We start from the raw sequence: 72089 nt of genomic DNA, 5'->3' as shown, positions 1-72089 counted from the left end.
ATTTATTTCTAGGGCGTGAGGTGCGGTCAGAGAACAGGGAAGGAGGTATCAATGCAACAACTCTTCAGAACATTCTCCACTATAGAGTCGATAGATCGATAGATCATAATAATAATTAATTGAATATTAAGGTTGTGGGTTTGTATGTGTGTAGGGTTGTGTTTGCGTGGAATGTCGTGTTTGTGTAGAAGTTTGTGTTTGGACAGCAAAGAACACGTTCTATGAAGTGACTCCATCAACATGTCACCTAAGGCCTCAGGTTGATGGACACTGGGCCTCATGTGCCTGTAAATACAACAAAACACAGCAATGCTGCTTAACTCAATCACGAATAACGATAATCAACTACCTACCCACGGTGGTCTTAAAATTTGTTAGTTACAAAACAGTATTTTATTTTTCGTCTCCACTTATTAAAAACGTTTTTATGTTGTAATTTTGTTCAGTAAAAACTCAATTTCACTGGAGTATTATGCAGTACATCAAGAAGCCAATATTATACGTACTAATCTTGTAAGAAATGACATGCGCACCATGAAATAATTTATTTCTTTCATTTATATATGTGCACTTTTATTAAAAATTTTAACAGTGTTCTTTTTATTAAAGAAGAACAAAAAAACACATTGAAAAATTTATAAAATTAACCACTCCTCCGCTTGCGGGGCTCTTGAGTACCCAAGCAACCGGCGGTCAGGGCTCAAGTAAAGTGCCGTTTCAAGAATTACTGTATTCTGTATGCGACCCTTGGTCAAACAACCACACGAAGGCTTCTTAAGATGTTGGTCGAAGCTTTTCGCAAGACTGAAACAACTATCGGAACAATGACTATTGACTCAATACTCCGCATGGCGGTAATCTCGTGAGTAAGGTCCAAGTATTTTGAGTCTTTTTCCATTTATTATTATTACCAATTTTCTCGAATTTTCACAATATAATATTTATAAAAGGCGCTCATTACAAAGTTCAAAATCTCTCCTTCCTCAAAAATAAGTACACTGGTTAAAACGCTATCGCCTATATAACGTATACCGGCCGAATGTGACCCAAATTAGTTTGTTTGTGTTCTTTATGCTCAATATTTCACGACTGCTGACAGTGAAATGTTGTCCTAATTAAAAATGTTCATTACGCAATAATAATGCAAATGTTTGTAAATAAAATATACAAACCTCGGAACACAGGCCACGCGGCTAGTCACTCGCTATAATTATACGTTTTAAGGTAATAATAAATATTATATATTAATATTATATCATCTACAACCGTCATAAATAAGCGATCTCTCTCACGTGAAATAGTTTAGTTAAATCGGACTAGTTGTTCATGAGATTAGTGAGATCAATGAAACAAACTATGACGTTCACCATGCATAAATAATAACATCTAGAACAATAATTGCATGGTAGGAGGCTTCGGCCGTCGCTTGTTAGCACACTCGGATATTTAATTTTCTAAAAACAATGTACCGTATATACGCTGTTGCCCGCGACTTCGTCTGCTTTTGATTGTTCTTTTGATGTGGCATTCAATTTAGTTGTAGTTCTAAAAAAACTTAAAGTATTCAGTATCGCTAAGCCTTAAATGAGAGGTTTGCTGCTGTCCGCTGAGGAGTTCTGTCCTCTATCTCCAACCACATTCATCAGATCTACACAAAGTTTAGGCAAAATTAAACACATATTATAACCTCTACAGTACAAAAATAATTATTTAAATCAGTTATAATTTGTCGGAGTTACGGTGTAAAATCGTCAAACACTTTCATCCCCTCTCCCAAAGGAACCGAGCTTAATATCGGGATAAAAAGTATCCTATAATTACTTCTCACACTTGCAAAAACATGTGTACAAACTTTCATGAGGATCGGTTAAGTAGTTTTTGCGTGAAAGAGTAACAAACTATCTTACATTGATAATATTAGTAGGGATAGGGATAGGTATATACCTATTCATATACGTGTCGTGAAAAAGGTTATTTCAATATTACAAGCAGACACTCCAATTTTATTATATATATATATATATATAGATGTGATGAGTTAAAAATTCAGACCGGAACACACCATTGCAACTGCTTAGCGGCAGAAATAAATATGGTGATAGTTCTTCTCTGGACGAGCTCTGTACAGAAAGTTCAACTACTACTGAAGGCTTACTTGATATTACGGTAAAAGAGGTAGTAGCAGGTACTATTAAGTATTAGTTATAAGGTATAGTTGGATCTCAAATTGCACCCGGTCATTGCAACGATATGCAGTATCGTGAATACTTTATGAGGCCATTGTTCAATTAAATTGGTTCCGACCCGATTGTGGGCGAAGTATCGTGGAGTTTGTTGAATATCCTATTCAAATTAGAAATAGCAAAGTCAACGCTGCAACGTATAAAATCTGGAGCATTGCATCGAATCACAAAATCAACATTGACACTATCTTAACGTATTTGGTGCTCAAAGAGGGAAAATGTTTTTAAAGGTTCGAAAAATTGCTACCTCTTTTTTATAATTTTTGAAGTTGTCAGCACCTAAATGGACAGTTAAAGTGACATATTAAGTTGAAATATGTTAAGACGAATGCTAGGTCACTATATAAATCAGGTAACATAGGTCACTTTATAACTAACACAATAAAAATGACGACTATCTACTAAATATTTAGAAAATAATGTGTTTGACGGTCGATTGCAGTGGCGTGCATAGAGGGTATGCACAGGGTATGCAGACGATATAAAATGAAGAAAATCTCCAGTACTAGTTATAAATACTAAAGGGTAGGCTTTTTGAAGTGAAAACTTCTTTAGCGGCGTTGAGCACTTTTTCTGTAATGGGTATAAAATCTTAAACTCGCGTCAGGACACGTGACCTGATCGAAAAAGCGTAAGACGTTCATTCAATTGTCAGAGTTTTTGTTAAATTTTTAATGTAATATAAATTGTCATGTTTGTGTACGATAGCGCAATAAATGAATATTGTATTCTACCACATAAATGATAGTACTTTTATACTGATAAAGCAATTGGTGCAAAATTATTCCCTAACCATTCCAAAATATCAAACATGCTCAACGTTAATTAATAATCAAGTTTTCACTTCTGCCGGCACTCCCAGAGTGCAACCCGTCTTTTTTTTATAAACCATACAATGCCTATCCTTAAGCTTTTTATAACCATTTTTATCATCTGCATACCCTGTGCATACCCTCTATGCACCGCCACTGGTCGATTGGTGATTGAGTGGGAATTGACCGTGCTTTCTGAGTCTATGATTGGGTTCGATTCCGACAGCTGGAAAATGTTTGTGTTTGAACAAGATTTATTTTCAGGGTGTTTATCTGTATATCATAATCTATGAAGTATAATATAATACATAAATATGCATCAGTTATCTTAGTACCCATAACACAAGCTAACGTAATAATTTTTTTTATTTATTATCAAACTTTCATGGTATTGTTTTAATTTGAGATTATGTTGGTCTAAATCCAAAATATAGATGTCATAAAAAATATCATGGTGATTAAATTTTAAAGTAAGAACATTCCTAAAATTATACGTACTTTTAAAAATTACAAATATACTAGCTGACCCCAGCGCCATCTGTCAGGCTGATTTGATCTAAACCATCCAGGGTGCCACCCAAACGCACACCGAAAAATTCGTTCAAATCGGTCCAGCCGTCTAGGAGGAGTTCAGTGACATACACACGCACACAAGAAATATATATATATTTTTAAAATCTGTCTTTTATATATACTTTAAGTTAACCTCTCAATTTTGTATGTGGGTCCCCGACCTGAAATGATTTTATTTTATTTTTTTGCGAAAGCAGAAGTCAAAACCTCTTCATATTGCGAAAAATAATGTAACAAAATCATAAAAATATAATAACTAACAATATTTCAGCCAGCATTTTGCGAAAATTTATCTCACCAAAAACTTTCTTTGGTTTAATAAACGCCAAAAACTTATCCCGCGAAGTAAAATATAATAAAACTCAATCTTGTCTTGTACTCCACTGAAATGTATTTGATTACTACTTTGAAAGAGCTAAGCTCAAAATGTAATAAGAATAAATTTATTTAGATTGAACTTTCTAATATATTTACCTGTAGCGAATACTTTTTCATTCGATGCAGACGGGTAATTTATTAAGAAGAATACGTATTTTAGGCACTAAGATCTGAAGACCAATGTCTTCGAACAGTGCGTGTTTCCAGAAATTATAAATTCCTGGATTAAAAAGGTCCTGGATTCAATTCGCAGCGCTCACCGTTGCGCCAGGGAGGTCGGCAAAAATTTAAAGCTATTCATATGTATGTATTTATATTTTGTACCACCTGCAGTTTGTTCTCTTTTTTTTCCTAATTCTGAGGTAGGCAGAGGCCATCTTTAGTATTCTGCTTCTATTTTTATATTTATGTTTTTTGTTTAATATATATTTTGATTAATATGTTATAAAAATAAAGTGTGATAATAATTATTATTATTATTTGTTTATGTTGTCTCAATAATATTTAAACTATAAATAACACTTATTAAAAATTATTTCTCTGAAGCTACGTGGTGTGGGCGTGGTGACTTGTTTTTGTAGTACAACAGTGATCCAGGTAATCTAGCCAAAATAAACTTTTCATTGACAGCAAGAAACTACATGACAGCATGAAATTAGACAGCAGGAGTTTTTCCCCATTTTATATCATCTGCATATCCTGTGCATTCCCTCTATGCACGCCACTGGCTGGCTCGCAGGTTCGCTCGCTGTTCAAGCAACGTGAAAATAACGTTGTTCAGGGCCTACTGCAAAACTCTCTATACGTGCAGCCTGTGGGCCGAATATTCTCAAAAATCATATCCGCGTTCAATATAACAATGAGCTCAGGGTGCTGATGGGGCTGCCACGCTATTGCAGTGCGTCAGTGATGTTCGCGGCAGCGTATCCACTGCCTGTACGCCACTATGCGCAAAAGGTGTGGTTACCTAGTACAAAGATTGCGGAGCAGCACTAACAGCATTCTGAAAAGAAGACGGCCCACAGGCGCAGTGGGCAGCGACCCACTTTCTGAGTCGGTGAACGTGGGTTTGATTCCCACAACTGGAACATATTTGTGTGATGAAAATGAATGTTTTTCAGTGTCTGAGCGTTTATCTGTATATTATAAGTATTTATGTATATTATTCTTAAAAATATTCATCACTCTTCTTAGTACCCATAACAAAAGCTACGCTTACTTTGAGGCTAGATGGCGATGTGTGTACTGTCGTAGTATATTTATTTATTTATTTAAAATGATTGAGAGTAGGTTAGACTAGTTATAAAAGTATTTGAGTTTAATATTTTTGTTTGTTTAGTTTTTAGTAATAACATAGAAAGTGAGTTGTAATACTAACAAATTGAGCAAATAAGACGCTAGAAAAAAATAAATATTATTATAGCAATCCACTGCTGGGCCAAAGGCCTCTCTTAACGGGAGAGTTTGCCCATAATCACCACGCTGGGTGATCACAGTAAAAAGTAGTAGTAGTACAGAGGAATCTGCTGTCCGTTCTCCCTTAGTCGCCACGTACGACAACCGCGGGAAGAGGAGGGGTGGTGAAAACACACACGGTATCTCTGAAACATTTTTGTATCAAAATCTGAAATTCATTATTCAGCATCTAAGTACTGGGTAAATTTATGAAGAAAGTTAGCAGTAACTTTTAAATTAATATTGGTCTTAAGAGTCTTACAGTAAAATGCATTAAAACTCCGTCCAAATTTATTTCCCTTTTGCCAAATTAACATTTAATAAATACCATTTACGGTAGACGACTTGATTTATGAAGAAAAAAAAATATTTAAATCAAATAAAAGAGCACAATTCGTTTGGGATCTAAAAATTGGAGGGTCTACGCAGACAGTGATTTGGTATTCTAATTTTGGAAACAGATTCAATTCCAGTGATTTATTCAATTTAACATCGCATAAATAGATCGCCTCGCCCCGTTCGATTATACCCGTGTTATGTTAATTATTTTACATTAAATTTGTTAAGCTCAATACAAACGCGGGGGACCTGTAACGTGGATTTTTTTTTGTTGCAACTTATCTGACAGTTGATAAACGACTAAGACACCGGGAGGTATCTTTGCATTGTTCGAGTCCATGTAGGACTGCATTAAATCGATAATACAGTCGTATTTATATTAAAATACCCACCAACTCCATGTCATGAACAATTGTTATGAATCAAATGTTTAATTTTTTACCCACTTTATAAAATTAGTGTAACACAGTGTTTTGCAAAGATATGTAGTTTTATGAGGATATATGTTAGTAACAGTTCCCCCCGACTTCATCCATTGCCTCGTCTGGTGACAGAAGGGCTGGCTCATTTCTTACGCAAAGAATCAGGCTGGCTGCTTAGCGTGGAAGTGCAGCCTACGGTGAAGACTACATAGTCTTCCTTACGGTGTTTTCCTTCACATTTAAAACAATAGACATTTAATTGCTTAAAGCGCATATAACTTAGAAAAGTTAGATGTGCGAGCGGGGATTCGAACTCGGCCTCCCGCAAGCAAAAGTCCTAACCACTGGGCTGTAACCGCTTCAATAAACAAATATCTTAAATAAATTAAATTGACAGACCTTATTTATTATTATTATTATTATAAAAAATTTAACAGTCCTTTTCACACTCTTTCAATAATTAAGAAAATGATTCTACATTTGCTTACAAAATACAAATAATACCAGATAATATTATTGCACGTATTATTTTAAATTTTCCTTCAGTAACAGTAATTATGATTAGGTAGCCAATACTTCTCTCCAGATAGAAAGCTATAGTTAAGTGCGAAATCTACTCAAGATTATAAAAGCACTTCAATATTCTAAAACGATTTCTTTTGAATAATCTAATTTGAAAGTAGAAGTCAAAATCAGAGAAATCTTTGTGGTATGGCGGGACTATCCAAATAAATAAATTAGATAATAATGTCTAAATGCTTTCGCTTAACTGCGACCGTTGAGTAGAGAGATTAGGTTTTGTGTAAATAAGCGCACAATTAGTAGTTTATTAATTAATTGAAATAAAACAAGGTAAAGCTACACCCCACGTTTACATTAGACCATTTAATATTAAGTTAATTCAGTTTGTTACAAAGCTTGTTTAGATAGAAGTCCCTTTTGGTATTAAACTGTCCAAGTTTGACCTCCAGTTAACTCAAACTATGCTTTTACACATCTGAGTGAACCCTTTTTATGACAATTTTAATTTATGTAGGGACAACGGTGTTATGAATTAGTTTTATGATGGTGTATGTTTTATTTGTTATTTTTCTTGAATGTTAATTGCTGAAAGGTTTGATCGTTGTTGCAAAAAGATGACGTGTGGTGACGGCGGATCAGGATACAGTTGTGACTTGTGACCTCTCCTCTTCCCGCCAGTGTTTTACGAGATGACATAGGGAATAAAAGGGAGAACGGGTAGCAGTGTCCTCTGTGCTACTCCATCCACCTACTACAAGAGGTCTTAAAGTCAAAGTCAAAGTTTTAAATATTTTTTATTCAAGTAGGCATAGTTGGCACTTTTGATGCGTACGTTAAATGAAAATTACACGGTAGTGAGATGATGGCGATAACCATATTCGTAAACTAAAACGAGGTAGGTAGTAAGGAGGTCATCATCAGTAGATTTTCTTAAGGAGTAAACTCCAAAAAATCTTTTTTTTTTAATCATAAAAGTCAAAGTCAACAATATCTTTATTCAAGTAGGCCCATAGGTGGCACTTTTGATGCGTACGTTACATGAAAATTACACGGTAGTGAGATGATGGACATAACCATATTCGTAAACCAAAACGAAAGCTACGAGGGTTCCAAACGAGTCCTGGTTTGAAGAAGCCTACAACAAACTTAGCCGGGTGTTTTTTTTCGTTATCACCATCTCACATTGTCATTTATATTTACTAGAAGCATTAAATCACTCCCAAGGTTTTTTATTGATTACGTAGTCCTATATAATAGCTCAATGTCGCTCAGTAAGCAGTAGACTATTATATAGATTATTATCTAATAATATTTGGTCCAATCCGGTAATTAAACCCAGGTCCTCGTGGTCTATAGTTTAACATAGTAAACACAGATAATATACTCTCACAATTTACGATTTCAAACAAAAACATACGCAAACTATATAAGAAAACGTAAAACTAAATTTTTACTATCTAAAACTAGAACCAATTATGGAAAGAAAAGCATACTGTGTGAGGGAGTGCTGTTGTACAATAATTTACCTGAGATAATAGTTAAAACTAAAAGTTTACCAATACTTAAAAAATAGAACATGTACGAAATACCATTCAGTTAGGTTAATGTGACCTCTTCCTTATAAAACGATTTGTATTATCACTCGCTAGCTTTTTTTTTAACAACCCGCAAAATTTTTTACTTTTAAATAATATGGCTCGCACTTTGAGATTTTGTATCTAGTAATTTTAAAATATTATTGTTTTTTTATATCTTGGAATAAATGTCTTTAAGCCGAAGCACTTGACCAAATAGGCATTTAATAAAAAAATAGGTATTTATATCTCATCGTTTCTTTTTTTAAATAAGATTTTTCAGTTGCCAAGGTTATACATACATTATCCAGCCGAGGTAAGTCTCCCTAAGCGGATTATGACGCGACCCGTGTTAAGTCGACCACTGTCAGCTGACACATGTCACTTTGACACTCTCCCGCGCTAACTACTGTGTGTTTCACCTAAGAGGAACGTGTTACTTATCGCACTTATTTTTGTCTATACCTTATATAACGTAGTGTTTAATATTTAGCATAAATAATTACTATCCCTATCCTATCTTATCCTATGCTACTAATATTATAAATGTCAATGTTAGTTTGTTTGTTACGCTTTCACGCAAAAACTACTTAACCGATCCTCATGAAACTTTGTACACATATTAGTAGATAGACTTTACACATAGAAGTAATATAAATAAATAAATAAATATACTACGACAATACACACAACGCCATCTAGCCCCAAAGTAAGCGTAGCTTGTGTTATGGGTACTAAGACGACTGATGAATATTTTTATGAATAATATACATAAATACTTAGAATATATATATAGGATACTTACATAGGATACTTATATAGGATACTTTTTATCCCGACATTAAGCTCGGTTCCTTTGGGAGAGGGGATGAAAGTGTTTGACGAGAATTCTTCAGCGGACAGCAGCAAACCCATCATTTAAGGCTTAGCGATACTGAATACTTAAAAAAATTTTTTAGAACTAAGTATAACAAAATTAAATGCCACATCAAAAAACAAAATCAAACGCGGACGAAGTCGCGGGAATAAATAAACAACGGAATAAATAAATTAATATACTACGACAATCTGGCGAACATCGCCATCCATCTAGCCCAAGAGTAAACGTAGCTTGTGTTATGGGTACAAAAATGACTGATGAAAAATTTTATGAATAATATACATAAATACTTATAATATATTGAATAACACCCAAACATTGAAATAACATTCATGTTCACCACACAAACATTTACCAGTTGTAGGAATCGAACCCTGTAGGTTAGAATTCTTGGCCTCAGAAAGAAGGGTCGCTGCCCACTGCGCCAATAACTGTATAATGTAAATTCACAAAACGAGCAGTAGCATAAAACAAACACAAGTTTTGTTTCTTCGTTCGTATGTCTTTTTCCCGGGCTGACATTCGCAAGTTAGATGAAAAGAAGAGACAAGCTCAGACGCTTAATGAAAGGTTAAAACATCGATTTGACATATTATATTAAGCTTGACAGGTAGAGGTCTTTGAAAGCTGTATTAGACTATTCATATATAAGCACGAAGCGAGAAAAAAGAAACTCTGGGGAATGAAGTCGGAGGTATTTAGTAGAGACAGTGACCAGAGAGAATTTAATTTATGATATTCCATGAAATCAATATCCAGAGTGCAAATGGATGCTTTAGTTAGTTAGAAACCAAAAAAAACGAAATACCTAATGTAACAATATTATTCGAATATATCTGAAATACAAAATTTCATACTCAATTTCCTTATTACCTTATTTAAATTATTTTTAACTTTAAGCGTTGGAATGAAAAATTGGGATTTCTTGAGAATACTCAAGGTAATAAATGCCCTTCCGAAATTTAATCTTTCTACACATTACCAGCCCACAACAAGACGCTGGTCTCCTCATAGAGTGATAAGGCCGTAGTCAATAGTAAGTTCGGATTGGTAGAACTGACAAGCTTTTGACAGCATCTGAGAGAACTTTGAGGAATGCAAGTTTCCTCACAACGTTTTCTTTACCGTTGAAGAAAGAGATTTTAATTGCTTAAACCGCACAAAAGTTTAAAAAGTTAGAAGTGCGTGCCAAGTTCGAACTCGATCAATCCGAAAAAAAAGCTGAAGTACTAACTACTAGGCTGCCATTGCATTTATTGTTTCGTGTTATAGATTATGAAGTGAAAAACAACAAAAAATAGTCGCATCGAAAAGTATGAAATCTGCTAAAAGAGCTTTAACATGTGAAACAGATAATACAGAAGTTATCAGCGTAAGCTATCCTGAACTCGGGAGACAAATACGTGATAAAGTGAGCGATAAAGCCTCGTAAACGGATTATGACGCGACCCCTGTCACATCGGCAGCTGTCGCGTGACATGTCGCTGTGACAACGGCTAACGATGTCGCGCTTCGTTTAAGGTACGAGTTCCGTAAGCGTATAAAATTTAGGGTTTTAGGTTATAAACGAAATGCGATTTTCTATTAAAGAAAAGTTTAGAAGCGGTAATGACCTAGTGGGTAGGACTTCAGACTCACTTTCGGGGGGACGCAGTTCGATCTCCGGGTCACAACTCTAACTTTTCGGAGATATTATCATCGTTATGATCGCTTCAATCGATTGACGCCCATTTCTGGACATAGATTTTTTTTAGAGATTTCGAAAATCCATAGGCCTGGGCCGCTTGTTTCCAGCGGCTCCAAACGACTCGATAGATGTCATCTATCAACCTCATTGGGGGTCGACAAACGCTGTTTTTAATGGTGTGGGATCGCCATTCCAAAACCTTTAGACCCCAACGTCCACTGTTGTCCGAGTTGTGTGCCCTTTCCACTGTGACTTTAGCTTCACGACTCGTTAAGCTACGCTGGTAACTCTAGTTCTTCTATAGATAACCTCATTCCTGATTCGATCACATAGGGATACTCTCAGCGTAGCTCTTTCCATTACCTTCTGAGTTTCTCTAATGTTTCCTATAAAGTCAATAGGAAGCAACCACGTTTCAATCCGTAAATCATCACTGGCAACATGCAATGCCCGATGTCAGTTCTCATTTAAAAGCAATTAAAATATTAAACGCACATAACTTCGATAACATGAGAAGTATGTGCCAGGTATTAAACTCGATTTCCTCCGAAAAGGAGACTGAAGTGTTTACTACTACGCTTTAGCCTCTCAACCCTGCCTTTGGACAATTGGGAACAGTTTCCGTTGCACTAGTAATTTGGTACAGTGTGATAAGAGACAATTGTAAAACAATTGAAGCGAAGTATTTTGAGCACCTTGACGCAAAGCGCCACTTCAAGGAGAACAAAGACTTACTGCATATTTTAACGACAACAATAACGTTCAATAACAATTTCAATTTATTAAGCATTTTCTATAATATTATTACATTCAATAAAAATAAATGTAAGGTAAATTACATTAAACAGTTGTTGTTTATGAATGCCCAGTTTGGGCGTAGCAATTTTATCATTACATAAATCTGCTATAAGTAAAAAAAGCTTTGCCCTGACTGACTGACAGACAATCCCAAACGGCAGAACGTAAAAATTATAAAATGTTAGGGGATACTCTTGAGCATCCTTGGTGTTAAGATGTCTTATTTTATTACACAACAAGTTAGCCCTTGACTACAATCCCACCTGGTGGTAAGTGACGATGCAGTGTAAGATGGTAGCGGGCTAACCTGTTTGGTAGTCATATCCCTAATCGGTTTCTACGCGACATCGAACCGGAACACTAAGTCGTTTAGCGGCACGTCTTTGTCGGTAGCCACGGCCAAAGCTTCCCACCAGATCAGATCAGACAAAATTCAGAAATTATAAATTGCTACGGCCTAAATTCTTAATTCCATACTATCTCTATATCATGATATAAACTATCTCTACGCCAAAAATTACGTCGATCTTTTGCTCTCTTGCTGCGTGATTGAAGGACAAAACGTAAGCGTTATCGTATCTTCCCAAAGGAAATGTGCATTTTTCCGGGACTAAAAGTAAACTATATCACTCTCGGGCTCATAAACTATCTATATGCAAAATGCTGCGTTATTGACGGATAAACAGACAAAAACAAACAACCAGTTGAGTAGTCGAGAGGACGGAGAGTAATATGAGCTACTTTTGCTCCTAGAAAAATATCTAATTCATTCATTCATAATGGTGGTTTCCAGGAACATTAAAAAAACTTGAAAAATCTCCATTCACGTGACAAAATACACAAACCACTTTATTTTTGGCATGGAAATAGTTGAAAGGACGCAGAACAAAGGAGACACAATGCGTCCTACGCGTCTTTATGCGTCCTGAAATAGTGCATTGTTCTGTATTCAGTTCTGTTAATAGGTCCTATTTATCCTGGCAATGATTTTCAAATTACCAAGCGAGCGAATCCGCGGGTAAAAGCTAGTTCTTAATATTAATTATGTGTTGTATGTAGGTGCTGGAATGGCGACAACGCACCGGTAAACGCAGCGTAGGTCGTCCCCCAACGAGGTGGACAGATGGCATCAGGCGAGTCGCTGGGAGCCGCTGGAGGCAAGAGGCCCAGGACCGTGGGTTGTGGATCTCCCTACAAAAAACCTATGTCCAGCAGTGGACGTCCATTGGTTGAAATGATGATGAATATTAATTATTGTTTACGCAAATGAACTCAGATTAGTAGTAACTCTGCCACTATTTTTGAACTCACCTTTTCCCCGAATAATTCGAGGGAAAGCACTAGTTGTTTACGCTGAACCGCAATATTTTTTCAAGTATCTTTTCAGGTAGATGCAATTTCTCCATTTCAAGTTGTAAACAGAGGAAATGCAATATTGCAAATTGTCGGTGCCGTTACCTGCCCCGTTTTATTTAAATAAAATTGTCCTTTCTACGTCGGAATTGAATCTGAGTATTTATTGTAGGATTTCGAGATGAAAACATTTTTACGTAGTCTTTGATGTGTAAAATTTAAGATGTTTTCTGCTTTGTTACGGTAATTTGAGAAAGTGAAGCTTGTTTTTTTATTGCTAGCGATCCTTTGTAATAGGTTGTATACTTTACTATGTGCGGCGTTATATAATATATATGCCGTCTATAGATAGACTGTAACAGTTTACTGCTGAACTAAAGGCGGGAGAGTTTGCCCATAATCACCACGTTGGGCAGACGCTATTTCTGATACTAAATAATTAATAAATATTTATTTATTTATTTACCTCTGTACTAAAAAACATCAAGATTGTTTCGGAGTGACGTAACCTAGCAGTTATAAAAAATAATTTATACTCATTTTTAATATTAGAATGATATTTACCTATGGGCCAATCTATATTTCAATTACTACTCAATCTTTCATAATAAAGAATAAATAAATAAATATACTACGACAATACACACATCACCATCTAGCCCCAAAGTAAGCGTAGCTTGTGTTATGGGTACTAAGATAGCTGTTGAATATCTTTATGAATATAATACATATAAATACTTATAATATACAGATAAATACCCAGACACTGAAAAACAATCATGCTCATCACACAAACATTTTCCAGTTGTGGGAATCGAACCCACGGCCTTGGACTCAGAAAGCAGGGTCGCTGCCCACTGCGTCAAACCTACCTACTACGATCATACCTACTACCATGACGTAAAACACTGAAATAATGTAATGAATAATTAATTATTTTTGAAAGGGTTCTTTATTACACAAATTAAACTTACTTGTACCTTTGTTTGTTCTTTTTATTGATTTCTGTTTTGTTCTGGTGTGCAATAAAGTATTTTTTGATTTGATTTGTGTTTGCACAAAGTGACATTTAAATTTGTTTTTCGTTTGTATCCCAATATAATGGAAACTACTGAAGTCTTATCTACTAGGAGCTCATAAACACATGCAACTTTGCCAGTTAAAATCAACATAAACAATAGCAGCTTTCACTTTTCTTCAGGTACATTTTCCACGCCGTTCTTTTGTATTATTTATCGGTCCGCAGTCGTTTTTGGATATTGGATCATATATTAAGCATCAGGGTACTGACAGGGGAATGGGTTTTTCTGAAAACAATGGCTTTAACACGGGAGTTCGTGACTTATCTATACAATCGAAATGCTTACATTTTGTCGTTATGAGATTTAAAGGTTTTTTTTTTCTAAATGATTTCTTCCATGATCTTCTAGATTTACTAGCACAGTAACTTAAGGCCAATAAGCATTCAATTAGCATTGAGCGTACTGGTGGAAGGAACTTACTGTGTCTTAATATCTTTGCTTTGCAGTACTTAGTCGGTTAATGCTATTTTAACAAAATCAAAGGTTACTTAATGAGTTTGCAAGAGGTATTTACAAAAATGAATTACTTATGATAATAAGTTAGGTTTTTAAGGAAACGTATGTACTTATTTATAAAGCTGAATTTCACAGTAAATAAATAATAAATAAACAAATACAATACACACCTCGCCATCTAGCCCCAAAGTAAGCGTAGCTTTTGTTATGGGCTAAGATGACTGCTAAATATTATTTTTTGAATAATATACTTATAATATTTAATAGTTCATCACACAAACATTTTCCAGAGTGGGAATGGAACCCACGGCGGGCTTGGACTCCGACAGCAGGGCCGCTGCCCACTGCACCAATCGGCCGTCAAACAGTAGAATATTTCGAGTTAAGTTGAAAACCGAATGACACGCGTACGTGTTCAAATGACGATTGATGGGTTAAAAGGAAAAAGTTTTATTTCCTACGTTGCAGGGAAATAGTTCGAAACGATGCTTTCTCTTTAACATTTTTTAAAAACTTCATTATAACAAGATAAACAATTCTAAAAAACGTTGCAGTTAATTCAAGGCTTGTATTCTTTTAAAAACAAACTCTAACTAGGTTTGCAGAAAGAAAACTGTCCCAGAGACACAATCTCGAACGAAAATAAGGCAATAAAAACATTTGCATTAAAGCAGAGCACATAAACTCCTTGTGAAAATCCTCTCAAGCCCACTTTACTAAGCAACGTTTTCACATTGTGAGGATGACAGCTGCTAAGGAATTGTGAATGCTTGAGACGATGTAAATACGGTTTAAATTGGCGTGAATGGTGGGCGTCAGGACTTGGTGTTGACCACAATACGTGCACTCAAATATTAGGGGTGTAGCGTGAGTAAGAGCGTTTATCTTTGGCGAGTATTTAGTGTATTTTGTGCATGTTTGAGGAAGTGTAAATAGGGTTATCTCCATGGCCAGCTGACATTTTCTGTAAATTTTGCTACAGTTTTTTGTCCATTTTTATTTATTTGTATGGGTTTAAAAACAACACTGGCATTTACAACGGCATATATCGTTAATTAACAAAACTCAAAACAACACGCAATCTAAGGAAAAAGAGCTCCTCACTGTGTAGCCAAAGTTCCTAGTAGCAATTCACTTTGCACAAAAAATCCTAAATTCAGGAGACCATACCTTATAATGAAATAATTAAATTATATCACTATACCCACTTAATAATGAACAAGGCCAAAACTAGTACATTAAAATATCGATTTTATTTTAAATGGTAATTATAACGTAAGTTTCGTTATATTTACCATTTAAAATCTATAAATTAAATTGCAATAAAACAACAAAAACACACACACACACACACACACTGTGGTGTGGCACTTCTAGTGTAAGGACACAGCGCTCACTACTCCTAAAAAGTCATCGTTCCAAGATAAGCAATATATATGGTATACTTGGTGTTGCCAGCGTTCTTGGCCCGCGTTTATTATGGTTTATTACAGATCCCGTAGGAACAGTTTGTTTTCCTGGGACAAAAAAGCTCATGTTACTCTCTGTCCATTCGACTAACTGTATGCCAAAAATCAAGTCGATTGGTTGCTTAGTTAGGGCGTAAAGGACAAACAAACACACATTTGCATTTATAATGCATAAAGTATGCATAGTTTTTGCGGAAAAATAGATGGAGTGCAATATGTAGGTGCTTCAGCGAAGCGATTAGTTAATGCCAGCATCCAGCAACCATTCCAGCACCTTGGGACACGAACGTCCATTGTTTCCGCGCAACGTGCCCCTCCCACTGCCACACTAAGCGAAAGATCTGCATCCACCATGAAATCAAATGTAATTTAAGGATTTCATTATCCATGAGAAATAAATGTTCTAAGCCTAGTTCACACCGCTGATTATTCACCACGCCCTTAGGCCTGTCAGAATGGATGAAAAATGTCAGCTCGCAGCCGGAATGCGAATCGTGCAAATAAGGCTTTATGTGGTTGACAGATTCCCCTAACACTGGGCGCTAGGGGATGCAGCGGGGAAAGTTCAATGGAAAATTGCAAACTTTTGTTGTGTAACTGACACTCTCTCTGTGCTAAATTTTATGAAGTAGGATAGATCAATTTGTATGTCTGTTTGTGCTTTACCCCCTAACCAAGCAACTAATCAATGTGTTTTTGGCATAGAGTTAGTGGTATGAACGAAATATAACATAGGCTATTTGTTATCCCAGGAAATTTAACGGTTCCCACGGGTTTTGTAAGAAACCGTTATAAACATATTTAAAACGGTAGTTCTTCCAAAAATTAGTCATACATAGACTGCAATTATAAATGTTTTTTTTTTTTTATTAATAATTCCGCCCCGTAGTGTTATCGTTTAGCTGGTGGTAGAGCGTGAAGGAAGGTGGATATTTTTTGTTTAAATAATATGAATGTTTCTGTTAAACATCCTTAGAAATTTGACGTTTTTGCCTGATCAAAAGTAGCCTATGTTATTCAGCATCATTTTGACTAACACTATGCCAAAAATAAATTTGATAGATTGCTAAGATAGGGCGTTAAGAAAAAGTAAACTATCACACTGTCGCATTACAAAAGTAATTATTTAAATCAGTTATCATTTTACGGCGTTATGGTATAAAATCGTCAAACACTTTCGTCCCCTCTCCCAAAAGAACTGAGCTTAATATAATATATATATAATCTCTCTTCTCTCTCTTCTTAACAGACGAAACCCGAAAAATTACGAAATTATTGATTTCCAGATTGCTAATCCTTATCTCAGGATCGATCCCCGGATCGATTAAAAGACCGTATAGCTGGCCACTGCGCCACTGACGTCGTCTTAAGGTGGTAATATACCCGGTGTTATATTTTATCCATACACGATTTCTACGCGGCATCGTACCTGAACGCTTAATTAATTTTATAGACTTCTGCCTCCTTTGGTGTACTAAGCATGGTTGGGTCACAAAGCTCTGGAATTTATTCCGATTTCGATGTTATTTTTACGTAGGGAGCTCATTTCTCGCTAGATAATACATACATTAATAGATAACACATAAGAAATAATAGGTACGGATTTTGAAAAAAGTTTTCTTTTAAATAGGAACGGAATCTTACCTTATGCATATTGTGATACGAGCTTGTCCAATTATTAAATATAAATTGGACAGTTTGTTTTGTAGATTACAATAAAGCTTAGCTTTTTGAAAACGATAAATTGGTTCCAACACAATTTATGCTTGCGTCGATATGTTAGAATTTAAAAAACGTTTTGATTAAAATTCAAGCTTAGCTCTTGCATTTATTCAAGCATAAAAATGTAGTTTTATATAACACTTTAGATATCGCTTGATGTAAAATCTACAATATTTATATGAAATGAAATAAAATGAATCACGGATATCGTTACAGTTAAAACATCGTGGTAATAATAAAATTGGATTTATTAAAAGATGAATTTTAGTTTTTCATATTACAAATAACCGCTGCAATGCCACCGATTAAAAATGAATAGTTATTTTTAAACATTTTCGTAATATTCTTTTATATCTTTTAATCCTAACGTATGAAACATTGTGTACAACATTTATGTAAGCGCTTATAACTCCGAGAACTTAAAAGTACCGTGCCGGGAATAAAACACGGTCTCAGCGAACGACTAAGCTAGTCCTAGCTGCTGAAGTCCTGACGACTAAGCTAGTCGTGGATCGACGGTTCCTCTTAATATAGAAAGATAAAGATTACGGAGAGTTCGATGGATAGACTTTTTTTTGTAGCAAATTAAGATAAATTAATTGAATACATTTGCATGCTATGGTGACGGCAGATCAAAATTTTTGTCACCAACCTTCCTCTTCCCGCGGGAGTTATAGGGAGGCAACTAAGGGAATATAAGGGAGAGCAACAGCATCTTCTGTGCTACTACGACTATTTACTACGATTACGAGAGACCCGTCTGCGTTGTGATTATGGGCAAAACCACCAATTGGGAGAGGCATTTAGTCGAGTGGACTGTAAAATGCTATAGATGAACCAGAATTCAGCTATTATACGATCCCGTATGTTATACAGGTATAAATAAAAACATTCATAACTGAGAACTATGCGAAAACTTTAAATCTTCCATGAAAATGCTACGTGAGTGCTCAATCCCCAACTTTGCGGTCGCAATAACAATAATAAACATCGCCAAAGTTTTTGAATAAACATTGAAATGGTATGCCGGGTACTAAAGAAAAAACTTCGAGTATACCACTTGATGAATTCGGAAGAATTTCTCATAACAATCGTGGGAAGTTTATGAGAAAATTATAATCGTGAGAGGCTATGAACTCCGGTAGGTCATGGGTTCAAAACTTAACCGTAGCTGAGAGGTAGTATAATATAATCTATTCACAAATAATATAGCTGAAGAGTTTTTTTTTGTTTGAACGCATTAATCTCTGTTATTTGAGATTTTTTTTTTTATTTGAGAGATCGATTCTATGCAAAAGATTTTGGCCTCATCAACATCACGCTACCACAGAATTTTCACCATTAATGCATGCAGTGTATTGTGGTCAAAAACAGTGAAAACGCCCCGCACACGTCTCATTATACACCCGCGGAATGTTGCTAGCTCACAAACCCATTTTCCTATTTTATGTTAAACGCTTAGAATATTAGAGGTAGAATAATTACTGTCAACTGGTACATGGTATGAAGTGACTAACCGTTTTTTCGAGAAAAACTACTAAAGCGGTGTGGATTTTGATGCATCAATATACATTTAGGTAGGAAGGGCTTTGATATAACGATCTTATTTAAACGAATGGACAATTATTCTTCTGATTGAAGGAATAATTAATTCCAAATTAAAAATATTTTCTTTTTAAACTACTACCACTTCGGAAGGAGTCATATGTCATAGAGAAGAAGTGGCGAAAGAAACTCCAGAGCAACCCTTCTTTTTAAATATCACATTTACAATATTTCATTATTATTATTTCATATATATATCTTTAATTTTATAACACATATTTTATCGTATGAAAGTAATTAAATGATATAGTAATTGTGCAAAGTACTTAACTTTTGTATTTCGGCCAGCGTGGTGGCCTCAGTAACCCACGTGAAGCACCAACTGTTTGCTGGCAAAAACAGAGACTGCCCTTTTTTTTGACAAGGCACATTAGTTTTATACTTTTCGACATCACGTGTTTTACTAATATCCATTTCGGGAAAGCTTTAATTTTAAAGTATAGTGAAACAATTGTATTATGACAATTGTATGAACATATATTAATACTTAAAGTATAATAACATCATTGTATGATGACTTTAACAACAATGGTCTTATATTAATTTCACTTACTTACTCTAAATATTATTTTTAAAATACAATTAAAAAACTGTATAATGACAGTTGTGTATTAACAGCGGTATAGTGACACCTTTATTAATTCTTCAAGTACAGTGACATCACTGAATGTTGACAAATAAAAATGGTCTTTATATTTAATGTGAGGATATAAATTTTAAATTATTATAACTTTGAAATATACTTTTACAAAAAATCATAATTAAATATGATAAATTTCAAGTTGTTATTTTATGATATTCTAACACACGCTACAACCCTTAAGAGTCAAGCAAAGGGTGGGTTTATATCTTTTTTTTATAAACAGAACATAAATTAAGAACACAAAATATAAATTTGTTAGAAGTTACTTTATTGTTTTTGTACCTCCAACGTTGACTGCAATCTCGCCTGGTGGTAAAGATGATGCAGTCTAAGATGGTAGCGGGCTAACCTGTTAGGGTATGGAAGTTATATGAAACCCCAAATTGGTTTCTACTCGGCATCGTACCGGAACGCTTAATTGTTAAGCATGCGTCTTTGTCGATGGAGTGGTAACTAGCCACGGGTTTAGCCTGCCATCAAACAAAAAACTAATTAGGGTCACGTTTAGCGTTCGTTGCATTTTACCTAAACATTTAGGTTTTAAGAGGCAACTGATAATCGTAGCCCTGATACATACAAAATGATTGCCGTCTGTAGAAAAATAGCACAGCTTCGATATAAATTTTATTTTTATTACATTGCCCGTACTTTAGCTGCGCTAATAGCGTTTAAACTCTTTTGTTAGGTCTTCGTGCTAGTTAGGAGAACTGTCATCTGCACATTTTCTCACTAAACAATTTTCAACAAGTGTTCAACATTGCCGACAAATATTTTGCAGTTTATGGCGTCCATGTCGATGGAGCTGCATTTTATATTGCACGGGCTGGGAAAATATCTCGCTGAGATGCTCTCAATAAAGTATATCGACGCGAGTAACTCGAGTAACCTCGTTGGTCTCTTTGTTAGCATAATGGCAGATGTCGGTACTGAATACGATCCCTAGGTCAGGTCAACGATAAGTAATGGGATACCCGAAAATATTTAGTTTTAACCCAAACTAAACCCCGTCGTCAGAGAGCACGTTAAGCTATCGGTCTTGCGCCTCTCTTCTCATCTCATCTCTTTCCGGTTGGAACTGCCGTTACATCGGACTATGAGAGTATGGAGGGAATAGAGAGTGCGAAAAATACGGTATGTTTGCGTATACACTTGTGCCAGCGAACGAAAAAAAACGTGCACTTTTATATCTACCGTATAGATGGATAAACCGTGGCCAAAATCGGTAAGGGAAATAGCTATATCGGACTAGCCAATATCACTGGTATATACACAAGGCAAGGGTACTAGGACATCAGAAGTATAATATAATAGTATAATATAATAGTAAGTATGGCTAGTTAGATTTTTGGCTGACTTCGAATATAGGTTTCGCGAGCTAATAGAAAAGTCCTACTATAGTATAAAGGATTACGTTATCGATAAAGAAACCTGGGTGTGAATTATTGCTCTAAACTCTTCTAAAAATTTTAAATGACAATGTGATAACAAAACAAAAATCCCAGCTAAGTTTGTTGTGGGCTTAGCTAGGACAGCTTAGCTAGGACGCGTTTGGAACCCTCGTAGCTTTAGTTTTAAGTTTACGAATATGGTTATCGCCATCATCTGACTATCGTGTAATTCTCATTTAATTTACGGATCAAAAGTGCCACCTATGGGCCGATCCTACTTGAATAAAGTTTTTGACCTTGGCTCTGACTTTTGGTTGGTTTAAGAAGGTTTGGTGATTACCAAACCTTTTGTTGTCTCGTTTCTTTCGAAATAGGTGAGATAAATGTAAGTGGAGTGTTGCATTTTGTGGTTATGTATGCTAAGTAAAGTCGGATGACTTATATAGTACCTAATAAGCTTAGGTTAAATTTAATTAAGTTATATTTTTTATTGTAACATTTGTTAAGTCATACGCGCGTTAAAATACAATTTATTCATACCTCAGTGCCAGCACGGCCGTAAAGAAATAGCAGATCCATTATCAGAAGTGGGATCCAATATATGTATTGCTTAAAGCTTCGCCATTCAATTGAGTCACAATATTATGTTCGCTGTGAGCACAAACAGCACGGCGGTATCTACATCGCAACGAGTATATTGGCGTATGATATTTTGTTTACTGAGCCCGACGAGATATTTCCCGGCGCCGATGGAAAATGCATCGCATTCGCTGCAGATGCGACAAATTGGAAAAATCTTTGACTTTTCCTTTTTGTGTGCACTGTGCACACAAAAAGGAAAAGTAAACCATGTTGAAAATGTATTTTTTATCCGCGGCGGAAACGAGTTGTAGTACATGCGTTTAGCGTGTTTTGTTAAGTGTGAAAAATATTTTTTGTATGTGTTTTCTATTCTAGTGCAGATCACCTGTTATTTTACCACAATTCATGGGATGTCGTTGAAGGATATCCCTTATTTTCTATCGTCCTTTGATAGGTTGCCTGGTAGAGATTGATTGTTAAAGATAAAGCCGCTTATTGTACCTTCTAATACTAGTTTCGGTGTACAATAAAGAGTATTTAATAAAAATTAAAGTTTCATATAATTTATTTCCTTTTGTCACTTACTTATTTATAAGTGAGGGAGTGAAAAAAATAGCATGCAAACCAAGATAGGGAAGAAATGGTGGAGAAATCGGTGCTCATGAATAAACTAAGCCAAACTTGAAATGATATAGTGACGTGAGTTAGGTTTAAGTCGAATTTATGAGTGTATGTAAGGCTAGGTACGCGGGCTGGTAACATCGCAAAGCACGCCTAGTTTTGACGACCTCCGTGGCGCAACAATGAGCGCTGTGATTTTAAGTAGAAGGTCCCGCTTTCGATTCCCATTCCCAGCAAGAGCAATTTGGGAATTTATAATTTCTGAATTTTCTCTGGTCTGGTCTGGTGGGAGGGAGGCTTTTGTCGTAGCTAGTTACCACCCTACTGACAAAGACGTGCCGCTAAGCAATTTAGTGTTCCGGCGCGATGTCGCGTGGAAACTGATTAGAGTATGACTACTCCGTAAAAGTTTAGCCCGCTACCATCTTAGAATGCATCATCAATTAGTACCGGGTGAGATTGCTGTCAAGGGCTAACTTGTAGTGGAATAAAAAAAAAAATTGTGTGTCACCTCCGTCGCACGACTGGAGTTTACTCCTTAAGTACGATTGTCGAAACATACACAAAAAGAGTTTATTTAGCTGAATAAAGATTAATACCATATGAAAGGATAAAATAAAAATCCTGTGCAATTTATTCACACACGGCAGAAGAGTAACTAATTAAAAGTAGCCTACGGGAGATTAAGGTGGATGTAGAGTATCAGAACTATAAGGATAAATGTAATGTTTATTATTTAGTTTCCATGGTAACAAGAATAGGAAAAAAAACTCATAATGTTTTCTATCTCACTCTGTCCCATATATTTATGTGTTTGTTTCTTTACCTAGATAATATTCGGTTTCCATGGTTTAAGTTAAATAGGAAAAATAAGTTAATTAAACGAAAGCGACGTTGCATGTTTGCGCATCACAGTTGCCGGGCATGCAACGTCGCAAAGCGAAAACGTAACGCGGTCATTCATCAGTAGATTTTACTCCTCACATTTTTTTCATACCGGGCGCCTTATATATCTTAAGAAAATCGATTCTTAAGGAGTAAACTCCAAAAAACTTTTATTTTTTAATCATAAAAGTCAAAGTCAAAGTCAAAGTCAAAAATATCTTTATTCAAGTAGGCCCATAGGTGGCACTTTTGATGCGTACATAAGAATTACACGGTAGTGATATGATGGTGATAACCACATTCGTAAACTTAAAACTAAAGCTACGAAGGTTCCAAACGCGTCCTGGTCTAAGAAGAAGCCCACAACAAACTTAGCCGGGTGTTTTTCTTTTTTTGTTATCACCATCTCACAATGTCATTTTAAATTATTTGATTATCAAGAAAAATAATGTTACATTAATAAACTATTACAGCTTTTATGAAGTAGGTAATACTTGGGATAATTATTAAGGTGATGTCGTCTAAGAACACCTGAGCCAGCTTAGGAGAGAGCTTTACTGGATTAAGAGAGAGATATTATATAAACTAGCTGGCTTACAAACTATGTATTAGCACGAGGTCTAGATTATTGTTATGAGCTAGGGTCCACGGATTGGAATTATAACAGGGATATTTGACCTAGCTGCATTGAACTCTATTTTTATTACACAGTTGTCCGTAGAAATGACAGCTATAACTGTACCCACTTTAAGCGCTAAATGTGACTTAGGAGTGAGTGTGGAACTAACGAGAAAGAAAAGATTTTGACAGAAAGAAACGTTCGATAATAAATATCATACCTACAAACTAAAGAGAAAATATTTTTGTTATCCCTATCCCTACTAATATTATAAATGTGAATGTAAGTTTGTTTGTTACGCTTTCACGCAAAAATTACTGAACCGATCATCACGAAACTTTGTACACATATTCATGAAGGTATTAGAAGTAATATAGGAGCGCTTTTTATCCCGAAATTAAGCTCAGTTCTCTGGGGAGAGGGGAAGAAAGTGTTTGACGAATTTACACCAGGCTTAGCTATCCTAAATACATAAAGTACTGCCACATTTATGAGGCACATGTCTTTCGAAAAACAAAAACAAAAGCGGACGAAGTGGCGGGCAACAGCTAGTAATAAATAAATATTCATCATCATCACATGATTATGATGATCACTTTTGATGATTTGTATATAATCAAAGCATCAAAAGTGCCATCTATGTGCCTATTTGAATAAAGAACTATTTGACTTTGACTATAAAGGTATTACGTCGAAAGAGTTACGCATAGTTTTGTCATACTATAACTAAGAGCAGCACACCAACTGAAGTGTTTTCGAATGTCAAAGCGTAACAAAACACTGAATAACTGTTCTGACTTTATTCCACGTTTATATGTAAGAGCCATAGTGTTTAAGTTATTCAAATGTTAATACCTTGGGCATTTTTAACACTTAGCAGAAACAAAACACAATTGAAAAAAAGAAAAACAATAGGCGGCCTTATAGCTTAAAAGCATTAGCAAACTTAAAAAAAAAATCCTTTATCACCTACTGAATTGATCTTGCCGAATATTTGCGTCGTGGAGAAGGACATAATAAAGATTATGTTTTTGAGGAGTTATTTCGGGAATGGGTTCCCGAGGAATTTCTAAAAACCCAAAAAAAAAACGTACAAAGTCGCAAACAGCAGCCAGTTCGAATAAAACGCATTAGTATCTGATTAAACTGAGTAACAATTTTGTGTCGGAAAATAAATAGGTTGGTTTAATGAATATGGTATTATTTTAGTGGGCTAATTGAACGTACTCTAATTACGTGATTAATAATAAGCTTGGGAATTATCCAATCAGTTTAACACGTGTCTCTAATTTCGCATACTCACATAAATTATGGCCATGTTCTGTGATTTACGACTGAATGAATGAATTTGAGATTTCCTTTATTTCAAGGAGATATTATATATATTTGAAACGTCAAAATTATTTGTAGTGACTCTACCAAGAAGAAGTTGGCTAAAAACTTAGCACTTGCTTATTTCCAACAGCTTTTTAATTTATATTTATAATCTTCTTTTTCTTGCATGGCCGTCTCCCATCAACCATTAAGGCTATATACGACCAAAACGTGGTGATTTAGCGTTCCGATACGGTGTCGCGAAGATTAGGGGCAAATATGTCTGCCGTGTGGTGAAGGTAGATCAGAATACAGCAGCTATCACCGCCTCCCCTCCCACCCCTCCTACCGCGCGTATCGTACAAGGCGACTAAGGAAATGTAACGGAGATCGTGTAGAAGCGTCTGTGGTAACTACAATGCCTAAGTTTTAAAAGTAACACCTTACCTAAGAAGATTACCTTTCACCAATAGATTTTCCTGGGCAACTTATGTTACCTAACTTGTCTATGATTCTTGCCACAAGTTGTCGTGTTCTGTGTTTTTATTATATTTTTATTATTGTTTTTATATTTTTATTGTTCGTATAGATTGAAGGTTATTGAAAAAAAAATGTCAGTTTATAAGTTCCTTAAACATTATCGGTTTGGCGAATCGGTTTGGAAACTTTAGTTAGCGCCTTACGTCGTTAGTCATTATCTAAGATCAAGTGAAACGTTTTCCTTTAAGCATCACCTAAGTTGTTAGGCATCCAAATTAAAGCGTTTCCTAGGTTTAGAATGAACGGGCATAAGTGATTTAGCGTACTATTGATAACTACCATTCCCATAAGAGGTTAGCCCGCTATCACTTACTCTTATATAAGATTGCTTTACTTATAGTGAAATAAAAAAAAAAACATGTATAAATCGGTGTATACTAAGGGTGATATTCGAATTTCATGAAGGTTATGAGAACATATTTAGTGTTAAAATTGTAATGCCTAAAAGAGATGTGGCGTGAATAATAAATGATCTTAGAAGCTACAAGGAATACTAGATGACCTTAGACCTACGGAATGACAATATATCAAGTGGTATACATAATTTATTACAATCCTCATACGCACTGGATTCAATAAGTAAAGAGGTACGTTCCTAATAACTTATCGATTCGTGAAACGTTTTATTTCAATAGCAATCGCCTTAATCATTAGGCATTCAATTTATGATCTGCATTTTATTTCAGCTCTGGACTGTGTGTTACTTAGCTTCTTCTTATGTTAAGGAAAAATTCGCATTGCTGGGAGTGCAAACTAAGCTCAATTATTATGTGATGCGCTGACCTTGAGCATGCCATTTCATAAGTCTAAGTCAAATTCAAAGTCAAAAATATCTTAACTTGATACACTCCGCGAAAAGCAGGAGAATCTGTATGGTGTAATTTATAATTTCTTTAATACTTATACTCCACACCAAACAAACTTTATTTAACAATTATTCATTGTAAAGTCAACATCTCCCAAGGATGCTCCGGTTTCCGAGTAAAACGTGCGTAGAGGGCACATTGCAGAAAATCTGTTTGGTGTGGAGTATAAGCTTGAACAAATTATAAATTACACCATTCGGATTCTCCTGTTTGTCGCGGAGTGTAGCTAGTTAAGCTTTATTATCAAAATATATTTCTTAGTTTATTAAGCATTGAGTTTTTTTGTTAAGTTTTCCTAGTACCTGCCCGTAGTTAGTGCCGCTGTTAGTTTCCACGGCAATGCCTCGGAGAGTACGTCTCTTCCGTCTAATATCATCACGATGTCATGATAAAACTCATAATGGATTTAAGTTGTTGGTTGTTCTTCCCTCCTAAACCTCACTTTGGAAAGCCTGTGCCCAACATTTCCACATTAAAAGAGATTGATGACATTGATTCGTTTAAAGGAAATTGCATACAATTCTACAATAAACTACCAATTGACATCTTGGAGATGTCTCTTAAAAAGTTCAAAGTTTGTGTTAAACGTAAGCTTATAGAAAAGTCCTATTATAGTTTAAAGGACTACGTAATCGATAAAAAAGCTTGGGTGTAAATTATTGCTCTAACCAGGTTGCTCTTCTAATAATTTTAAATGACATTGTGAGATGGTGATAACACAAAAAAAAAACACCCGGCTAAGTTTGTTGTGGGCTTCTTCTTAGACCAGGACGCGTTTGGAACCCTCGTAGCTTTAGTTTTAAGTTTACGAATGTGGTTATCGCCATCATCTCACTACCGTGTAATTCTTATGTACGCATCAAAAGTGCCACCTATACTGCCTACTTGAATAAAGATATTTTTGACTTTGACTTTGACTTTGACTTTTATGATTAAAAAAAAAAAGTTTTTTGGAGTTTACTCCTTAAGAATCGATTTTCTTAAGATATATAAGGCGCCCGCTATGAAAAAAATGTGAGGAGTAAAATCTACTGATGAATGACCGCGTTACGTTTTCGCTTTGCGACGTTGCATGCCCGGCAACTGTGATGCGCAAACATGCAACGTCGCTTTCGTTTAATTAACTTATTTTTCCTATTTAACTTAAACCATGGAAACCGAATATTATCTAGGTAAAGAAACAAACACATAAATATATGGGACAGAGTGAGATAGAAAACATTATGAGTTTTTTTTCCTATTCTTGTTACCATGGAAACTAAATAATAAACATTACATTTATCCTTATAGTTCTGATACTCTACATCCACCTTAATCTCCCGTAGGCTACTTTTAATAAGTTACTCTTCTGCCGTGTGTTAATACATTGCACAGGATTTTAAATTTACCCTTTCCAATGGTATTAATCTTTATCCAGCTAAATAAACGCTTTTTGTGTATGTTTCGACAATCGTACTTAAGGAGTAAACTCCAGTCGTGCGTCGGAGCTGACACACACTTTTTTTTTTATTCCACTACAAGTTAGCCCTTGACAGCAATCTCACCTGGTAGTAATTGATGATGCATTCTAAGATGGTAGCGGGCTAAACTTTTACGGAGTAGTCATACTCTAATCAGTTTCCACGCGACATCGCGCCGGAACACTAAATTGCTTAGCTTTGCTTAGGAGCTTAACAGAAAAATGTTGGCCAGTTTATTGAATTTATACCCCTTATAGATTTCTACGCGGCGTCTTAGTGGAACGCTCTTGCTAGTAGGTAAAATAAATATTGTCAGATAAGTCCGCATAAATAATAGCCTCAATCCTTTTTCTGCTACCAAATGGAATTTCAGATAACCCAGGGTAACGTTTGTCAATATACTGTAACATGCATAATGGATCGGAATGGGCAAAGGGAGACGAATGCGCCAGATGCTAAAGAAAGAAGGCACCCATTTTTTTCTAGATCAGAAAATTTGATATGTCATGAGAGTTTCTGTAATACACTTAATAAAATCTCATTTTACTAAAGTTAAAATGTTTTTGTTATATCTTTCAGTACAATATCTACTTTGTCACCAGTTAGTATCGCACTGTCATGTACATGTTTCTTACCATTCTTACATCTTTTATTCCTCCTTAGTCGTTCACTCTTGACAGAGTGGTCGTGGTTGACGATGGTTCATCTATTATTACTTTTTTTTTATTCTACTGCTATCATTGATGGTAGGTGTGTAGCAGTTATACTTTTAATATCTACTTATCTTTTAATCTCATTTAGCAGCACATTTTAGCTAAATACATTACCTATTCTCTCACTTATTCACGAATCAGTGGATCGCCGTGCTAGAAGGCTACGTGGTTGTTATACCACGGACGCGTACGAAGCGCATCTTCGTTTCTGATTTGCACCGCAAGGATCTGGCATGCGCTTCCAGCTTCCATTTTCCCCAGTACCTTCAATACAAGTTTGAATAGGCATCTCCTAGGTAAGCGCGGTTCACCTTAGGCTGCTTCATCGCTTACCATTATATGATTGCAGTAAATTGCTCATCTATAAACATAAAAAAGTCACGCCAACCACAAATACCATAATCTTCGTCATCATCAGATCAACCCATTACCGGCTCTCTACAGGACAAGAGTCTCCAGCCATAGTGAGACGGGTTTAAGGCTGTATGTAGTCTACCACGCTGGCCCAGTGAGCATTGGTGAACTCTACACACCCTTCATAACATTATGGAGAACTCTCAGGCATGCAGGATTCCTCACGATGTTTCCTTCGCCGTACATGCTGGGATTCAAACTCGGCCCTCACTGGGCTCTCACCACTTCCCCCAAAAATACCATCATCATCCATCAATAGCCCGAGGCTATGTTCTGATATACTCAATAACAGCCAAGTAAATTGGAACCGTGTTTGCATTATTGTTGCGTTGAAAGCGCAGTCAATAACGTGAGTGCGCAAACAAATGCCCAAAGGTGGATGGACTCAAACGGTTTCGAATCAAATACGAACTGGAATCAGATTTACGTTTATTGACGGCGAAATTAAATTGTATTGATAACCGATACCCACGTTTGCTATCCCTGTTTGATAAGCCTCTGCTGTGATGATTTAGAGTATGGCTATCTTAAATTTTCAATTAAAGGTCATATACCACCTTCACCAGATATTTTCAATATTGTCGGTGGAGAGAGGGAGTGGTGCTAAATAGATAGGAGTTATATCCTAGGCATCTCTAACTTTTCAGAGTTATTCATGAGCTAGTGCATTTTAAATTCAAGCTATTAAAAATAAAATTTATTTATTTATTTATACACTTTATTTGTACACCACAAATAGGTTAGGTTATTACTTACTAGAAGACATCATGAGAATACCTGTATGCCTGAGAGTTCTCCATACCACTTGAATATCTGATCTTAAAGGTGTATGGAGTCCACCAGTAGTTTAAGGCCGAAGTCGACCGTACTGGCCCAGTGCGGTCGACTTCGGCCTTAACCTCTTCTCAATGTGGGAGGAGACCTATGCCCTCATTGAGAAGAGGTGTGTTGGTGTCGCGGTATTGGGTTGATATGATTATGGTATTTGTAGATGGCGTGACTAAGTCTGAGAATAGGGAATGTACCGAAGGTGTTGAAAGCTTGCAAGTTATGGAACAATCTCCCATCTAATGTGTTTCCTCAATAATACAATCTAGGGTTATTCAAGGGGCGGATAGACAAATTCCTTAAAAGCCGGCAACGCATCGGCGGCTCCTCTGGTGCTGCAGATGTTTATGGGCGGTGGTGATCAATTATCATCAGGTGACCCACTTGCTCGTTTGCCCGCTATTAATATTTAAAAAAAAAAGATGCCATGGTGCAGGCGGTGTTTTATTCAAAATGGACATTATTGATGGCCCTACATGGAGGACCTGCAACAAGGTCTTTGAGCTTAGTTATCATTTGCTTTGTGAATGCAATGGGTTGGCTAGAAAGCGAATGGATTTGGGAATGGCCAATCTTAAGGATTACTGTGCCTTACTACCTAAGAGCTTAAATCAAGCTCTTATAGTGGGTGTTTCAAGCTATTTGGGCTAATACATACATATATTTATTTTTATATATTACCTATCACAGCAACGACACTGACCAAATAATGGTCGCCTACTCAGCATCAGCTGCAACAAGCAGTGCTGGTTTTCAGTAAGCGTTTGATGAGGATTTAGGGTGAGGAGGATTCTAGGATGGGGCTAGTACAAAAGATCCTGAAAGGTACATTTTTACGGGATAAAAAAACAGCCTGTGCGTTAACGCAGGGTAAAATCTATTGCCATTCCAAAATTCAGTCAAATTGGTTCAGTAGTTTTTGCGTGAAAGAGTAACATACATACATCCATCCTTTCTTACAAACCTTCGCATTTATTATATTAGTAGGTTTAAATGTATCAATGTCAAAAAAATTACATTTTTCTACTGCTAAGTATCGCACTGCGTTATTAACGAGAACGGTTTTAGTGGACAGGTAGGTTTAGTGAAACCTATTATTATTTGTATCGGCCCCAGTTTCAAATAGCCTGGGGGCATTATGTCCGTAATGACTTTCTATGATACACACTGAGTGAAAGCGTGTAGAGTTACGAGATATAGATTTCGTTGTAATATTTCGTCACACTTCGCAAGCGGCTCGTTGGTCTAGGGGTATGATTTTCGCTTAGGGTGCGAGAGGTCCCGGGTTCAAATCCCGGACGAGCCCAATTCTTTTTTTTATTTTTCTATCTATTCTAAAAAAAAGATCAATGTTTAATATTATAAAAATAACATCTTTTTCAATATAGTGCAATAAAAATTAAAGATTTTTAACTTTCTATTTTGGTTAACTTGTTACATTAATTTTAAGCTTTAAGGATTCCACCACTGGTTTAAAGCCGGGATGTGAGCTCTGCAGATCCAGAAGAAAAAGGACTTAGAGCTTCAACCTACCATGTTGCCACATTCCGGGTTGACGGGCGTAACAGACTGGGGTAACGATCAAACTGTTACTGATATAGTACTCGCTTGAAGAGCGTGTCATCTTAGGAGAAACCGGCACTCAATAATAAACCAGGGACCAGGATTCCTAACTCCCTACAATACCAGCTGGACCTCAAATAACTCGATCTTATCTTTAGAAAATTAAATATCTCATAAGTTTATTTTCCGCGTCGAAATAAAAGGAACCAAAGAGCTCACCGAGGCATTTTTACATACCGACTAAAATGGCAGGAGATTTACCATTTCCAGCCTTCGGTCATGCGTATTCAGGGGTTACCACCTTATTACCTTACCGACAGAGACTTGCCGCCAGGCGACGTATATATAGGCGGCCTAATGGCGCAATGGTCAGTGTCCCTGCTTTCTGAGTCCAAGGCTGTGGGTTCGATTCCCACAACTCCAAAATGTTTTGTGTGATGAACATGAATGTTATTCAGTGCCTTATGTTTTTATATACATCATTATTATTTATGTATATTATTCATACAAATATCCATCAGTAATCGCAATACCGATAACACAAGCTACGCTTACTTTGGGGCTAGATGGCGATGTGTGTATTGTCCTAATACATTTATTTATTCATTATTTATATAGAGTAGAAACTAACGTGGTGGACTATGGCCTTAACCCCTTCTCATTGTAGGAGTGCCCAGTAGTGGGCCGGTAACAGGTTGAAACCGAACCACATTTATCAAGGATATCAATATAACTCTAGCAATCTTACGTGATTAAAGTTTTATCGGCGATAAAAGCAACAATGGGTGTATAACAAATTCGACGCATTAAATGTGAACCGATCCGGCTTAATCCTAGACAAATTATAACCTAACTTGCGACCTAGCTGGAACATTTCGCCGCTCCAATATTAATTGGTCTTTATTTATTTATCGACGTTCGAATGGAAACTGCTTTACTTTAAACTACAATTAATTACAGGGTGTTTTTCTCTACTTTTTTTTTATTCCAGTAATATCCTGTCATGAATTATTGTTTAAGCATTTTCAGATAAATAAATCATCATGATCTAAGCAACCTTTAACTGGCTCCCTACAGAGCACGGGTCTCCTCCCACAATGAGAAGGGTTTAGGCCGTAGTCCAACACGCTGGTGCTTGGCCAGCGTGTTGGACTTCGGCCTTAACATGGAGCACTATCAGGTATGAAAGTTTCCTCGAAATGTTTTCCTTAAGAACTGAAGCAAGTGTTATTTTAATTGCTTTAAAGGAACATAACTTATAAAAGCTAGAAGTGCGTGCTGGGATCCGAACTTGGCCCGGTGGAATTGAAGCCGAATTCCTGACCACTAAGCTATCACCGTTTAATAGATATATAAATAATTGTAATCCTACTATCCTACTTAATATTAAAAATGTGTAAGTGTGGATGTTTGTTATTCAATCACACAAAAACGGCTGAACAGGTTTGGATGAAATTTAGCATGCATCTACATGCATGCTAAATTTCATCCAAACCTTATGTTCTTTTCCACGTCAAAGGCTACCCTTTGACGTGGAAAAGAACATAAGCTACCTTTTATCCCGATACCTTAAGTAGTTCGCAAGGGAAAATCGAAATTTTTTTACGAGCTAAGCCGCGTCCAGATAGCTTTGAAATTTGCTATACTTGTCACCTATGCTATGAAATGGACATGTTTTTTTTTATACCGATCTCTCAAATAGTTTCAGTGGTAAAATTTAAAATTATTAACGAGCAAAGCTTTAGAGCCCATTCTGAAATCCACGCAGACAAAGTCGCGAGCAGATGCTAGTGAGATATGTTTTCATCACATTGGCAGCAACGACGTTTCTTAATTCAGAAGTTGTAGGGTTCTGACAGACAGATACATGGACTTAGTGCACTCAAGTAAACTCGGAAATCTCTCTTCGCTTGGTCAAATATTCATCTACGTACGTGACTAAAGCCTCTAGAATTAGTTGAAGATTGTCCCCTAGAAAGCAATCGTAATCACAAATTTGTCAAAGGTAGTATAACCCTACTTTGATGAAGATTGGTCCTTAGTTTAAATTCGATGGGAGTCCCGCACGTACGGTATATTTACGGCAAAGGGGTAGAGTGACCTAGTTACGGGGCTTTGACCGATTTGTTATTTTGAATGCACAAAACTTCCGAAGAGAATTACACTCTGTGCTCAGTCAAATATATTTTTATTTCGATTCCCCAGCCCTCTTATTTGTGTAGACTGTTTAATGTCTCACTTCAGAAAGAGGAGGGTTTGGTCTGGTGGTAGGCTTTGATCGCCGCATTACCACCTACTTACAAAGACGCCAAGCTATTTTGCGTTCCGATACGATGTCGCTTGGAAACCGATTAGAAACATAGTTTCATTATAACAGCCCTACTCCCTAACCAGGTTAGCCCGTTACCATCTTAGACCGTAGCATTACTTACCATCGGATGAAATTTTAATCAAGGGCTAACTTGTAGTAAATGAAATTACAAAATAAGAGATTATATCGTTATTTTATTACAGATCTCTGTCAAATCTGAAATTTGATATATTTTAGTTTATGTATCACAAAAGGAAAAAATAACCCTTCTTTGATGTCCGTTTGTATGTCTGCCTATCTGTCAAAACCCTTTTTTATGAACGCTTGGTATAAAATTGAGTTAAATATAAAATAATCATATCACCACGAAAATGCCGTGAAGCTGTAAAATAATTACATTATGTAACCGCTTATGTAAATATTTTGTCACTCAATCGGGATTCAAAATCTACTAAATGTAATAAATGATTTCAAGTAGGTTTTTGATTCCCTGACTCCAGAGATTCAGAATTATTTGGCAGTGTTTAACACTTATACTGACAGCACCTGTCAAGTGACGAAAATCACATCTCAAAATAAAGAGGGCATAGGCTTCACACGGTTTTGAGAACGCTATGGAAAGTTCTCAGACATGTAGGTTTCCTCACGGTGTTTTTATTCACAATTAAAACAAGTGATATTTTGAATTACTTTCATTAAAATCGCCCATAACTTAAAAGTTGCGTGTCGGGCATCGAACTCGGTCACTCCGAAAGGGAGGCCGAATCTCTAACCACTAAGCTTTGCCGCTGCGTAGTTAAACCAAACATTATACCACGTTTTTTAATAAGAGGATGTACGTTTGTATTTCAATACAAACAGACAAAGTGCCGGGTAGCAGTAACTAGAAAATAAAACACATATCGAAATAGATATATAGAGAACAGAAAATGTTGCGAAACAGCGACGTAACGAGTTTTGTTTGCTATTTCAACTAATTCGTGCACATTATGAGGGTACCACGGACAACTGGGTCAAACAACTATTACTATTGTAACGAGAAGAGGGAAAGAAAAATAAAACGAGATATTATGACGAAATTTATATCAAAGTATGTAAACACTGTGTAAACATTATCTCGGTAAACAAGATATTCGAACTTTCTATCAACTTTAACGTTTCCTTTCATCATTAAATTACTTATAAAACTAAATCACATCTAAATATACGAAATTGGCATACATTAAGTTTACCCAAGACTAGAACTATACAGGTTGAGGGAGATTTCGATTCACTATAGTCTTTCTACGCAGATTTTATGCGAGGAGTCATTTAAAAAAGCTAAAAAAAAGCATTGTTTAAATTTTTTATAAACGTACCCCCTTTTATATAGTAGGTAGTGTATCACACTTACTAGATAATATATTACCATTTATTTATGTCAATTTTAAATTTCTCATTAAGTTGAACTGTTTTTTTGTGAATAAATGTCTTTAAACCTACACTCATTATCTACCTATTACAAGACACAGGTCTCCTCCCAGACAGAGAATGGTGGGACCTACTAGTTAAAGTTAAAATCTTAAAGTAGGTACAATTTAGTCAAATTAATATAAATTTTATCAACTAACACCCATAAATAAAAGATTATCATCATATAAATGATTATCAAAGATTAACTGCTTATCATGCCACAGACAGTCATTCAATACCATCTTTATCACATTACATCTTCTTTATCTTCACATATTATAAAAAGTCTCCCCCACTGTGTGTACGCTTAGATCTTTTAAACTAAGCAACAGATTTTTGAGTAATAGATAGACTGATTAAATATAATATTATATAATATAATATATACTACGACAATACACACATCGCCATCCAGCTCCAAAGTAAGCGTAGCTTGTGTTATGGGTACCAAGATAGCTGTTGAATATTTTTATGAATATCATACATAAATACTTTTAATATATATATAATTATAATATAAACACACAGACACTGAAAAATATTCATGCTAATCACACAAACATTTTCCAGTTGTGGGAATCGAGCCCACGGCCCTGGACTCAGAAAGCAAGGTCGCTGCAAACTGCGCCAATCGGCCGTCTAGTCGTCAATAGAAAGGTTTATATGCAGTACATATGTTTGTATGAACATAATAATTCTTATGCACTTACATTGCCTATATAGATTAAGGTATTGTACTAGGAGCAGTGATAGCCCAGTGGTTAGGTATTCGGTTTCACTCGGCTCAGTTCGAATCCAAGCACGCACTTCTAACTTTTCTAAGTTATTGCCGTTTAAAGCAATTAAAATATCATTTTCTTCAACGGTGCGGTGAACGAAAACATTGTGATGTCACCTCCATGACTGAGAGTTCTCCATAAATTTTTAAAAGGCGCGTGGAGTCCACCAATCCGCACTGGTCCAGCGTGGTGGACTACGGCCTAAATCCTTCGCAGTGTGGAAGAATACCCGTAGCCTGTGTGTGGGCCAGTGATGGGTTGATTAAATGATGATAATGACTACGGAATTGTATCATTAAACAGTCTAAATTACTGTAACCACATAAATCGCCACATTGCACCCGTGCAAAACCGGGTTGGTTCACTAGTCTTTCATAAAAATGAAATCTATTTCACTAACTCGAGTGTTAGTTTTAGCTTTACTAACCGTTTCTTTTTAAATAACCTTGTACTCGTATTTGATTAGGTATCTACGCTTAAGTTGAAAGACAGAATTTCTCAAAAAACAGGAAATTCCTCATTTGGACGTACCGATTTTAAGATTCGATCTGACACAACATTTTTATCTTTGCTTGTGTGTTGTGGTTTTGCATTACGTATGGAACTGAAAACAGTTGATCCGTATACCATGTCCACGATTGTACAGAACTAAAAGCAGTTAGATCCGTTTATAGTATGTAATATTGTAGAGTAAAAAGGTCAATTAAAATGGACGATCACTTTAACCTAATTCCTAGTCGTGAGCAAGAGGAATTTCTTAGTAATAATTAAATTTAAAAGTGTAGCCATTTACAGTTTTCTTATAGAAGTTCTGAAACACGACTTTTGCATTACGGACTTGTCTAAGAAAGCAGTCTCTTGGTAATAAAACTTCGTTAGTCTAGAAAATAAGAGCTTTAATTAATTAATAGTTAATTTAATTAATTAGTTTTTAATATTGAAAAAATGTTCTTAGCAAACGAAATTTTGTCGATGGAAGTCAAATATTATAATTTGAGAGATAGGTTTTGTCACAAAAAGTAGAGCTTGTATGGGGAAATTCTACTGCCATGCCTAATTCCAGTGTTGTGTGTGTCAGAGGTGACTCCACACCTTTGAGAACATTATGAAAAACTCTGAGGCATGCAGGTTTCCTCACGATGTTTTTCTTCACCGTTAGAGCAAGTGAAATTTTAATTGCTTAAAAAACGCACATAACTTGAAGATAGAGGTGCGTGCTGGGATTCGAACTCGGCTTCCCCAAAGTGAAGTCAAAGTCCTACTCACTGGGCTATCACCGCTTCCAGTTTGTGAGTGTGGATACGGATAGATGTAATTACCGCTTACGTTTTTCTTAAGTAGTGCGGAACGCGAGCGCGGTAGCTGGTAGCCTCGTTAAGGGTGCAAGCAGTAACTCGGGCACGGTACAAAGCGGGGTGGAAGGTACTTGAGAACGTCACGAACATTTTACCGCGTCTTAATAGCGGATCGTTACACTAGATTACAAACATTGGCTAAGTGATGTTCGCTTAGCGAGTTGATGTCAATATCGATAATATATAAAGAAAAAAATAAAGTTTAATATGTAGATTAGTAAAATATAGTTTATAATGTATGTGGATAGGTGCATCAGAATCTACGCTAGTGCATTAGGAAAATTCCTGAAATACTAGTCGTGAGTTGAAAAATAAATATATAAATAAATATTAGCTGCCTATTGATAATGATAATAAAAATATTATTTATTTCAAGCAAAACCCATTATTGATAAATGTAAAAGTTACAAAATAGAGAAACATAATACAGTTGTCCACTACCGCACTAAAGACCGCTGTCAACGGTAGTGCTGGATCATATCGGATTAAAATTTTACGTTATTGAAATCTGTGTATTTATAGCTATCTTTTAGTTTACTTGGTTTCGAACACATACCTCAAGAGTTTTCACATAAAGTAATAAGGCAGTTTAATTTAATCCATAATGCTTTAAGAGCAAGGTTACATCTTTATTGTAACTAGTAAAGTTTTTGTTTAAAAGAATAAAAGTAAAAAAATGTCATAAAAATAATAAAATACACTCTGTTTAGTTTAATGCATTATATGCAAATATAAGAGTTCCCATTACCGGCTCACTAAAGGCCACGAGTGTTTTTTTCAAAATGAGAAGGTTTAAAATCGTTGTCCGTCGAGCTGACCAATTGATGATTGCTAGACTTTAAAATACTTGTAGAACATAATGCAGCGGCGAAATACCTCTTGAAATACAAATAGTTTTACAAATGTGACATAGTAGTTGCTTCATTTATTGCATCGATAAATAATAATACCGACAATGTTAGGCACATCACTAGTCTCAAGACTGTCGCTCGACGCACGGTAATGCTCGCGTTAATCACAGGCGAGCCGACAGTAACAAGGTTTTCACCTCACTGCACGCTCGTGCGTCCATTTAGCCGTGCTGAGCTGTTCCAGAAATAACACTCAGTCGTTAACCCCTACCACAGATTATTTCCCCTTTTACTGAACTCAAGCAATATAAAATAACAAGCGCAAATGTTATTCTTCTTCGGTATCGAAATGTTCAAATAATAAAAAAAAACAGCTGCTTAAAAATCATATCGACTCTGGTATCGACACTGGGCTTGAAAGTTGGTTATTATTTCAGAGTAGTTTTATGTAGATTTATTGTAATTAAGTATTTGCTAGATTATTTTGTATTATGTTAATAGTTTAATTTAAGATTAATAACAGTAACGTTAAAATTATACGGCTGCGAAAATTGGGAACGCACTGCCCAACTGATTTTTTAACTGCAAGACTTCATTAAGAAATACCTCCATAACATCTGTGGTATATCTTGGCCTGAAACAATTTCGAAAACGAAACGAGACGAACGGGCCTTTTCTAAAGAAAACCCTATCCTTTCTGTTTATCTTGTATCACGATTAAGTCTGCATTATTGAAAAAAGTAGTCATGGCCCTAAATTTGAGATTAATAAGAGGTTACTTTTAAGTAGGAGGTCCCTTGTTCGATTTCCAGCAATTTGGGAATTTATAATTTCTGAATTTGCTCTGGTCTGGTCTGGCCGTGACTGACCACCTTACCGACAAAAGTGTGCCGCGAAGCGTTTTAGTGTTCCGGTGCGGAGTCGCGTAGCAACCAAGTAGGGGTAAGACTACCATACTCTTTAACAGGTTGGCTCGCTACCATCTTAGACTGCATCATCACTTAACACCAGGTGAGATTGCAGTGAAGGGCTAACTTGTAGTGGCATAAAAACAAGGCTTCCATTATATTTATTTTTATTGATATAAGAACACTAGATCCTTGATTATTGAACTGGCCTTTAACGAGTCCTTCTGGCACGCTATCCGATTACACTGATCGTGAAACTCATCACTGAAGTACTTCAGTGTCCGGTCGAATTAATATCAACTAAAAGTAACAAACCACATAAAAGTCCCCCCGAATCCAACAAACTGTTGAAAGCAAACGTCACAAGTAGTTTCGCCGAATTCCAAAACCCGGGAGGTCCTAAAACCAATTTGCCACAACATGTTGTACCAAGTTTTACCTAATGGGACGTGGTTTCCAAACTTTGTTACGCTTTAGGAATATTATAATAAAACTAGCTGTATCCCGCGATTTAATACGCATTAAATTCAAGTAATTACTCAAATTCGTTTGCAACTTTATTGCCTATTTGGCTGGCCAGCGAAATGTTAAGATCATTATGCTAAGTTCTGATTAGTGTTAATCATTCGGCTGCCAAATTGATAACAATAACAACAAACAAAATTTAAATTACAGTTATTATTATTTACAATAACTTGAAATAGGAAATTAGAAATTATTAAATATAAGAATGGAATGTTCCAATTGCTAAACGAACAAATAAATTTATCAACTTCACCTTTATTAAACATATACACTAATGAGATGGGAGGGGCTTAGATATATAAGATGGGGGTAAGATAGTTGTAAAATGCGACAGATTTGGCGAATTTTTCACTTAACAATTATGCATTGGAAAGGTAATAACTCCATACGATAAATTAGTATTGTAGCATGAATCATACACAAGTTTGGTTATTTGAGTTGTCTAGTGAAAATTGATTAGTGAATCGTAAATGTATTCCTAGAAAAATTATTGTTAAACTTAACCGTGGTGTTTGAAAAGAGCGACCTGCTTAGTTTCTTGCCGGTTTATTCTCTGTAGAGTATGCTTTTCGGACCGCTGATAGGAAAAACAGAGTGACTTGAGTTTCATAGGTGCTAATTAAGTAGAACAACTTAAAATAAATGTTTGTCTGTTTGTATTTACGATTAGAGATTGAAGCAGGCTTTGCTTGGCGGAATTCTTTAACTCAGCTTTATTTGTTATATTCCGCAAAAAGCAGTCTTGGCCAAAATTATTCGATGTCAAGTCAACTTCAAAAGATGCTTCGATGTCGGAGCAAACCGTGCATGTAGAGTACATTGCCGGTCATCTGATTCGTGTGGAGTATAAAGTTTGAAGTTATAAACTGCGCCATCAGATTCTTCTGCTTTTGCGGAGTATAGAGAATTATGGTTAATTTTCATAATACAAAAATATGTAGGCTATCTTTTTTTTGTTCCACTACAAGTTAGCCCTTGACTGCAATCTCACCTGGTAGTGATGATACAGTCTGAGAAAGCGGCGGGCTATCCAATTAGGGAGTATTGTAGTCATAAACGCCAGCCCCTAAATTCAAGGCAGCTCAGAAATAAAAATTTAGTTAGTAATTTTCTAAAAATACTAAGTAGTTATATTAAAAATATGACAGTATTTTAGTTGATACGGATTATTAAGAATAAAGCAAACCCGCATAAATGAAGTCAGATCCCTGATCCCACCTGCATTAATTTCCACGGATTAATTGCCCGCAGTGGAGGCAGGAATTACTTTTATCTATTGTCACAAAGGTTTCCGGTATTATTAATTACTTTTGGGCCGTTCGGTTTTACGGTATCCTCTGCGGTTTAAGTGTAAGTTTACTTCATCATCTCTTATCATATTCATTTTGACGGCCGATTGACGCTGACGAGTTTGCAGCGACCCTGCTTTCTGAGTCCAAGGCCGTGGGTTCGATTCCCACAACTGGAAAATGTTTGTGTGATGAGCATGAATATTTTTCAGTGTCTGGGTGTTTACATGTATATTCTGAGTATTTATCTATACTATTTATAAAAATATTCATCAGTCATCTTAGTACCCATAACACAAGCTACGCTTACTTTGGGCTACATGGCGATGTGTGTATCGCCATGTAGCCTATAGTCGTAATATATTTATATTTATTTATTTTTATCATCATCAGCTCAAAGGTACAGGAGAGGTCTGTAGGAAATATATTTAAACTTAAATAACGCGACTCCTTCCGTGAAACCTTTAACTAGCTTTACGGTATATTTAAAGTGATGAAATATTTGTAAGACAGAACAATAATCTATATAAACAAAAAGTGAATAAATTCAAATTCAAATTCATTTATTTCAAGTAGGCCTACTTTATAAGCACTTTTGAAACGTCAAGTATGTATGTTTGTAGTGACTCTACCACCGGTTCGGAAAGCAGATTCTACCAAGAAAAGCCGGCAAGAAACTCAGTAGTTGCTCCTTTCCAACCTCAACATTTACAATCATTTTGTTATCTTGCGGGAGATGAGAGCGAGGCTGGCTACTTCCATTCTACCTTGTCATTGATAATATATTATATACTTAGTTATGGTTAAACTAAATTTATGCGTTTTTTTGGTTTCTAATAATGTTATATGTAGGTACCGTACTAACATGGGGAACAATTACGATATTATATTAAGGATTACATGTATGATAAAAAAGCTTTGGTATGAATTGCTCTAATTTCATAGCACAACATTAACTACACTGTGAGATGGTAAAGTTTAGAGGACACGTAAACTGACACTTGGCAGACGAAAAGATTAGTTTTTTTTTTCAATAACCTTAAATCCATCCATTCATATAAAATGTGATTATACAGACAAAATACCACACCTTGTGGCATGAACCATAGACAAGTTAGTATAAAAGAGTTGTCTAGTGAAAATCGAATGGTGAAAGGTGAATGTATGCCTAGGAATCTTCTTTTGATAGGCGTTACTTACTTAGGCATTACCTTGTTCGTAGTGAAAATGGGCATAAGGAACCCAAAAAGATACGACGCTATAGAGAAGCTCAGTTATATTACGCGCTAAGTGAATTTCACTTACAAGGCGTGAAAGGGGAACGCAATCAAGGACTGGCACAATTTATTGCCCGAGGTTTCCTCTGCGAAACTGCTTCCCGGACGGCGGGCGGGTCGGTATAATTAACTAGGGCAGATCGGTATGAATGCGAGAATAAAATATACATATGATTATTCGTCAGCTTACAGAAAATCCCATTATACTGTTACGGATCACTTACACGATAAAACCCCGTGGAAAAGTTTTTTTGGGATAAGACAAAAAAGAGAAATATCTTAATTTTTTTTTAATTTGAAATTGAATTCTACATTTAAAATATTTTGATCTACAACTCACAAGAGCATACAAAGCAGTTTCAATTTCCTTACACGTAACATAAAAAGAACATGAAGAATGATAAATAATATGTATTATTTATTTTCTGACCCTGGCCGACTGGCAGTGGGCACCGACCCTGCTTTCTGAGTCATAGGCCGTGGGTTCGATTTCCAAAACTGATGAACATGATTGTTTTTCAGTGTCTGGGTGTTTATCTGTATATTCTAAGTATTTATTTGTATTATATTCATAAAAATATTCTTAGTACCCATAACACAAGCTACGCTTACTTTGAGACTAGATGGCGATGTGTGTTGTCGTGGTATATTTATTTATTTATTATGCATGAACGTTTTTAGTGACTGTAAATAGCTCTATTTGAATAAAGAAAGCTTCAGTGTTAGTTTAATCCTTCGCTTGTGTACCAGGAACCTTTAAAAAATTGTCGTATTTTTTAATTAAACCGTCGATTAATTTCGACGTTCGATTAATTCCGTTGGCAATTTTTTCCCCGATTTTAAGTGCAGCTCAAATAGGGTCGTAAAAGTGTTTTACGATAAATCGTAATTTCAAGAGCGGAAGCAATTAGCCGTGTATTTTATTTACACCCTATCACTTTGAGTGTGACTTGCTAGAATTATCGAGTGACGTTTGCTTTTACACTGCTATTAGCACTTTTATCTGCTTATCGCTTTTAAACAAGATTTACTTTTAAAGTTCATTTAATTCAAGTGGGCTTACTTTGTAAGTGCATTTATCCGTTCTTATAATCAGTCTATTTAAGTCAACTTAACAATTATTCATTGTCAAAGTCAACATCTCCTGAGGATGCTCCGTTTTCGGAGCGAAACGACGTGCCGAAGATCTTTTTGGCGTGGAGTATAAGGATTGAAGAAATAATAAATTACACCACACAGATTCTCCCGCTTTTCGCGGAGTATGCTGCCTGTATAACGCCTGCTTCTATCCAAAATTTAACAGTCTTTATTCTGTGTCGTAAGCTATCAAAGCGGAGCCAATTGCATTCCAGCATTTCATTAAATAATTCATCAAGGGACTCTTGCGTTTCAAGAGATTGCTGTAACTAATCTAATAGAAAGCTTTAAATAATATACATACTGATGTTCCTCGTGCAACAAAAACATCCTCTATCTGCTTAGATCTCATATTTACAAATTTTAAAGAAGAAACTCAATGTGTTCAAGGTTAGGGTTTCTCTGATCATAAAGGAACTATCTGCCAAAGAAAGGCCAGTTGAGAACAGCTGTCTACAAACTTTGTCAACAAAAAGTGTAAATCAATAATTTCTCTTTTCATTTCTATTTCTTTATTTTCATGCTATATTTCTAGGCTATTGAATTATTTTAATAGCTATGTTATCACCAGTGTCTTAAACCAGAGTCAAACTGGTCTAGTTTCTTATCTAATCAGCGGTTCATTATTTTCAAACATATACGTAACAACCACTTTTGTTTCCGTTTTTAGCTACTAAGGTAGCAAAATGGGAATAGGAACAACCCACGTTTCAAACACTCTCTATTTGATATATAATAATGCTTTTACAGAAACCAACTTGTAAGTAATCGTACACCAAAGCGTCAACAAGTTATAGAAAATCAAGAATTCACATTTTTTTTCTTTCTTTATTGTTCTAAAACAGAACAGCAGGATGCTGTGAGCAGTAGCTTCCTTATGTTGTTGACATCCAATTTTCTCGCATGGATCGTTTTTATCAACATTTTTTTTACAAAGCAGTAAGTTGTGTAACGTCCTTCCGGCATCAACTACTGAGGAATGACCTTTCGTACCATCAAGGCAAAAGTTTCAAGACATACAAAATTGATATTCTCAATATATACGTACAATATTCAGACCTTACCGTAGTTTTAATTTTCATTATCAACACATTTTGAATTCTCATTTTCACAATTTTTTTTCACAATTAAATAATCTAAATATAAATAATAAAACAGTCAGTGATTCAATAAAATATTCTTTTCGAAATCGAATCTTGCCCCGACACGTAGTCCCGGGACTGGAGACAAGTAAAATTACCAAAAGTTCCGGGATTTCGAGACTCGAAACGTCCTGGGACCCAAACCCTAATTGTTGAGTCGAAGATAGGTAGAAAGTTAACAAACTAACGAACATATATAGTTTCCAATCCAAAATATAAGTATGGATGTAAAGGCATGTTTGCGGACACTTGTGCCCCTGACTATTACGCTGTCCTAAGGAATAGAATTGAGGATTTCTGGGAAACAGTCTACATTTCTATTATTTCACTGATTAAAGTCGTCGCAAAGGCATCCCCGGACAACATGTTCTTCAAACAGTAGCTTTGAGTGCGCTGGACTCCTACCTAGCAATTGCGAAATTCAATAAATAAACTTAATTAGATTAACTTAATTTTTATTTTATTTTTGGTTCACTACACACTTGGGATGTCCCTGACCCAAACCGAAATGTTTTTTTTTTCGAATGATTTTCTGTTACCCGTCGCGGAGTTTTCCTTCATCTCCGAAGAGCAGAATCATATCTTCACTTCGATTGCAATGACAGACAAGTCGATCGCTATAGAAATACGAGTATGATCTTGCTTGCCGAAAGATTTTAACGTGCTATTATTTCTACTGTGTCATGCAATCCGGACTGCACTTTTGAATTTTTTCTTTTTTTTTTAGTTTTTCTCATTGTTATATTACTTTGGTTAAACTTTTTTTTTTGTATTTTTATTATAATTTGTAGTGGTAAAATTGCTAATTTTGTAGTAAATGCTGTGCACACCTTTAAGTGTAAGTTAGTCAGACTGATTAGAAACAAAATAATTGTAATTGTCCTTTAATAGCTATTGTGAACAAGCTGTTTGTGTTCTAAATAAATAAAAACAAAATAATATATTCTTTATTATACACATCTATCACAGACATTTATAAAGTGTTCAAACATGATAAAATAGTACATTTATAAGTGGTAATTCAATTATTGTCAGGTCACTCACTTCAAACCAAAGTTACCAGGATTTCAGAAGCAGCCTGTAGCGCTATATGAGTAAAATGCTCGCCACGGGATAATTAACCGGCTACACGTAATTCTTAAGTCTCTAATAATTATAGTTACGGAAATAACGTAGCTTTAAAGTGAAATTTTACTAGCTCTTTCACGTTTTTCCCTTAGGATATTTTTAATATCCCGGCATTATTCCTTACACAATCCCCATTGAAAACATTTTTTTTCGAGATACCACCTTTATCCATCTATACTAATATTATATAGAAGAAAGATTTTTAGAGGATTTTTTTTAAACTGCATAAAATTAAAGACTACAATGAACGTTTCTGAAGGAAAAAAAAACTATTGTAAGATTATTTATATACATACGTATTATATGTATGATATTACATACATACATGCTAATATAATGTATCAGTATAAGTAGGCCACCTTTCACCAAAATATCGAGACTGGAGATCACGTCACAGTGTCGAGTAGTTACACATATTCAATTGTTCGAACACTCACGTCATCGGCTCGTTGGTCTAGGGGTATGATTTTCGCTTAGGGTGCGAGAGGTCCCGGGTTCAAATCCCGGACGAGCCCAAACCTTTTTTTTATAAATAATTCTATCCATATAAAGTAATAACAATGATGAGTTTAGTTTGTTTCGTTACTAATCAAATTTATTTTTTTGAGTTTTATTATTGTATTACATAAAAAATGCGTTTAAACTGCCTTAAAATGCGTTTTAACGATACATTACGTAAATTTTCACGACAGGCTATCGCATCACGGCGACAGATTGTGTCTGTGATACATACATACATAGTAAATTTTACATGAAAACGGTTTCGTATTATGATAGTTGACAAAAAACGTACCTACTCGTAGGTCGAATTGACCCCACCAATTTAAACCAAATGACGTAATTGGCAATTCGAACTTTCGTCAATATTTTTGTATTGCAAATTTGCGCGGACGCGCCGTTGTTAAATTTGATGTAGATTTTCGGACTCGAGTGGCAAATTGGAATATTAATTCATTGCTCTGTAATTTAGTGAACTCAGTTATCATCGGTGCTTTGAGCAAAGTTATTGTGTTCGTTATCCGCCACGTTGGTCATAAGACTAACATGACAGGGTATTGGAAGAAGGTCTGCAGAAGTAGAAAGTTATAGTTGAGACCAAGAAGTTTGGAGAACCTTCATAAAATTCCCTGTCTTCCGGTATTTTACAAGATATCTTGCCGGCTCTTCTCGGTAGAATCTGCTTTCCGAACCGGTGGTAGAGTCACTACAAACATACATACTTGACGTTTCAAAAGTGCTTATATTAGGCCTACTTGAAATAAATGAATTTGAATTTGAATTTGAAATATTTCGTAGAGAACTTTTCAATTCCAGACCTTTCTGCCCTCAAACTGTGAGGCATCCCAAGGATTTGTACCATAACGTAGTTGTTCTGAATAAAACGCTAATTCAAAAATAAACCAAGATACCAAGATAAAGCCCTTATCTCGGCTCGGTTGCAACAATCTTGCTCGTCATAATTCGCTATTGCCACAAACATTGTAATCATTTGAGGCGCCAAGCAGATGGCCTACTTGATGTTAAGTGTAAAACCATTTCTTATTAACAAACAGACCCTTCGCAGGGCAAGCATGGTACACGTTCTGTAATGATTCGCCCTTTGCCCATCAATCTGAGGCGTAGTTGTTCTGATGTGCCTGTTATTATATATAGTAGTTGCATATATTCAATTGTTTGAACACTCTCATCACCGGCTCGTTGGTCTAGGGGTATGATTTTCGCTTAGGGTGCGAGAGGTCCCGGGTTCAAATCCCGGACGAGCCCAAACCCTTTTGTTTTTCTATCTATAAAAAGTAATTATAATGTCATCATTATAATCACTTTATAAAGATAGAATTGAATTAAAAAAAACTTAATCTTCATAGATTAAGTTTGTTTGATTGCGCTAATCTGTGGAACTAAAAGTAAGATTAAAAAAAAACATAAAGTTGTATTTCAATTTTTTTTTTTGGGTAATTGATAATGTTCAATCTAACTCTTTTGGTTTTCATTTACATTTAAAAATCTTTTTTTATGTCCTCTAAAATTATGCTGTGATATAAATTGTTTAATTTGTTTTTATATTTCTCACTATCAATTTGAATTGTATTTTTTTATGAAAAATCATGTCTTTAACAGTTATTTCACCCCTAAAAGGGATATAAAAGCTCTATATTACTAATCTAATTGCGACGGCCGATTGGCGCAGTGGGCAGCGACCCTGCTTTCTGAGTCGAAGGCCGTGGGTTCGATTCCCACAACTGGAAAATGTTTGTGTGATGAACATGATTGTTTTTCAGTGTCTGGGTATTTATCTGTATATTATAAGTATTTATATGTATTATATTCATAAAGATATTCAACAGCTATCTTAGTACCCATAACACAAGCTACGCTTACTTTGGGACTAGATGGTGATGTGTGTATTGTCGTAGTATATTTATTTATTATTTATTATTATTACTGCTGAACTAAAACTGCATAAGACTACCGTGACAGGATATGGGCAGACGGTCTGCAGGACAAAAAAAAATCTAGCAGAGACCTCGTGCGGAAAGGCGTTTGGAATGTGTAGAACACCGTCGTAAACTGAAATTTTTTTTCGGTTTCCTCAAGATATATATAACAAAAAAATCATGCTTCAAAATTTATTTCAAGGAAGGCTTCTTTATAGGCACTTTTAAAAACGTCATATTGTCAAAGTCAAAAATATCTTTATTGAAGTAGGCCTGTAGGTGGAACTTTTGAGGCGTACATTAATTAATGTGAATTACACGATAGTAAGATGATGGCGATAACCATATTCGTAAACTTAAAACTAAAGCTACGAGGGTTCCAAACGCGTCCTGGTCTAAGAAGAAGCCCACTACCAACTTAGCCGGGTGTTTTTTTTTATTATCACCATATTACATTGTTATTCAAAATTATTAGAAGAGCAACCTGGTTAGAGCAATAATTTACACCCAAGCTTTTTTATCGATTACGTAGTCCTTTATACTACAATAGGACTTTTCTATTAGCTAACGTTTAATACAAACTTTGAACTTTTTAAGAGACATCTCCAAGATGTCAATTGCTAGTTTATTGTAGAATTGTATGCAATTTCCTTTAAACGAATTATGAATTTTATGCAACCTAGTATAATGCACTGAAAGTTTATTCTTACTTCTAATGTTTAAAATATTGCAGTCACATTTTTTACTTTAAAAACCAATAGACCAAAAAATATCGCCATACGTATTTATATTTCCTGTTAATGTAATCTACAGTTCGTGATAATTCGTATAAAAAAATTGGGTCAATTTAACACGGTGTTATAATTCAAAAAGTGTTAACGATCACACGATCCGTTGAGTCGTTGATTCGACGCATGTTATTGTAGTGAATTTACCAAATTACGTAGAATGAGGTCCAATTATTAAACCGTTTTGTTACTGTTGACGACATGAATTCGAAAAATCGAAACAACAAAAATGTATGTAAAATTCTGTACGTGTTTGAGCAGTTATCGATGAATTCATAACATACAAAAAAAAATACACACCCACAACAGGGTACGGGTCTTCTCTGAGATAGAGAAGGGTCTAGTCTACCAAGCTGGAGAAGTGCGGATTGGTAGTAGATAGACTTCACACGCCCTCGAGAACGTTTTGAAGAACTCACAGGCATGCAGGTTTCCTCACGATGTTTTCTTTCGTCTTCTATTTATTTATTTATTTATACTCTTTATTTGCACAACACTACAAGTTGAAGAAACAAAAGAACAAATAGAAAAACAAAGAAGCGGAATAAAAAGGGCAGCCTTATCGCTTAGTAACGATTTCTGCTAGGCAACGTTAGGATAAGAAGAACACGAGGAAAATAAATATTTTGTAATGTAAGCATCATAAGTGCCATCTATGGGCCTATATGAATAAATACATTTTCGACTTTGACTTTGACTGTGATACCGAGATGAGTCTACCGAGCGCCTTTTTACACCTAGTTTGACATCTTCGAGTAGAAGCTTTTGGAGTTTGCATGTAAAATACGTTTTACGAAAAGTTAATTTACCGTTAAAAATGTTGGATATACAGTTTTTTAAATATACTATGATAAACTCCAGGTCAGCTTTTTATACAAACATTTTCCAAGAGCCGTTCGGCGCATAAAAATTAACAGTATTCTATGAGAATTTTAGGAAACATATTTTCAGAGTAATAATAAATTTTAATATCGAAAATTAAAGTGGAAAAATATCTTTATGAAGAAATAAAGATTCATAGTGGAGAGCTTTGGCCTACTTGTTTTTAAACGTATCGATAGAAATAGAAATTGGAATGATGTTTCTCGGTGAAAATATTTTACGTCCTTTCATATCTTTGAAGCTACCTATCTCATTTCTTAAAAGTCCTGCTTGGAAAGTAGCTTCTTGCATTTTAAGGAAATGAGGCTGAAAGTGCGTTATTAGTGTCACACAAGTATGCGGTTGGAAAAAGTTTACGGACATTGATTTAAAACGTGCAAACAGGTAAGAAAAGTAAACAAAAAACTATACAGTTATTTTACAACAAAAAAAAAAAAATTATATATCCTTAATTAATACTACGAATATAATAGGTTTTATAAAAAGATATACCTTTTTTAAGATCTTTGCAGTCAAACTCTCAACAAAATTTTCGAAATAAAAAACACACAGGCAGAGTCTAAATAATTTATTATTACTTATTTTTGTACACAGGTCAAACATGTGAACCAGTCTTTAGATCATATAATTACGATCTATCTCAATCAATGACGAAATGTGTTCAATGACACTAATAATGCCACCACACAATGACATCTTGAATGATGAAGTAGCTTTGCTTCTTTAAACTAACGAGTAGTTTAAAGACAGAGAGTCAGATATTTTATCACTTTAGCGTTGAAGACATAAAAGAAGACGAAACACTTTATTGCACCTGTAACATACAGGAAAAGAAACAGTAAGGATTATACAGTACACTATGTAGGCATGCATTTTTTTTTTTGTTTAGAAAGGTCACAAACTTTTTTAGACATTATAATTGCTATTAGGGGTTATTTAGTAAAACCTATAGTAGAGTGCTGTAAAACTCTAACCAATATAAAAATGGGCTTAATTTGATTGCTGTCTATATTTTATTAATTATTTTCCTTCTCTGGATCTTTTCGTTTGTTATAATATATTGTATTTAATAATGTATTTTAAAACTTTATAAATTATCCTGCAATGTCAAAATTCTTTTTTATGTTTTATTTATACAATATTCACGATCGAGGTTGGTTCTCTAATTAAAGTTCATATCGTTACAAACTTTAATTTCTCTGTAGATTAAAAACCCGTAGATTATAGAATAGGCTTTCATAAACTGACAAAGTGAGAATGCGAGCGTAAACCTAAAATTGCATTCTAATCAGTTAACAATCTATAGGATTTTCATCCAAATTGCACCCTCAATCTGACTTGCTCTGCTTACTTATGTTTCTGTCGATAAAAATTGTAAATGATCATTCATTCATTAATTCAATCGCTCTAATCTGTAACTTAGAGCAATCAAAGTCAAAGCAGAGTACCTACTGTCACAAATGGAAATGAGTGTCTCTATTTATACAGGACTCCTCCATCTAAGATCGGGTGCAATTTATAGCCGTGACCTATACCATAAGTGTACGGCCCGAGTGAAATTGCATTTGGTGAAGTGGGTAGCGGAGTGAACAGAGTAGCGGGCAGCAAAGCGGGTAGCGGGTAGAGCGTTTCTCACTTTAATTTTGGCGCTGACTGGTGAACGCTGTGGGATAATTACTATTATCCGTATATAAGTGGGAGGTTGATGTTCGATCTCCAAGGTAATTTAGGAATTTAAAATTTCTGAATTATCTCTGGTCAGGTCTGGTTGGGTACAGTCAGTATTTATTAACTCACCCACAAAGCCGTACCGCCAAGCTATCTAGGGTGGTGATCCCGTGAGAAACCGATTAGAAGGATTGGTTTAATAAAACCGCCATGGACTTAACAGGTGCATGCACTTAACAACCCGCTATCATCTAAGACTGCATCACATCACCAGGTGAGACTACTGTCAAGGGCTAACTTGTCGTGGAACACAAAAAAAAAGTCGCAGTAAATAACTGAATACAAGGGTCACAATACTAACGTGTGTGAGTCTCTATAAAAGATCTATCTCCACAAGTGGCCGTCCACGAGTGGGCGTGGTTGATGTTGATGATGATTCGTCATCCTTTTAACATCCCAGCTGGGTAGAGGCTTTCTATTTCATAAGAGTGAGATTTACAGCATAGGCCCTCTACGCTGTCCCAATGTAAGTTAGCGGCTTTGAACAAGTTACATTCGGGTCTTGTCATTTTGGCCGAGACCAATCGAGGAGATACGGGCAGATTCTGCTACCTGGACTTTGTTTTCAGTACTTTTAAATGAGAAGGCTGTTCGTGCCAGCCTTCTGGTAATGGGTTCCTGTGGCGTATTGACAGGATCCTGTCGTGGTGTTAAGTCCAGTTTTCGGAAGTGGATGTTATAACGCCTAGATGGCGCCACAAGAATGGATATCGCGTTATCGCAGTTTTTGCACATGACAGCTGTAGTATATATATATATATAACTTATATGTAACTTCCAAAAACTTCGGTCCAAGAACACACCAGCTTGGAGAAAGCTCTTCCTGAGATCTTTACCAGCTTGGTGAAAGCTTCCGATCCGATCCGATCTTGATTACTGGCGAGTAATTTCTGGTTCACATCGCTTTTATTAGGCTTTACCTGACAAAAAAATACTAATAACGACCGGCTGATCAGTAGTCAGTAGTAGAAAGCGGTGATAGCCCATTGAATGGGACTTCGACTATACTTTCAGGGGGCCGGGTTCGAATCTCAGCACGTACCTCTAACTTTTTTAAGTTAAGTGCATTAAATTAGTAATAAAAATATCACTTGCTTCAATGGTCAAGGAAATATCATGAGGAAACACGCAAATCTGAGAGTTCGTAACAATGTTCTCAAAGGTGTGTGGAGTCCACGAATCCGCACTGGGCCAGCGTGGTGGACTACGGCCTTAAAACCTACTCCTTGTGGGAGGGGACTCGTGCTCTGTAATGGGCCGGTCATGGGCTGATTTGATAATGATGATCAGTAGTCAAACGTATTCAACTACTTGACCATCGAGGAAAAACACATATTCTGCTCATTTGCGGAAAATAATATAACAAACAATAAAGATTTTCACCCTAGTAAAAAAGTAAAGCCAATAAAAAAGCAAGCCATAGTTAATTATGGACCGTTCATGCCTAAATTTTTAATTAAATACTAAGCCGAATCAGCAATAATTTGCACCGGAAACTTAGCCGCGGCGCCTTAAGAACTTTGAAAGTATTTAATTAACAGATAAATTATGTATTTTTTTATTGAAATAGCCAAATGCTTAATGGTTTTTTGCCGTATTAAAGGATCTTTCGTTATTCCTCCGTTCGATAAATATAGTACGACAATACACACATCGCCTTCAGCCCCAAAGTAAGCGTAGCTTGTATTATGAGTACCAAGATGACCGATGAGTATTTTTATGAATAATGTACATAAACGCTTATAATAACAGATAAGCACACAGACACTAAAAAAAACATGTTCACTACACAAACATTTTCCAGTTGTGGGAATGGAACCCACGGCCTTAGATTTAGAAAGCAGAGTTGCTGCCCACTGCACCAATCGGCCCTCAAACTTTTTGACTGCAAGCAATGCAATGTTTTCAGCGTCTGGTGTCCATGCTTACTTTGGTACTTTGGGGCTAGATGGCTATGTGTGTATTGTCGTAGTATATTTATATTTATATTTATATTTATATTTATATTTATATTTATATTTATATTTATATTTATATTTATATTTATATTTATATTTATATTTATATTTATATTTATAGTTGTTCATAAATCATAACCATTACTAGCCTATACTATTTAAACAAACAAAACATCAGACATATATATGAAAAGCGTTTAAAAAATCAAACTTCAGTTCAATAGCATTAGCGTTGATTTATAATGAGGTTTAAATGATTTTCACAGGATAAATTAAATAATTCATTGCACACGGAAAAAGTAATGTGCGTAAACTTTTAAATGTTGAACCAGTAAAGTATTGATTTGGCTAAGTAAGTTAGTGAACTTTTGGACTTTCAGTCAGGAAATTTTACCAAAATTCTTGACTGATTTAAAAGGTTTTTTTTCTTTTACCAGTTTATTTACGTTTCACTTGAAGAGATGAGTTTATTTTTGGTCGGCTTTATCCTGGTGGTTTAATCCCTTCTAATATTATTAATGTTAAGGACCTACGAGAATGTCTTTAAATAAAATCGTTTATATCTTCCATTCCGCATTAATCAGCTAAGAGAGGAAATATAGGCATCTATGTCTCCCAACGAAGGCACATGTGAGACATTTGTGATTCTAAAGATTGTAAACTAAAATGATGTTGTAAAAAAACAATCTGCTGAGTTTCTTGCTGGGCCTTCTCGGTACAATCTGCCTTGCATACCGGCGGTATAGTTTATACAAACATGCGGACTAGCTGTTTCCAAAATTTACTTCAAATATTTGTTGCGTGTGTGTTATTTGTTTGTTATTTACGAACAAACTTTTAATGCGTGTACCAAATAAAACAATTCTGGTAACCCCATTATAATTACCAGCCTACATACGTCCAACTTCTTGGCACAGGTCTCCTCTGTTACACAGCATAGTCGCACCACAGTTCTGTAATACTGGTTTGCGGGCGTAACGATTATTATCACTTTTTTTTTTATTCTACGCAGTAGGGGGCTAATCTGATAGGATATGGCAGTTACATTAACCGTAACCTACGTACGAACGTACGTACGTATCTCTTTTACATTTCCTCACTTCGAATTATTAACGGAAAAATCCTAAATACCTCTAAATGTTTGTCCAAAACTCAGGACTTCGTGATCTGTAGTTGAACCACTACTGCACCAACGCGTCATTTAACTCACAATTCCAAACGTCAGCCGTTTAGAATGCTTCTATTTGTAGCATTCTTTCAATAATTCAGTAGGACCGTCTTCAGTCTAGACGGATCAAATAAAACCTGAGCATCCTATTTATTTCTATCGTCTACTCAGCACATCATTTATGTATTAACTACCTTTACAGCGCAGTATGAGAAAGCTTGCTTTAATATTCACTTTTTCGTATCGTGAAGTGGTAATCACGCAGTCAGACTTCGACGTAAGCAAAAAGCCAAAGATATAATTTTAATTCCGATAACTAAAAAGTGGTGGAAACAATTTCCACACTTATCTAGGAAACGCTATTACGTTTTTCTTTGTAAGTTTCATGTTTTGAATTTTCTTTTTTTATAATTTTATGCAATAAATACTTTAACTAACATATATATATCAACGGGGATTTATTGGTAGAAATTAGTTGAAAAGCCTAAGGCCATTATTGGTGGAAGCTAATTCCTCCTAAGTTTTCCTCGGAATTTTAATCTGTTGCTATCGCATAAATAATATTTTTAGCATAGCATGTTTACATAATAATTATTTTCACGACTTTTTTGAAATTATAATGATAATTAAACGAAAATAAAGAATGAAGCGGGGATAACGCATCGGATAGGAGCTCGACATAACTATCGGGGGGCCGAGTTCGAATCCTAGCACGCACCTCTAACTTTTCTAAGTTTAGTGCGTTTTAAGGAATTAAGTATCACTTGCTTCAACGGTGAAGGAAAACATCGACAAAATGTTCTCAAAGGTGTATGGAGTGCACCAATAACTTCCACTTACACCCATCTAATAAAACCAATCTAATTCGAAAAAAAAATCAGGCTAACACACGGTTAGAAACGCTAGGTTTTTGATACGCGTCCTACGTGTTTATGATACTCGAGACGTCTGTAAGGCATCTCTCTAAATTGAGGGACGACGTGACAAACTGTACTCGTATATATATTTTTTCCCTTTGACTTTGATCAAACTTTTATCGTACTTAATGTAATGAAACCTTTGTACCCTCGATGAAAATACAATATACGTGTTATGGAAAAAATATGTGGCTATATTTTTTATTTATTTCAGACCAATTTATATTATTCTTTAGCGGTACGTTCGACTATTTAAGTTCTGCTTTTCTAAGAAGTTGTCTAGCAATTTATCGTTTTTAGACGAACAGCTAAGCGTTTTTAGACGAACAATTGTCGCGAAGTTTCTGCTGCCCATCATCATGTTTGATTCGAAGGTTCATCTCTTTCTTGAAATCAGATCTATACCTGACTCTTCTCTAATTGCGACATCAACCATAACTTGCTATCTCACCTTGTGATGATGCAGTCTAAGATGGTAACGGGCTTACCTGTTAGATGCTTTGGCAGTTATATTTAACCCTCATCGGCTTCTACGATACCTCGTTCCGGAACTGTAAATTGGCTGCACATCTTTGTCGGTAGGATAAGCAGCCACGGCCAAAGCCAGGTACATAAGGATTGAGCCCGGGAACTCTCACTTAAAACCACAACGCTTTACACGCTGAACATTGAATACTAAATAATCTTTGAATAGGTCGTGCTAAAAGAAAATCCATTACCAACTATTAGACGGTGAATAATTAAATTAGTATCCGGAAAAAAAAGCACTGAACGAGTGTTCAAGTGGATTTTAATTGAATAAAATTGCACTGCACTTGATGAATGGAGTATTTAGAGCGTTTACCTACGAGATTCTATACTTTTTATTTTATTATTCCACTACAAGGTAGTTCTGACTGCAATCTCACCTGGTGGTAACATTTACCCCCAGTTGAGATTGATGCAGTCTAAGATAGTAGGCGGGATAACCTGAGAGGGAGTATGGTAGTCATATTCCAAATCGGTTTTTGTCGGTAAGGTGGTAACTAGCCACGGCCAAAGCCTCCCGCCAGACTAGACCAGAGAAAATTCAGTACTTATTTATTCCAAAATTGCCCCTGTTGGGAATCGAACTCGGGTCCTCATACTTAAATTCACAGCGCTCACCGTTGCGCCAGGGAGGTCGTCGTATTCACCAGATCCAATTCCTTTTGTGTACAATTTCTGAGTAAAGAAGGTTCTAGGCCTCCGAAATGGTATAGTTACCTCCAAATTAATTATTTAATAATTTTATATACTCGTAGCACAAGTTTTTACTACAAAAAGAGGTGATAGCCCAGTGGGTAGGAGCTCGTCTTCACTTTCGGAGGGCCGAGTTCGAATCCCAGCACGCACACAACTCTAACTTTAAGAAGTTATGTGCTTCAACAGTGAAGGACAACACTGTGAGGAAACCTGCATGCCTGAGAGGTCTCCATAACGTTCTTAAAGTTGTGTGGAGTCCACCAATCCGCACTAGGCCAGAGTGGCGGACTACGACCTTAACCCCTTCTCATTGTGGGAGGAGACCCGTGCTCTGTAGTGGACCGGGTTGATACGATGATTATGAATTTTCTACTAAGTAATGTTTACTAAACGCCAAATATATTTATGCGTCTTAACCCAAATGATCGTAATCATACAACATTCTGAAACATAAAAAAATCGTTTCGCAAATTCGCAGTAAGTTACAAAATCAATGTTCCGGAAACGCGGGATAAACGTGTCGATGTTAATGTAATGTATAAAGATAAATAGACTACGAGTGGGGAAGCCGTGCCACGATGACAGCAAAAAAAAAAAAAACAAAATTATTCAGGTAAGCTATACTCAAGTGGCTGCATCATGTAAAATCGTGGGGTTATATAACTATACATATAGTTTCGTTGCTATAGACTAGTCGGTGGTATAGACTAGGAGAACAGAATTAAGAATACACAGAACCCTTATTCAGCCATTATTGCATGCAGTGCATTGCGTCCGAAAACAGTTGTAAGCACCCTGTGCAAGTCTCATTCCACGTGAAGTTGCTAGCTATCAAACTTTTACCACTTTCCCCATTTTATAGTAAACGTTTAGAAAATTAGAGGTAAAATAATTACTGTCAGGTGTTAAATGGAATGAAGTGGTTAAACGGGACGCACTACTACAGTGGAGTGGTTTTGATGCTTCAATATTAGTAGTGTACACGGTTTCTGTATGTTCTTAATTCTGTGACTAGGAGTACAGACTTAGCATGTTTAACTACAGATCACCAGATACTGAATTCAAGTCAAAACTTGTTATGTTATCACGAGCTAGTAATTTGTTTTTAATCCAAAAAAAAATATAAGCCCACCAAACTGCATTAAATCAGCGAGGTGGGTAAAACTCCTTAACTCACTCTTCCATGAGTTGATGATGTTGATGATGTTGATGATAACGATTTAGAGTTATTTTTTAAAGGTCTCGTTAACTAGTGGTACTTGTATGCCATTGATATAATATGTCAAAATCGTTTAAGTTATACCCAGAACCCTTAGTTACAGGGATAACCCTGTAACTAAGGGTTCTGGGTTCGATTCTAAAAATAGTTAGGTATTATGTGTAGTTAAGCAAGTAACAGTAGAAATTACAGCCTTGAGTTAGGAAGTTGGATGATCGAGGTATCTCTCTAAATATCTCTCTCCTATGGCAGAGAAAGCCTGCGTCTCGGCAATGGGATACTATCAAGTAGTGGATATCAAGTATATCCAGTAGGGGGACTGTGACCGCTTTTTTAATCCTGGTACGGTATACATAACGGAGTTCTGAGTTTTATAATATGATTCCTAAGGTAATTTTCGACCTACCAATGCATAACTTTAAAGAATATGTTGAAACACATTTATTACAGCGAGGTTACTATCCAATTGATGATTTTTTTAATGACAAGGTTGCTAGGAAGCATCCAGCTCCGCTTTCTTAACTCACAAGATATAAAAATGAATGTTAAAATCTAAATTTTTGATGTTGGATAAGAGCAACTGCTGAGTTTTTTGCCGGCTTCTTCTCAGTAGCCTTCCGAACTGACATTTTTTTTTTGGTGTGGTGGTAAAGCTTTATACCTACCTACCTACCTCTGACCCTTGGACAGGACGGAGGTTAAGTGGGACTCCCCTCCTCTAAACTAAAAACAACCACGGCATGCCCCTCTTGTTAGATGCCCGGTGAACACCGTTGTACCCAGTCGCTATAAGACTGATGTGAAAGGCATATACTTATTTCGGCATGGACGATAGGAGAGCCGTAGCTTATTTGGAGAAAGCGCTCAGGCCGCGATTGCCAGAGAATCGCAGGTTCAAATCCTATCTGTTCCGAAAATTTTGACGTTTTCACTTGACGTTTCAAAAGTGCCGTTCAAAAAAAAAAATTGGAAACCTCCTCCTTTTTTGAAGTCGGTTGAAACACGCGACTTGTGGAGCGGAAGTCTAAAAATCTGTAGGCGACGATGTATCTTTTCGGGAAATATAATTTTATTACAAATATTTTACGGCGCCTCGGATTCATGCGTCTATTAAAAGTTTACTGCCTTCCCTTGTATCGGTATAAACCCCACCGTGCGTGGTCTACAGAAGGTGCTGTTTTATTGCTAATGTCTCATTTTTACAAACTCGCTATATAATATTTTTTGCAGCTCCATTTTTAGATGCTTTCGGTGTATCGCTGTGTGAAATTGACCCGGATTCTTTTGCCCGTAAAACTTTTCATGAACTATAATGGTTTCGCTAGAAGTAGTGGCTACTTTTTAGTGTTCCGTAGCGAAAGGGTAAAACGGGAACCTGTTAATACGTATAAACTGCCTCATCACTATGTTTTGTTTCCACGGGCAGATACGAGTGTGCGTGACTAATATTTATGACACACGCACATTACCATCATACCGGTTCTCGCTTGCTGACGAAAGCGGCGGTGGTCAAGTGAAGCGTTTCGCGCAATTTGTTTACGTTTTCGTACGCAAGTCGCGCGACACTTACATGTAACAAACAAGTACCTTTTTATGCTTGTACCCGCTTTTGCAATATTTTGTATAAAGCAGAAATATCCACAAATATTTCGCAATTTACTTATAAGTGGTGTAATTTAACAGAATTTTAAGATTTTATGAGTTGCTTATTGTAATTATGCTGTATATTTTAAAAGGTGCTTTAGCCTTTAAGTAAATGTTATCTTGTGTTTTACTATTTGTGTCGTATGTATGCATATACGTTTCTGTAAAATAATATTGATTAATAAAGAATTTCTTAAATAAATAAAAATAATACTCCGCTGTCCGTCTTTCTGTCTATCCGTCCGTCTGTAGCTCATGAACCGTTATTCGAACGGCCGATTGGCGCAGTTTGCAACAACCCTGCTTTCTAAGCCCAAGGCCGTGGATTCGATTCCCACAACTGGAAAATGTTTGTGTGATGAGCATGAATGTTTTTCAGTGTCTGGGTGTTTATATGTATTATTTTTCATAAAAATATTCATCAGTCATCTTAGTGCCCATAACACAAGCTACGCTGACTTTGGGGCTAGATGGTTGGTGGTTTTTGTAGTATATTAATTATTTATTTAATTATTTATAATTAGACAGTTGAAGCTTTCGAGATGATGCATTTCAGTTGCCGCTATAACAATAAATACTTATAAAGATTTAAGGGGGCTCCCATATAACAGACATAATTTTTATGCTGTTTTTATAGATAGTGGTACAGAACCCGTAGTGTGCAAGTTCAACTCGCACTCCTCTTTTACACTATTCGCTTCGGAAAGGGGTAGAAAAAAGATTTCTACTCTGAATGTTATAAAGGTATATTTATATTTTTTTGTTTCACTACAAGTTTACCTTTGTCTGCAATCTCACCTAGTGGTAAGTGATGATGCAGTCTAAGATGGTAGCGGGCTAACCTATAAGGGAGTATGGTAGTCAGACATTGCACCAGAACCCTTATTGATTAGTGGCACGTCTTTATCGGTAGGGTGGTAACTAGCCACGGCCAAAGCCCACCAGACCAGACCAGAGAAAATTAAGAAATTATAAATTCCCAAATTGCTCCTGCCCGGAATCGAACCCGGAACCTCCTACTTAAATTCATATCGCTCCCCATTGCGCCAAGTAGGTACTCAAATTCTTGTGGTAGTTGGATAAACATTGAATTGTTAGTATTCTCCAAATAAATGCTTTCATGATAATCAAACTTCATACCAAAGCGGTGATAGCGGAGTGGATAGAAGCTCGACTAAACTTTTTGGGGGCCGAGTTCAAAGCTCAGCAAGCACTTGTGACTTTCTAAGTTATTTGCGTACTAAGCAATTAGAATATCACTTGTTTCAACGGTGAAGGAAAAACATCGCGAAGAAACCTGCATGCCTGGGAGTTCCCGATAATGTTTTCAAAGGTGTGTGGAGTCCATCAATCCACACTGGGCCAGCGTGGTGGACTACGGCCTTAACCCCTTCTCGTTATAGGAGGAGACCCGTGCCCTGTAGTGGGCCGGTGATGGGTTGAAGGTGATGATACGATGGTGATGATGATGAACTTCCATACATGGACATCGGTATTTTAAACGGAGTTCCAAAGTCTATGGTTATAGGCCGTTTGTTTTATAGTGGATTGAAGCTAAAAGCTAACTTGTAGAGAACTTTAATGTCCATGAATCAATACTAATAGTATAAATGCGAAAGTATGTTTGTTTGTATTTCCTTAACGCTGTAACTTGGCTACCAAACAACCTGATTGTTGGCATTGAATTAATTAAAAAGAGAGGAACTAACATTTTATCCTAGGGTTACAACGCATGCTAGCTACCAATTCTCTCTACGGTCTGATCTCCTCCTCGCTAGCGCGAAAGCTCGAACATTCGGTTGGGGTGGTTGGTAGTCGTCCGGGAGGTATACAACGGGTTCCGCGGGAGTCTAACAAAGCTAACAAGAGGGACATGCCGTGGTGGTTTTTAGTTTGGGTATACCCCGTTTAGAGTTGGGAGTCCCACATAATCTCTTCCTGTCCAAGGTTCGAAGGTAGCAATAAAGCTTTTCCACCACGGCAAAAAAAAGGATACAGTACGACAACTGCATTAGCAACAAACATTAATTGCGTTTACGGAGCAAATACGTCGATCGGCGCACGAACGAATAATTCGAGCGAAACGATCTCTAAACAGACGTCAACCGCATCATTTCGCAAACAACGACGTAATTTCACGTCACCGCAACGCATTCCGCGGCCGACCGTACGGACATCATGTATCACCGCACTTTAGGGCTGCCAACTATTTATTTATTTCCTTAAACATGCGTGGAAATATCTTAATGAGATTTGTATTTTACTAGCCGTTCTCGGGTTCTTCGCAAGCTTTGTAGCACCGTATTAAACGCAGAAGCTCGTCAGAAGCTTTTCAACTCACTCTATTCCAAAATCAATTATTTGGTTGCTTAGTTATAGCGTGAAGGAAGGGCAGACAAACAAAGCCACTTTTGTATTTATTATAATTTTGCATTGTTTCATGGATTTTGATTGTCCCTTCAAATTAGCTCTTGACTACAATCTCACCTCTCACTCTCTAATGTACTACTAGCAAAGTCCATTGTTCTGTTTTTTTAGCCGTAAATAAAAAGAAAGAAGAAGAAGTATAATGTACTATTCCTCTATACCACAATTTTTTTTTGCACATCATAACTTTGAGTCATAGAAAACTTAATCTGCCGTAATATCTTTATTAAGTTGTGCTTTACAACATAAAAAAGAGATATTGTCTTCTTCATCTTGTATTATAGTATCTCAGACTTGGGTAATTCGAGCGTATGACTTTGCGTGTCAGTTCAGTAGTAAAAACAAGCGTGACAAAAAAATACAAATTCATTCATGATAGGTCGTGAGCTTGGGCGAGCTGTCATAATATTATTGACCTGACCTGGATAAGATTATTATATGTCCAGATTTAGAAGGCTGGACATGCTGTGAAAGTTTCCTTAAAAAGTGCGCAAGGCAGGGTACAAGTGTGCCGGAAAAGAGCACTGTGAGAGAATAACTGCACTACACTGGTTGTTTGAATATGCTAATAATGAGAACTAGTCTAACTAGTCTACTAGTCGGATTTATTTTTTTTATTTATTTAATTATTTGAATATTTTTTTGTGAATTTACTAGCCCTGTTCCCGAAAAACGATTAAGTTACTAAATGACACACGGGAATCAAGAAAATGAAGTAAAAATGTGGGTGGGAAATGCGATGTCCATAACATAAGATAATTTCGGAGTCCATTGTGTAGAACAGCTAACGCTAACTTAGTCGCGGAAAACCGCTAATATTGAATAAGGTTGGTAAAGTTTACACGTTGCAGCCACGGGCATAGCTTTTGTTTATAATATATTTATAGCAATGAACCGTAACATTAAACCGCTGGGCGATATGGCCATTAACAATTTGCAGCACTTTATCATAAAGTGTGGTGGCAGCCCTACCGCAAATAGCTACACAATACGCGCGTATACGCTACTAAATAACAATTTAAATTCGATCCACCTACATCCATATAAAACTTGACGCCACCGGGCCACGAGAATGTCTTATGCGCGGTCGGTCGTGTTACTAGTCATCATCATCACATCAACCCATTAACGGCCCACTACAGGGCACGGGTCTTATCACACGATGAGAAGGGGTTAAGGCCGTAGTCCACCACGCTGGCTCAGTGCGGAATGGTGGACTCCATATACCTTTGGGAACATTATGTAGAACTCTCAGGTATGCAAGTTTCCTCAAGATGTTTTCCTTCATACTTTGATTACTTAAAAACGCACATAACTTAAAAAGTTAAAGGTGCGTGCTGGGATTCGAACTCGACCCCCCGAAAGTGAAGTCGAGCCCACTGGGCTATCATCGCTTTGGTGGTGGTAGCAGTGTAATAATATTTTCAAGTGTTAATTGTTTAAAAATAGTTACTGCTGAATTCTTGCAAATTTAATTCTGTAGAATTTGTTGTCGGAGACAGTGGTAATTAAAAATGAACAAACATGATTTTCAATACTAAAAATGAAACCCTCACTCTATCTGTCCTATATTTTATCTGTTTGTCCGTCTATTCGTGTGTCACCATTTTCTAAAAAACTGAAACTAGTGGGCCGGTATTGATTGGCCGTAAGTATATACTATGAAATACCAGAAAAGCAATTGAGTTATTTTCCATTGAAAAGTACAAGCACACGTGAAGCTGAAACTTCTTCCAAAAACTAATTAAAATCATTTACGCACTTCTGTGTTTGACGCTCAAAGCGACAGTCGTGCATTTATATTAGATAAAAACACAATAATAAGTTCCTTCTCTCAATGTTAAGTTTTTCTGTTCGTTCACCGTCGAAATGTACTTAAACCAAAAGGCTGTTAATTCTCGCCCAAACAAAGAAAAAAAGGAGGAATTTCACTCCAAAAATATAATATAAACAATTAAATCGCACACTTAACACTGTAGTGGCCCTGGGTTTCGCTGGCACTGGTAGGTGGCGAAATAGCATTCCTACGTGACATATCAGCATTTTGATTTTCCATATTTCCCAGATTCGGTTTTAAAATTGGAATTTTTAGTTTCAATTCAAATAATGGATTCGTAATAACATCGCGCCGCACTGTCACGTGCGAAATTCATTTCATGTAAAATATTAAAGCCTTTACACAAACAAACGTCGAAATGCCACCATATGGGAAGGCATTTACCCGAGCCGTGGAAAGGCAATTACTTAATTGCAGTCATAAATAAAATGTCAGAATCACACTGGCTTTAATATTCATAAAGAGTTTTAACATATTTAATGATATGTTTATAGTATATGCATTGTTTTGCTGCACCATCTTCTTAATTAAGTTCATCTGGGTATTAAAATATATAATTTAAAATTCATAAAAAAATTCGGAACTGGAAAGGTCCTGAATCTCTCCAGCAATGGCGGCTGGAGTGCTTTGCCAACTAAGCCACGTTTCTCATACCACTACTGTTATAGCGGTTCTGAAATTAAATTATTTTTTTTATATTTGCTATTACCATCCAGTGGGTTAACTGTAGTAAAAATATATATAATATGTTGAATTATCTCTGTGTATAAAAATACTTGTATCGTAATCGAAACCGCCGTGTACAAACTAAACTAAACTAAACTAACACGATGAAGAATATATTAATTAAGATGGTTTTTCAACGAAATTTTTTAACAGAAATTATCATTTGTTTAGCTTTTTAAGCGAGTCTCTTTACCTAAAAATAAAAATAAAGAAATATATAAAAAAAATTATCACAAACTTGTTAAATTAATTATGTTTAAAAAACTGCGAACTATAAAATTTGCTAAGTTACGGTTGCAAGATATCTTATGCGTGCCTGAAGTAGAATAATAACACGGCAGGACTACTATGGTAGACGTTGACGTAGACGCGTATAATTATAACCGTACTTCTTTATACCGGAGAAAATTTCAGACATTCTCTTTATCTAATTACAAATTTCTATTATGGTATGCCATAACTATTCTTAGTCTATGGTATAATAAAGAAATCTCTTAAGGAGCCGTCTTTTTACGAAGGACGGCAATCATATCTCTACTTAGGACACCGCTGCTCTATGATTTAGTGTTCTTTCCAAACCATTGTCGTAGGTTTTTGAGCCATGATATTCTTCTCCGACCAGGCCTTCTTCAGCCTGCCATTTTACCTTGTATAATAAGCTGAAGTAGTTCATACTTTTTAGTGCTCCGCATCCATTCTCTGTAGTGCAGTGCTATCCGTACACGATCTAAAGAAATCTAAAACTTACCAAATAATAAACTCCAAACGGCATCACCACCACTGCCACCAGCAAATCAGCGACTGCCAAACTCACTATAAAGTAATTTGTCACAGTTTGTAGCGCCCGCTCCCTCACCACACTCATTATCACTAAAACGTTCCCAAACAACGTGAAGAACGGAAATATTAACAAAAGTAAAGCCCAAAAGTTGTACACCGGACCGTTATCGAATCGGCCAAAGCACGAAACATTAAATGTACCGTTAAAAGTACAATTCAGCACTTCATTGAATATATCTAGTGAATTATTGTGAACAGTAAACACATCATGGCTTGCATTTCCATAAAAGTAGTCACTAAAATCATCAACAAGCATCAACAAATCACTGGTATCTTTGGTTTCATTTTTAACATCACTAAAATTAACCAATCCTTTGGCCGAATTTCTCACTTTAAATATTTTTTCGGTTATGTTATCGGGTGGTCTTTTTGAAGGATATAGATATGTAGATGTGAACGCTACATTGTGATTGTAAGGTACTCTTGTGGTATATATCATTTTTGTTTCTAATTTGATCCTGCTATGTCACATTTGTTTGATACCGGCTGAGTTTTTCGTCCATTTTAGACTTCAATTTGGCTTCTTTTAAACATTTACATTTTAGATTTCAATTTATTTTAGCTGCTTTCTTATTAGAGACGTTCATTCCATCTGAAACAAAAGAATAGTAACTGTTATTTGACGTTCATGTTTTAACATACTTAAATTAAAATGATAAATAAATATACTACGACAAAACACACATCGCCATCTAGCCCCAAAGTAAGCGTAGCTTGTGTTATGGGTACAAAGATGACAGATGAATAATTTTATGAATAATATACATAAATGCTTATGACATAAGTAACAGGTGCGTGAAGGTTATTGCAACACTTTGATATGTCAGCATCAAGTTATTTCGATGAGCTATTCCTTCTGCGAATCGTTTGATATTTAATTTAATTACGTATATACTCTCATCAAAGCCTCCATAATCTTTAGAGACAAATCTATCGGTCTATTAGGAACCGTATGGTATTTCTTTTATAAACAACATTTTAAAATAAATCAAGTTAAGTCCTCCACCTGTCAAAGACGAACCATTACCTCCATTATCTCATTCCAATCGTTCATTCATTCATTATCTAAATTCATTCGGTCATCAATCAAGTATACACCCGCAAGTAGAATTCTTTCAAATCATCACAGACGCCAATCAGAAAGCCCTTTCAATTTAAAAGCTAATTTAAAATGATTGATTTTGTACTCTGAAGATGCTGTCGTCAGGAAATCTCTTTAGGCACAATACGACATTAGTGAATGGACTATAAAATATTGGCATTTCATATACTTAAGTAAATGTACATTATTTTTGACTGGGCTCTCAGTGTATTGGTTGTTATTTGAGTGAAACTGATATAAGTCCGTAATACTAAGATCTACGCTGAAAATTAAAAAAATATATGTATTTAAAGGGCGCTACGAACTTATACCAGCAAAAGTGTTTAAACAATTATTATACAGGTACGACAGCACCGAAGCAAACTAAAAATACATCATTTTAATCCATAATATTATAATTACGAGAGTTTATATGGTGCATTTGTTCGGCTTGACCACAGATCTTCATGACATTTGACAAATATGCACCTGACCTTCTAGAGATAAACGAATGTAAAGAGAATATTATGATATGATGAATCCGGATAGGCAAATAAACGCTCCTGGGGGGTTTAAAAATGTAGCGTTAATTACCTATGCATACTATAACGTAAAAATATCGTGAATTTCATACAAGCTTTCGTCTAATGTCTAACCCTCTTAGGGGTAGAGTTTTAAGAATTCTTTATTGGTACACCCCCGGGATGCTTCAAGAATATTCTTACAAAATTTCAAATTTCTATTTGGACTGTAGCCGTTTAGCTGTCTGCCAGACAAAAAGGACGAAGCTTTTATAGTTAAAGAAGATACATAGAACGAGAACATGTAAACTCGAACTGTGAGTGGGTCTACAATATTACATTTATATGTTTTTAATTTTTTGTTTATTTTTATAGAGTTGTTGTTGTAACCTGTTGATTGTCCCTTAAATGAATAAATAAAAATAAAATAAATTTAAACTATAAAAACTAACATTTTCTGGTCCACCCGCTTTCCTTCTCACAGGCCATTGTTAATCCGTTAAGTCAGCCAACTATTAGAAATAATAAGCGGTACGATAAGTCAGCCAACTATGAGAAATAATAAGCGGTACGATAAGTCAGCCAACTATTAGAAATAATCAGCGGTGCGATAAGTCAGCCAACTATTAGAAATAATCAGCGGTACGATTACGTCGTCATCATCATCATCATCTTCACTTCAACCGATTGACGTCTACTGCTGGACATAGGTCTTTTGTGGGACATTCGAAACTCTATAATTCTGGGCCGCTTGTTTCTAGCGGCTTCCCGCAACTCGTATGATGCCGTCTGTCCACCTGGTTGGTCGACCAACGCTACGTTTACCAGTGCGGGGTTTCCACTCTAACACCTTGGGACCCTTACGTCCATATGTGCCTCATGTGCATTATTACTTCAGCTTCGCGACTCCAGCTAAGTCAGTAACTCTAGTTCTTCTACGGATCTCCCCATATCTCCTCCTAACATAGCTCTTTCCATCGCTCGCTGAGTGACTCTGAGCCTTCTTATGAGGCCCATAGTTAGCGACTACGTTTCAGATTCGCGAGTCATCACGATAACGTAGCAGAGCATAAAAATTAGAAAAGTCTCTAGAACTGTAACGATGTAAAGTCAGTGGTGTTCCTAAACCGTCGTTCGTATGATAATGGGACGGCATTATCATAACAGCGTCCATCACAAGTCAAACTGCGGGAAGCGATTTGAATAATGCCCGCCTAAGTGTCCCTTGGCATCGACTTACATTGCACTCGGGTAAGGCTCGTATACTGTAGAGTGAGGGAGTCATTTTATTACCAACGGGCATAGATTTATACGCGATGATGTTCTTGGGGGAACGAAAGCACGGCTAGCATGGGCAGGAGGCAATGATCTCCCCAAGGAAAGGATAATTTTTTTTTTCCACAGCTTTATCAACTTTCAGAGCATTGGATAGAAGCAGGCGTTACTTTGCGGAAATCCGTGATATATTATGAAAATTAAGCTTAATTTGCTATAGTCCGCGAAAAGCAGGAGAATCTGTATGGTGTAATTTATAATTTCTTCAACCCTTATACTCTACACGAAACAGATCTTCGGCAATGTAATCTCTACGCACGTTTCACTCCCGGACCATCCTCGGGAGATGTTGACTTTACAATGAATAATTGTTAAGTCAATCTGAGACAATGTCTCAGAGCATTGGCGCACAATTGGAAATAATATCAAAATAATATTTTTTTTTTTTTTTTTTTATTTATTTATTTATTACACAAACTACTAAAATTATTAATCTTCGCATCCTGAAACTCACATGAGTTTATTTGGACGCTGCACATTCCTCTAAAATCTCATAAGTTTATAAGTTTATCATATATTAACCATTAAATAGCAATACAGTATACAGCAGGTAGTACACTAATAAATCCAGTGTAGGTAATTCTGTACTGCGAGCCATCGCGTCGCTCAGTAGATACGAGCGACCGGTTTGGCGCTGCCCCGAATGCATACGTTATACAGGTGTTCCAATATTACTATGTTTAAAGGTTTTAAGTTACATTTATTTCATGGTAATATTTGTTTAGAATGCGTTTTACGTTACTCATTGTCACTGAATTTCTCAACGTTAGGGATAGTTCATTTATTAATCTAGGTAGCATATATTTAGTGGTTCTCTTGCCGTAATAATTATTCGCTCCTGTAAGGTTTTTTTTTTTTTTCTTGTATTCTTCTGGTTATTATTGCCGGCTTACACGTATTGTTTTCATTATATTTCAAAAAGTTCTCGATGAGTAATTGTAATTTAATTTTTTGTTTTACTGTGAGTGTTTTATATATATGTGTAATAATAAATTATATCCCTTGTCAGGAATATGATCGGGGGATATAACTTTTAACTCCTGCCTGATATAAATTTTAAAATTTGTATAAAAAAATCTTTTTATGAGTCTTTTAGTTACTGTAGCTTTAGGACTAATAAACAGGCATAAATTAATTTCGGCATGTATTGTATGTGAATCGTAGCTTAAATGTTAAAGCGCTCAGACTGCGATTGGTAGTGAGTTAAAGGTTCGAATCCTCTTGGTTTAAATTCGGTTTTTCTATGAATTCGATATTTCCTCCGTATGCCGTTGGCCGGTTTGTATGACTAACTGAATATAGAATTTTCAGTGGTTGTTTATTTGTATATTACAAGTATATTATTGTATTTTGTATATTATTGTGTACTTATACATATTTGTGATATATCTTAATCGTTAAATCTACTATTATTTGTGTTTACTTTTTGTATTTCTTATTTTCTTTCAATCAAAGGTAGAAGAACTATAAACTTACCTATCACAAGGTTTATAATATTAGGACTACATTATTTTTGTATCTGGAATTGGAAGGCGTTTTAATGGGTTTTCTTATAGTGAGCCAGCATGATGGTAAGCGGAAAACCAAAGCTTATAAACGCAGTAAGACTTCGCAGGACATGCAAGGCCCACGAATTATTTTTGCCACCTCGCGTCCATCAAACCGAAGCCCAATGTACCTATAGAAGCACCGTCACCACGCTCTTCAGACCAAAAGCAGCAATTATAGGTTTATTAAAAAATAAATATACTACGACAATACACACATCGCTATCTAGCCCCAAAGTAAGCGTAGCTTGTGTTATGGGTACTAAGATAACTGATGAATATAATATACATAATATACAGATAATCACTCAGACACTGAAAAACATTCATGTTCATCACACAAACATTTTACAGCTCAGGGTTGTCCGATGCTCCAGTCGGTCGTCTAAAGGATGGTTCAATCAATCATTCAGTAGCCTTTACAGCCCACTGCTGGACTAAGCATCTCCATATGGAAGAGTTTGTCTATAACCACCACGGTGGCCGCGCATGTTGGTGTTCGCAGTAGATGGTAGTGACAGTATAGAGAAGGAGTTCCTACAAAACACGCGGGGAGAGGAGGTGGCAACTGTTTTCTGAACTGCCGTCACCACACGGCGTTGGTTAGTCAGTTGAAGGTATTTTCACTATCAGAAAAGCAAATTTAATAAATTTTATTTCTTTGATGAATAATTTCATACAATCTGTAATTCCATCACATACGTCCCCGCTGACAAATTGCGTCAACCTGAGTGCTTCGTATGAATCTGATTACGCATGTAAATAAGCATAACACGGCTGTTCAATTACGGCGGCAAGGTTCATGTACGCATAGCTTTATCCCTTGCACAAGATCTTCTCTCACGCTATCCGCAAGTGCTGTCCTAACTTCTCTACCAAAGATATTGATCCAGACGTTGCAGCGTGAAAGTAGAACACTAGGCTCTTTGGCTGTATTAAGATGAATATTGAATCATCGTCACCACAGATTGTCGTCTACTGATGGACATAAGTTTTTTTTGAAGAGAGTTACAAAATCCACGGTCCTGCGCCGCTTTTGTTCAGTGGCTCCCAGCGACTAGCTCGATATTGTTAGTCTAACTCGTTGGGGGTCAATCAACAATGCGTTTATCGGTTCACATGGCCACTTCAGCTCTGCGACTCGAAGAGCTATATAAGTAACTCAAGTTCTTCTACAGATATCCTCATTTCTGATCTTCAATTGATCACGTAGAAATACTCCCAGCATAGCTCTTTCTATAGCCCTGAGTGACTCTGAGCCTTTTTATGAGACCCATAGCAAGCGACCACACATCAAAGCCGTAAGACATCACTCGCAACGCGCACTTTTCAAAGATTTTGTCACTTAGGGATTTTGGACGAAAACATGTCACCAAGAACTGAATTATTACTAGGGACTTAAAGATAATAATCATATATATATTACAACCAACGGAATATTTATTATCTAATCAAAAATAGATAATTTCTAAGCTATTTCGTTTAAACCCGTTTAACTTATTAACGAGCGGCACTTCAGTCACCTACTTATGTTCTACATTTCAACGCTGTCACGTGATCACAAAGGGATTGTGTACGCATCACTTTTATTTATTAGAATTTATTTAAAGTAGGTTTTGAAAATTGTGACAAAATCAACATATTGTGTGCTTTAAAACAACATTATATATATACTCCATTATAAATAAAGAAATAGTATTCTCAATGCGAAAGTTTGGCTGCTTATTTTGTTTTTTCTTATCCATGTTTAACTGAATAACAAAGCTGATTTTTACGATGGATGGCTCAAAAGTAAAAATACTACCTAGGAAGTTCCGGGTTCGATCACCGAAAGGAAACTGACTGTGAAGAA

General features: G+C 36.0%; 1 protein-coding gene and 3 non-coding genes across 4 annotated transcripts; 3 read left to right on the top strand and 1 right to left on the bottom strand.

Moving 5' to 3' along the window:
• Positions 1 to 31477: 31477 nt before the first annotated feature.
• Positions 31478 to 31549, top strand: Trnap-agg. Its single transcript has one exon. It is a non-coding gene; the product is annotated as a tRNA-Pro (tRNA).
• A 14854-nt stretch (positions 31550 to 46403) lies between these two features.
• Trnap-agg lies at positions 46404 to 46475 on the top strand. The gene has a single exon. It is a non-coding gene; the product is annotated as a tRNA-Pro (tRNA).
• Positions 46476 to 47652: 1177 nt separating this feature from the next.
• On the top strand, positions 47653 to 47724 carry Trnap-agg. The gene has a single exon. It is a non-coding gene; the product is annotated as a tRNA-Pro (tRNA).
• Positions 47725 to 65088: 17364 nt separating this feature from the next.
• On the bottom strand, positions 65089 to 66192 carry LOC120631793 (5-hydroxytryptamine receptor 2A-like). Its single transcript, XM_039901473.1, has 2 exons — positions 65662 to 66192; positions 65089 to 65106 (listed from the first exon to the last, which is right to left on the bottom strand). The coding sequence occupies exons 1-2, from the start codon at positions 66190 to 66192 to the stop codon at positions 65089 to 65091; spliced, it is 549 nt and encodes a 182-aa protein (XP_039757407.1).
• Positions 66193 to 72089: the final 5897 nt, after the last annotated feature.

Source organism: Pararge aegeria, chromosome 18 (assembly GCF_905163445.1).
Source record: "Pararge aegeria chromosome 18, ilParAegt1.1, whole genome shotgun sequence".
NCBI classification, from domain to species: domain Eukaryota; kingdom Metazoa; phylum Arthropoda; class Insecta; order Lepidoptera; family Nymphalidae; genus Pararge; species Pararge aegeria.
The sequence above is the reverse complement of the archived record's forward strand: the minus strand, read 5'-3'. Positions and strand labels throughout refer to the sequence as shown.

Bases quoted from the DNA above. Each gene is read 5' to 3' on its own strand.
- LOC120631793 (XM_039901473.1), bottom strand. From the start codon at position 66,192: ATGATATATACCACAAGAGTACCTTACAATCACAATGTAGCGTTCACA.